Genomic DNA, 72089 nt, shown 5'->3' with positions numbered 1-72089 from the left:
CTGCACTGACCACCAATTTACTAAATGAATGACTGATACAGTCTGTCAACAGTCATACTATTCTTGCAGGGAAGGCTCATTCATCAAAGTACACAATGTGCAATGTGTATAACTTAAGTGCTAACACCTCAAATGACCATCAATATTACTGGGAGTCCTACTGCTGCAACTTGAAATTACATCTCCATACCATGAAACAAGATTATATAGCAATCAGTTGTGAAATAATCAAGTTGCGTGAGGACAATGTGGTGTTGAATGATACCCTATTGGAAACAGAAGGCAAACTCCAAGTGGCCCACAAAACATAAGAACAACATAGGACACCCCCGCATTGCATCTGTGCTTTGCACACAACTGCGTCCACAGAGTAACTGTGGCTCGTAAAATCACAGGGCATGGGCACACATACTATGGTTCACCATATCTCTACCAGACCTGGTCTGCAATATCGTCATAAGTCCATTGGATTGCTTGGAAATGACTACCACCGATTTCCAGTGGCTACACAATGTTACCAGGGGAAGGAACACCTCACACCCCTCCCCCTCTGTCTGCTACCAATGGCACTCCTACCAACCATCATTCTACGCTTCTGGCTGCGTCACTGACTGCAGTTACATGTCCATCATGCCCAGCCACCCACACACAAGCTGGCTGTTAGTTCAAATTTGAACTCCCTCTCATCTTTTAGGAGGGGGGGGGGGGGAGGGGAGGGAGCAAATGCTGTGTGGGAGTGACATAATCAACTAATAAATGTGTGACACGTGCAGTGTGTCTGTAATTACTCATATTCTTTGTTGCTTCCTGTTCTTGTTTCTTCACTAATACACTGTTTTTCCCTGTATATATTTGATATGTAGTAGATGGTGGCCCTACATGGTCTCACATTGTACAGTAATTCATAGTGTAGACCTATACTGAAATGTACATAATAAAATTAATAAATGCGTACATTTGGTAGACTTTGCAACTGAACATCTTATAGAAGCCTCTTTATGGACCTAGGGATTGTTACATGTATACTCTCCCTGGTGGTATTTTTGGTTAACAGCAAGAGTGAATTTAGGATGAACTCAGCAATTCACAATCACATAACTAGATGAAGTAATAATTCCCATGTCAGCTATGTATCCCTTCCTAGGGTTCATAATGGAGTTTTATTATTGCGTACAAAAGTCTATAAAAGTGGGCTGCAAGCAGAAAACTGAACATTTGCAAATATTTAAAAACAAAACAAAATAATACCTCATTAGCCACTCTTTCAACAATTTATCAGAATATTTGAAGTGAAGAACGTAAATTCTGTTAAAAATTAAGCTCACTGTTTCATATAGATACATGAAAGTGGCAAAACATTGAGTTCTTTCAAAGGTGTCAAGTGATGGAAGAGAAAGGGACTTATTTCATTATTTCCTCTTTTGTGTAATAAATATATTTTTGAGAGATATGTCCTAAAATGTAATGCAGTGTGGCATTACGGAATGTACAACTGCAAAGCAGGCACATTTGACTGTTTCTGTTTTGATGACTTTACTCAGTCTGTTTAATTACTTCTCTTTTAAGTATTCCTATTGTCGAGTACTGTCTGTCAGCATACTCTGAGGAATTTTGTAGTTGCATTTTTATGTTTCTATCAGCAGTCAGAGCTTTGAGTTGACGAGAACAGTATATTAGGATCACCAGAAGACATTACCAATAGACCATTCTGAATGCTTAGGGACAGATCATTGCAAAGTATGATAAACAGAATTGCTCAAAGTGTGAAAATTGAGGAATTCCTTGTCTTACTACTTACTGCTTTAACCAACACTTTCACTACTTGTTTGGTGATTACAACTTTTTGGACTCTGTTGAAAATAGCCGGCCGAAGTGGACGTGCGGTTAAAGGCGCTGCAGTCTGGAACCGCAAGACCGCTACAGTCGCAGGTTCGAATCCTGCCTCGGGCATGGATGTTTGTGATGTCCTTAGGTTAGTTAGGTTTAACTAGTTCTAAGTTCTAGGGGACTAATAACCTCAGCAGTTGAGTCCCATAGTGCTCAGAGCCATTTGAACCACTCTGTTCAAAAGATATGATCTGAACTGATAACTGCATTTTCCCCTAATTCGATACTACCATAATTTCTCAAATGTAATGTATGGTTGCCAAAGTTTGTGAGCTCAAGGAATAGCCTGTTGTGTGTTTTTTTAAATGCACTATAGAATTAATCAAAATGAATATAAAGCTCCATTTATCATTACCCTTACTAAAAAGACAAACTTTTGGAGAACCAATAAGCAATAACTTCTAAGGAAGCTCTTCAGGCCAATAGTTGTTGCACTTGCAGCTAACCTACCGGCACTAGTTTATGTGGCCAGCTGGTACTGAAACATGGAATTTCATCTAAATTACTCTAGCATAGGAATGATTTTTTAACAATTAATGAAAATTTTTAGAATTGTTAACAATAGTCCTTTATTATGCATTAAACACAGATGATAACTTGAAATGAACTTCCAGTGTGCTATATTTTAAAACAACTATTGAAACAAAACACATACACCACAGTCTCTCCCTGTGAGTTTCCAATAGGTCTATTACAAAAGTCAGCATGAAATTTTTATGATCGTCCACCTTTCCCTTTTCAGTGGCTTAGTAAACAATAAATGCATTATTCACTGAAGTATTTAGTAATCTTCTAATATGGATAAGTTATTTGGAGGAAGTAACTTCTTTTGTGATCACAATATCGCCTTTAGAAGGGTAGGTCAATGACAGTAGCAGTACTTGACTTAGTTACAAATATAAGTCAGGGTTTTGAAGACAAAAGTCTAGAGCACTGGTACCTTGTGAGCTTAGTAAGGTATTCAGTTGTACCTCATGTAAGGCCCTCCTCAACAATGTAAAATCATGTGGTGCTGGGGGAGCTGTTGAGCGAATTCCTACCTAAATGACAGACAGCAGATTGTATCAGTGCAAGGAGTAGACTCAATTGAAAAGAAGTTGAAATGGAGTGCACCATAGGAACCTGTAATAGGGTCTCTGTTGTTCCTGATTTTTGTTAGTGACATAAGCATCAATGGGCACACCTTGCAGTTTGCAGATAATAACATTTGTTCTCAAAAAGGGAGAGTGTCGCTCAGGCTTTTCAACCAGCAGAAGTCCTATTAAGCAAAGCCAAGGCCTAGTTTATTATGAACAAGATGAAAATTAGTGAATACAAAACACAGAATGACATGGAGCCTTATTGAATGAAACTGGAGCCCTGTGTGACACAGCAGCCACGGGCTTTTTCATTGATTCTATGTTAACATGGCAACAGCCAACAAAATGGTATATTCCAATCTTTCCTGGGTCCTGTATCTCCTGGGGAAATTACAAGGTGTAATATCGGACAAGTAGCAACCAACAGTGTACCATGTAATTTTCCAAAGTTGCATGAGACATGGGCTGCTGCTGTGGAGGCACTCTGCAGGCTGCAAGAATATACTTTGTTTTAGCCAATCTTTATTCAACTGCCTTGCTCATATGGAGGTAAATCATGCACGCTACAGAAAGAGAAATAAATTTCATCACCAGAGCACTGACAATAGACAGTATAGAAAGCCCTGGATGTTGATTAACAAAAACACAAAGGGTGTCCACAGGGCGGCTCTCGAACTGTTGAATGCACTACCTAAGGGTATCCCGTCATTACCAATGGAGCAATTTAGGACTAAAATTTTGTCTGAACTGTGCACTATGTTCTAGAACTGATTTCATAGTTGTATTGTCATTGTACATTAGATTATAATCAAGTTGTTCTCTTCATTATATATTTTATAGCATCATAGTTTAAACTGCAGTCTTTCATTCATTTTATTGTTGTAATACTACTGTAATCTTGATGCAGTCTGTCCAGCTATGGCTGGTTAACAACACAGAGCTGGTAATAAATGGACAAAATGTCAGACTGGTTTTTGAAGATAATAAGCAATATTATCCTAACCACAGGATTATTCATTAGGCTTTGTTTTATAATACTGCAAATTTCAGTAGGTGTGAGCGGGCAAGGAAAAAGTTATCTTGGGAGCAGCACAAAGATTGTACAGTGACTGAGTACAGAAGGATTGATAAAAGAAGAAAGTTTGTCATCAATGTTTATAAAGTGATTGTTGAATATTTCACATACATTTTTTGATCAGAGGAAACACCATCTTCATTCTTAATGCATGTTATTGATTGACGTCTTTTCTTTTCACCACTCATCTCACTGATGACTTTCCATATAGCTTTCGATTTATTACTTGAATTGAGTATAAACTGCCAGTTGTACATTCTCTTGGCTTCACAACAAACTTGTTCACTTTGAAATAGTTATTGAATAACTTGTTGCATGTAGTTTTACTGTAAGCATAGAGTAGTCTTTTGTTTGTACAAGAGGTTTGTGTTCCTGACACCAGCAATTTATTACTAGACATTTTCCATATAGTTTGCTTAGCTCTAAGTTTGGTTGGAAATGCTACATCTTCATGGTTGTACAGAATACTCAAATTCAGGTACCTTACAGTCAACATCACTATCACAATGTACACCCTTCCAGTCAGCTTCATGGAGCACATGTGTGAAGGTGAATAGGCTATATTATTTTCTTCAAACTTTCCTAACGGTCTGTCAACATCTTGAGAGGTCAGGTACAGCCCAAGCCTTTGCAGCACCTGTGCTGAATGTCTATCTTCCAGCTGTTCTTTTTGCCCTCCCTTGGGAAATATGTCCGGGTAGTTTTGGGAATTTGTTCTGAAGCTTTAGTATCCTGACATCAGAACAGTCCCTCAACTGTTCTTCTTTCTTTCTTCATTCGCCATCTCCTGCCCTTCCTCTGCATCAACATTTGAGGTTCCTCTTTGTTTCTTCTTCCTTCCTGTTTGCTCCTGAAGGCTGGCCTATATGTTTGACATGTAACAGCTGACTGGTAATGTGTTATTCCTAGCCCCGGGTCAACAGGTAGTGTTTGCACATAACCCCTGCTACAGGCCAGGCACAGGGAGGGATGCTTGCCTGAGCTGTTACCTTCCCCAATTGCCAATATGTCACTCTATCAGGAGTTTGGGAGGTGTGACGTGAGGTGTGAACAATCACGTAAGGCAGGTGAGGCCCCCTTGGTAGGACCCCAGTTGGAAGGAAAGCACCATCGAAGGCACTGTCAATCATGGGGGATTTTCTCACAATGAGCCAATCATCATTTCTGTCTACATCTACTAAATGTAAACAGAGTGAGGCTAAAGATTCAAGGAATCTCCCAGTGGCACCTCAGTCCCTCATGGTATCAAATACTGAAGAAGGTCAGTCCTTTGCTACTGTTAATGTGTTTATTATTCAAAAAGGTTTTGCTGCAATTGCAGGTCCTGTGAAATATTGCTACCATTTATGCAATGGAACTTTTTATTTGGAGTATAATTGTGATTTTCAGGCCCAATCATGTTGAGGCCCACTGAATACTGAATTCTTTGTATGGTGTTATTTACACTAGACTGCTTGGAGGTCTGACCGAGGGAGAAATCCAAACTTACCTCTCCGATCAGGACATCACTGCAGTCCATCAGGTAATGAAAAAGGTTGATGCAACTTTAGTGCCTACACACACTCTTTTTCTCACGTTTGATCAAGCAGTGCTCCCACCGAAGATCAAAGTAGATTATGAAGTGATTACAATCCAACTGTACATTCCAAACTGGATGTGTTGCCATCAGTGGCAACATTTCAACCAAATTCACATGTCCTGTTGAAACAAAACCAAATGAGTTATTTGTGGTAGGGTTGCTCACAAGGACAATTGCCACCTCCTCCTCCATGCTGTATCAATTGCAACAGCGACCATGCAGCCTCCAGCGGAAGGTCCACAGCATTAGATCCAAATAGGAGGAATTATGGCTGCTCTTTGAATCATAGCATCCACTCTTTCTCTGCCTCCAAGAAACAAAACTGCATCCTTGAGATCGCTATGACCTCTCATATTTCCTTCTGGTCTGCTTTGACCTTCCTGCAGAAGACAGCATTCCATCTCATGGGGGAGTCATATTGCTCATCTGGGATGACATTCATAGCCAGACCATCTTACTGAACACTTGGCTGCCAGCTGTTGCAGTTGACATTATCCTTCCTTGCTTAACCTTTGCTCTTTGCAGTGTATACGTCCCTCCATCATTTGGTGTCGCCAGGGCAGGCTTCCTCCAGCTTATTGATCAGTTGCCTCACCTCTGCTCAGTGACTTTAATGCACACCATCGCATTTGGGGCTCTTCCAGGACCTGTCAGAGAGGTGCTCTCTTGGCTTACCTCAATCAACTCAACCTCTCTATCTTAATAATGGAGCACCGACATTCCTCTCAGACTCCACATACACCTATTCCCATTTGGACCTCTTGTTCTCCAGTGCCCACTTTTCCTGTCATCCCGAATGGTCCATTCTCTCTGATATGAACTAGAGTGACACTCTCCCATGCGCTATCTGTTTGCTGACTCCTATCCCACCTATGTGTAAAGCCAATTGGAAGCTTTCTGAGGCTGTCTGGAGCCTTCAGTCCTCCCTGGAGACCTTCAAAAAACATTTCCCCAGTTGTGATGACCAGTCATAGTTCCTCACAAACATTATCCTTACCATCATAGAACATTCAATACCTCGCACTTCATCTCTACCATGCTGTGTACTGGTCCCCAGGAGAACTGAGGCATACTGTGATGTGAGTCACATGCGAAGACCTGTTCTCTGCATTTATAACCATCATCCTTTGATGGCAAGCTCTATTTGCTGTAAACAGTTGCAAGTGCAGTGTAATTGCATTCTTCGCTATATCAAAACAGCTAGCTGGATTTCATTTACTAGTTCTTTTAACAGTTTCACTTCCTCTTCCGTCATGTGGGGGGCAACCTCCATCGTCTGTTTGGGACTAAGGTCTATTACCTGATTTCCAGTATGACTGTAGCAGGTGATGTCATTGTGGACCTGGTAGCTATCTCCAACACCTTGGGCTGCTATTCTGTAGAGATTTTGAGCTCCACCCAATATCACCCCACCTTCCTCCCTCGGAAACGAGTGGAGGAGGCTTAGATGATACCCTCCTCCTCTCAGAAGAGTGAATGCTACAATTCTGTCTTTACCATGGGCGAAATAGATCATGTTCTCACTTCATCCTGATCTTCCACCCCAGGGCCAGATAATGTTCACATTCAGATGTTGCAGCACCTTTCTCTTGAGGGCAAGCACTTCCTCCTTCATACACACAATCACATTTGGGCAGATGGCACATTTCCCAGATGCTGACGTGAAGTCATTATGATACCCGTATCTAAGCCCAATAAGGACAAACACATTCCTTTTAGCTACCACTCCATTTCTCTCATCAGCTGTGTTTGCAAGATGATAGAATGTATGATTAATGGCTGGTTGGTATGGTGGCTCTAACCTCGCAATCTACTAACCCTTGCACAATTTGGATTTCGAGCTCATCATTTTGCTGTTGACCAGCTCATCACTTTATCAACTCATGTCATTAACCATTTTCAGCCAAAATACACAATGGTGACTTTGTTTTTTGATTTGGAGAAAGCCTATGACACCTGCTGAAGGGCTGGTATCCTCTGTACTCTATACACATGGGGCTTTTGATGCCGCCAGCCCTGTTTCCTTCAGAAATTTTTAAAAGACCAAGTATTCAAGATATGTGTGGATACAACCTAGTCAGACATCTTCATCCAGGAGACTGGGGTGCCTCAAGGCTCCGTCCTGTGCATCATACTCTTTGCTGTAGCCATTAACCCTATAACGGCCTGTCTCCCACCAGACATCACAGGCTCACTTTTCGTTGATGACTTTGCGATGTACTGCAGTTCTCCACATACTTGTATCCTTGAGCAGCATCTTCAGCCATGTCTTGAGCATCTTTACTCGTGGAGTATCGACAATGGCTTTCGATTTTCCACTGACAAAACAGTTTGTATGAATTTCTGGTAGTGCAATCTGTTTCTTCCACCATCTTTACATCTTGGGCTTGTTGCTTTTCCACTTGCTGAAATTATGAAATTCCTTGAACTCATGCTTGATAGAAAACTTTCTTTGTCCTCCTATGTGTCTCATCTGGCTGAACGCTGTACCCAGCCTCCTAATGTCTTACGTGTTCTAAGTGGTACTTCCGGGGGAGCAGATCGTACCACCCTCCTCCATTTGTACAAATCCCTTGTCTGTTCGAAACTAGACTCTTGGTGTTTTATTTATTCATCTGCACATCCATCAATTTTATGCCATCTTAATACAATCCACCGTCTTGGGATCCGTTTGGCCACTGGTGCCTTTTACACTAGCCCAGTTGAGAGACTCTATGCAGAAGCTGCCGGGCAACTGCTGTTATACCGGTGTGATGTTCTCCTCAACAGATATGCTTGCCATTTATCTGCTATGCCTAGCCACCCATCCTACACCTCCTTTTTCGATGACTCCCTTGACTGGAGTATGGGGTGCGTCCCTCTTCTCTGTTACCTCCCAGAGTTTGCTTTCAGCTCCCATTCCAGCAGCTTAACTTCACACTCCTTGCCAGTTTTCCAGTGGGTGTGAACCCTTCACTACCTTGGCATTGCGCGGTGGCCTGTGTTTATCTTGGACTTTATTTACTCCCTAAGTAAACTACTCCCAATTTGATCTATTGCAGTAAGTTTCTCGACCTCCGCACACAACGTAGTGACAGCACCTTTGTGCACAGTAATGGTTCTAAAACTGACTGTGGTGTCTAGTGTGCCTTCGTCATTGACATGGACCATTTCCGGTACTGGCTTCCAGAACACCACACAATATTTACAGCAGAGCTCTTCGCCCTCTATCAGGCTACCTAATACATGCAGCTGGAGAGGCTTTTTAATTGAGTCATATTTTGATTCTCTCAGTGCCCTTCAGAACCTCTGTGTGCTGTACACAGTCCATCCCTTAGTGCAATGGGTCCAAGAAAGCTACCATTTGCTGTCTGTTGAGGGAGACACTGTGATGGTCATGCAGTCTCCTGTTCACATTGCTCTGATGGGAAATCAGGCTGCTGATGCTGCTCACCAGGTTGGAATCCTCCTACCTCAGTCTGCTAGCTCTTCCATCCCTTTGGATGATCTCTATGTTGCCGTCTGTTGGCAGGTGGTGTCACTTTGGCATCACCACTGGTGCACTCTTCATGGCAACAAGCTCCAGGGAATTAAACCTCCCCTAGCAGCTTGGCCAACGTCATCTCGGCCCCTTTGCTGTGAGGAGATCATTTTAGCTAGGTTGCATATTGGGTATTGTCGTTTTAGCCATCGCCATTTGTTAAGTGGTGATCCCCCACCACTTTGAGCTCATTGTCGTCAACCTTTGATGGTTCACCATTTCATGACCGAATGTCCTTGTTTTAACTACTTATGTTGTCATATATGTTTGCCGTCTGATTTGTAGGGTGTTATAGTGAAGGATGCAGGGGTTGTCGACTGTGTTTTACTTCTTATCCTTCATAGCAATGTGGCAAATGACATTTAATCTTTGGTTCAGGACTTCCACTGTCTCCACAGCATATTTTGTGGGCCTTTCTACATGAGGAAGTCCTTGTTCTTAGCTCGCTTTCCATCAGTTGATTGGACTTAATGTATAATTCTTTTAAGTTCTTTTACTTCTTGATATTCTAAGGTTATGACATGGGCACCTTAGTTGTCTTTGTGCCAGTGGGTTAGCGATGACTGGGTCTGCAGGATTACATGATTGAAGTATGTGTTGCAACGATAACTCCTATCTGTATTTCAGGAAATCTGGTGTTGGAGGGGAAGGATCCAGATGACAATGGTTAGGAAACGCTAGTACATTAATAATCAGGTAATGACCATTCATTCCTCTGGGCTGCTTGTAGGCGATCATGTCAAAATAAAATGCTCTGCAGAAATTGTGGCAGCACTGTGACTGCCAGAAGTAAGGTTCCACCTATTTTCTAACTCCTCCACCCACAATCTGTACCATAGTGATCCCCTCCCAGAAGCACAACATAACCTTCAATTCCTACTCAAATCCATATGCCTATCCCAGAGTCTGTTTCCTGAATCCATCTCCCTCCTCCCTCCAACAACCCCCCCCGCACACACATATTTTACAAGCTTTCTAAAATCTATAAGCCCAACAATGCTGGATGTCCAATTGTAGGTGGTTACTATGCTCCCAGTGGAAGATCGCCACTCTTGTTGACCAGCACCTCCAACCAGTTGCCTGTAGCTTAGCCTCTCATATCAAACATACAAGCCACTCCACTTAGCAATTCTCAGCCATCCCCACTCCATAGCCACCTGGATCCTTATTTGTCACAGTTGATGACACCTCCCTACACACCAACATTCCTCAGGCCAATGGCCTGCCATCCAACACTACCACTCTCAATGTCCTTCTGACATCAACCCACTACCTCACTCCATCTAAACCTTACTGATTACATCCTCCTTTGAGAGGAAGATACATTGCCAGGAAAAAAAAATCACAACGCCAAAAAATAATTAATGTAGAGTATTGAAATTTCAGGAATACATTGGTCTAGGTAACATATTTAAATGATTGACATTGCAGGATCACAGGTCAATGTAAGCACAAGATAAACTTATGCAAATGTGAAATGCTGGTACATTAATAATCAGTTTACCTGCCAGAATTCTGAATGTGAGCATGCAGACATGCATGCATTGTGTTGTACAACTGCTGAATGTCTCTTTGTGGGATGGAGCCTCTTGCAACTGATCAGTCAATACAAGGACGGTTAATGCTCTTTGTGGATGACACTGGAGATGTCATCTGATGGTGTCCCATAGTGCTCGATTGAATATGGATCTCATGATTGAGTAGGCCAATGCAACATTTCATCACTCTGTAGAGCTTGTGGGATTACAACAGCAGTACGTGGGCGAGCTTGATCCTGTTCAAAAATACTCCCTGTAATGCTTTTCCAGAATGGCAGCACAACAGGTTGAATCACTAGATTGACATACAAATTTACAGTCAGGATGCGTGGACTAATCCCGTGATTGCTCCTGGTGTCATACAAAATCATATTCCAGACAATAACTCCAGATGTAGGTCCTGTGTGCCTAGCACATGAACTGGTTGGTTGCAGGCCCTCAACTGGCCTCCTTATAACCAACACACAGCCATCACTGGCACTGAGGTAGAACCAGCTTTCATTTAAAAACACAACAGTCGTCGACCCTGGCCTCCAATGAGCCACTTGACACCACTGAAGTCACAAATGACAGTGGTTTGGGGTCAGTGGAATGCACACTACAGGGCATCTGTTTCAGAGCTGCCCTTGAAGCAACCAATTGGTAAAAATTCATTGTGTCACTGTGTGCTAATTGCTACTGCAGATGCAGCACAATTCGCCAGAGCCTCATGCCAGACATGATGGTCTTCCCTCTCAGTAGTGTCATGTGACTGTCCAGACCCCCCATCTTCTTGTGACTGTACTTTCTTGTGACCACCCCTGCCAATGACCATCTATAGTGGTTACAATTCTGCCAAGTCTTACTGCAATATCACAGAAGGAACATACAGTTTCTCATAGCTCTATTACATGACTTCACTCAAACTCAGTGAGGTGCTGATAATGGCATTTTTGTTGCCTTAAAGTGGTTCTTGACTAATATCAAGTCGTTATGTTTAGTCCCAAATTCAACCAACACTATAGTATTTACAGCATGTATTTAAAGCAAGCCTCATTTGCATCCTCATAGTGGCGCTACTACCAGCACTCTTATGCGACTAGCATGAAATTGTAATAGACATCAGAAACACACATACCAACTTTCATTTGTTTTGCACAACTCCCTCTTGGTACTGCAATATTTTTTAGTCAGTGTATTTAAGCAAATCCACAGCACAGCCATGGGCACCTGCCTGGCACCCTTCTATGCCAATCTGTTTACAGACCTTCTAGAGGAATCCTTCCTAGAACCCCAAAACTCCAAACACCTTGTCTGGTTCTGATTTGTTATCGATATTTTCATGATCTAGACCTAGGGTCAAGATATCCTATCTTCATTCATCCACAACCTTAACACCTTCTCTCCAATCTTCTTCATCTGGTCCTTCTCAGCCCTATGTGTCATCTTCTTGGCATTGTCCTCCATCTCATTGATGGCTTCATCCATATCCAGCTGTGTGGCTGGATTGAAGAGTTGTTAGCAAACAGAACACAGGATGTTGTTCTCAATGGAGAGACATCTACAGACATTAAAGTAACCTCTGGCGTGCCACAGAGGAGTGTTATGGGACCATTGCTTTTCACAATATATATAAATGACATAGTAGATAGAGTCGGAAGTTCCTTGTGGCTTTTTGCGGGTGATGCTGCAGTATACAGAGAAGTTGCAGCATTAGAAAAATGCAGTGAAATGCAGGAAGATCTGCAGTGGATAGGCACTTGGTGCAGGGAGTGGCAACTGACCCTTAGCATAGACAAATGTAATGTATTGCGAATACATAGAAAGAAGGATCCTTTATTGTATGATTATGTGATAGCAGAACAAACGCTGGTAGTAGTTACTTCTGTAAAATAACTGGGAGTAGGCGTACGGAACAATTTGAAGTGGAATGATCATATAAAATTAATTGTTGATAAGGCGGGTGCCAAGTTGAGATTCATTGGGAGAGTCCTTAGAAAATGTAGTCCATCAACAAAGAAGGTGGCTTACAAAACACTTGTTCGACCTATACTTGAGAATTGCTCATCAGTGTGGGATCCATACCAGGTCGGGTTGACAGAGGAGATAGAGAAGATCCAAAGAAGACCGGCGTGTTTTGTCACAGTGTTATTTGGTAAGCGTGATAGTGTTACGGAGATGTTTAGCAAACTCAAGTGGCAGACACTGCAAGAGAGGCACATTGTATTGTGATGTAGCTTGCTGTCCAGGTTTTGAGAGGGTGTGTTTTTGAATGAGGTATCGAATATATTGCGTCCCCCTACTTATACCTCCCGAGGAGATCACAAATGTAAAATTGCCGAGATCTGAGCACGCACAGAGGCTTTCTGGCATTCGTTCTTCCCGCGAACCATATGCGACTGGAACAGGAAAGGGAGGTAATGACAGTGGCACGTAAAGTGCCCTCCGCCACACACTGTTGGGTGGCTTGCGCAGTATAAATGTAGATGTAGATCTCTGTCCATGTCAAACTCACTAATCACCAACAATACCTACTTTTTGAGCACTGTCACCCTTTAGACATCAAAAAATTGTTTCCATTTAGCATGGCCACTTGTGGACAGCATATCTGCTGTGACGATGATTTGTGACATATCCATAACCTGTTGATGCACTTGGCTCCATGTATCTCAAAGTCTCAAATTTCAGGGTTTTGAAATAATATGCTGAATACCAATTCTATAAAGCATAGTGCAAAATTATGTAGACCACACAATAGTTAAATTTCGAAGTGAATTCTCCTACTTTATTTGCACTATAGCATTGTTGATTGTCAGTTCAAGTTTTACATATTACAGTTTAAACAGGTGAGGAGACATGCACCTCCTCCTTCGTAAATGTATCCAGATGAGAATTAATTCAACCACTAATCAGAGTCACAATGTTTATTGAATTTCATGGTGGTATATCATGCAGTGACAGAAATATGTAGTTAACAGTGCACATTATATAACTTGCTACACAATCACCAACATGAATTATACTGTCCAGTAAATAATAGTGATTGAACAGTGTCGTGCAGATGATGTCAAATCACAAATTTTCACATGAGATATTAGGCCTTTGATACTTAGTCTGGGACTTTCACGCGGAATGATATAGCATGTTTCTGAGTGCTAGCGTGTCACAGAACTTTCTGATGCATTGACGTTGTTCGTTTGGTAGTGCACCCATGAGTCTAACTCAACTTGACATAGAGATGTTACCTGGTTGCTGACCATTCACAGACTTTCACATTAATCGACACTAGTTGGACACAACCCAGTGATTTTGGGGGAGGGGTGGCTATTTAAAGAAAGGCACAAGAACTTTATGTGATTTATGAAATTATTTAATTTTTTAAAATTTGGCTAGGTTAGATTTTACTATTTTGTGTGGACTCAAGGACTTTACTATTATCTAGCTTATGAAAAATGTTTCAGGTTAATAAACCATAAAATCATGTGGAACATCATTATGTTTTCGTAGTCTGAAATCCCATATCTACAAGTAGGGCATCTCTCCTGAAATCCATATTCTGTGATCCTCAGTTATCCAAAATCTTAATTAATGACTGAATTAATTAGTGAGAGTTGTTATGTGATTCAGAAAAAAATATAGCAAAAAAATAATTATACCATCACAGGCCAAAATCCCACTGACATTAAAGCAAAATAGATTATTGAAATTATGAGTGTCCAAACTTTTAATGTCACTTATCCCATATGTTAATTAATTTCAGATAATTTAAAATATGGTCATGAAAAATTGGGAATGTCTGTTTTTGAATGAGTGGAAATAATACTTACTATCCTGCCCATTAGCACAATATGTTTTCCCATTAAGTGTTGTTGCAGGAAATTTAATTAACCACAACTTTTAATTTCTGAGTATTCTAGTAAAACTACATCATTTTAATCAGGAAGATAAATACAGACAATTGAACCACAAATTTAAATAAAATTTCACATAAATAACAAATTTACACATTCCTGTATATCTTACATATTATGTGTGTGATAGCATTAGATACAGGATGAAAAAGTGAAAGAATTTTAGTTATTCATATGAGCAGAAAACACAACAGTTGCAGTATTTTACAACTTCCTATATCTGTTCACCCTCCAACTGAATTAAACAGACACTTATGACAATTAGCTTACTGGATAATTCAGTGGTCTATAAGAGTCCTACATGTATCAAAATACATAAAAAAGAAACAATGTTATCATAATACTTTAAACTAATTTTCAAATCAGGTATCCTAACTAAATGTTACCTAACAGCCTTCCCTGGCCATCTTATGACATAAAATTTTAAAAAATTTCGAAACATACAAGTGTGTAACTACAATATTTCAAAACACATTTATGTCAGAGAACTTCATGGGTCATAACTTATTCTTGATATTTCCCAAATTTTTCACCATGTTAACACAGTTCATTACTCATCATTGGCACCACCTTCACAAAAACCACACTCATGGTTTGCTGTAGGTTCTTTCTGGGATTTCTCCTTCAAATTTTCACTCATATCCAATATATTGTATTGTATAGTATTGTATTGTATTGTTCCAAAGTGGTGTTCGGCATTTACAAACATGAAAAGACAAACAAATTTTCTAAATTGGTGCACTAATAATTCCTATCTGTATATCTCCAATAAGAATGATTACTCATTAATTGGACATTTACGTGTTATAAAATAACACAGCTATCAGTATAATGACATACAGAGAATTTACAACAAAGATCTCCTCTGACTATGACTTAACTTTCTTGAAATGAAGATTGAGTTAGTGAAATTCATTGCATTTTTAATTTCTGTTAGAAAATGATATCAAATAGGTGGTGAACAGTACAGTATCATAGAAATGAACTTTGTAGCAATTTATATTCAACAAGTCATTAAATAAATTAGTACTTCACTTAGCTTCATTAAATAATTTTCAGTATTATTATCATTTTTTTTTTCATGAAAGCATCACTCTGTTTCTGAATACAGTGCTGTAATGTCCAGCAGGTTCTCAACAAGTTATGTCATATTACTTAGGCATGCCATCACAACAAAAGAATATTATTATCTTGTGTATCATTTCACTTTCCAGTTTATCAATGCTCATTATACCACTTACTTATTCTGTTTCAGACATGTTGACTGAAGAGGTACTTTTGCAAAAGAAGCTGTTACAAAGGCAGGGTCCCTAATCATTACTGTTTCATATATACTTCAAAGCACTTAATTCAGTTTGCCACTTCATATTCACTTTCTATTTCATCAATTCATTATAATATACTTCTCAATTACATAATACATTGCTACTTCATATACTTCATTCTGTTTGGCTTTATACACAAAAAGTTACTCTACTGCATAATTCTCAACAGCAACCACCCATATTAATGACAAGACATTACTCTCTATCACATAGCAGAGAAAAATGTATTCAAATAATCACTTTATTTTCCTCATGTTTGAAGAGCAAGTCTATGACACACTTTGTTCTCACTAAAATTTTGTGTATGCAACAGTTATTATTACTGCAATATTCTTTATTTTGGCCTGAAAGACTTATAATATGGCACACATGCACTGAAAAGATGAACTTTCATACAGACAACTGAACTTAATTAAATTTTACTTTGGGGCAATGACTTTCTGAATTTCATATACTTAGGAAAAGTTGGGTTAACTGATTCTCAAAGCTAATTCAACCATCACATTTATAAACAATTCAAGAGGGAAAATTGTTTTTTCATACCACAAATATGCTCCCTTAGGTGGGCTGTACTGTGTGAGCTAATATGGATGTTGTCTGTTAGCTACATTTGCAGATATAGATTAAAAAAACTGAAATCCACGGGTAAGAGTAATTTATTTTTGCATTTAACAATATCTCCTACAGTTTTACTTTTTTGAGTTAGATTAATTGTTTATTGCTTTATGATACTCCATGAAATATGAACTGTGCATGGAGTCATTTTCCCTTCATGCCGAAGATTGTTGATAAAGTGAAGGTGGGGTTAACTGTACCAGTAAAATTTGTCATTAAGTGGATTGGTGCAGTTAACCCCAGACAGTTGCAAAACATCTAATAAATTACATAAATGTAAGGTTTGCACGTTCAAGAAAAAACCATTTTTCATGCAGTTTCATTTGCTTGCTGTCAGAAATTGCCTGGAAATTCAACTTTATGTTGACCTCTAAAGGCTCTGATCTCATGAGTAATTTCAAAGAAACACATTCTAGTGCCCAAGAAAAATACCATATATAACACAGCCCTTGTTGGTGTTGCATTTCCTGACATTTGGAAAGGCTTTCATGTTAGTAGTATCTAACGTATCAGTTCTCTCGTATTTTATGCCTACAATTTTTTATCATCTTACATATTGGGCAGACCTTTCCCAGTCTGACAACAAATAACAAATGATTCACTGGGAGAACATGCAAGCATATCTGCAGATGACAATGTTCAGAATCTTGGACACCAGCCAGAAGGTAAGCAAACAGAAATTACACATACATTATAAGTTTGGCCATGTACTAAAGCTGGTACAAGTAAAAAAATGAGACACAGATGGAAAGGAAAATAAACTGTCCTTAACAGTACAACAGTTAAACAATGGACAGAGGCAGCAGCAAAAGACAGAAGAGCAAAGCTATTACCAAATAGGCATAAATTAAATTAAGTATGCCAAATACTGGCAGAAAGGAGCAGTAGCTCTGAAGATTCTGATCACGTCCAATACACTGATTCATCTGATGCTAACTTGTACACAAGTGTTGAAAATATTGAAACAGTGCAGAAAGGTGACTTTATTGTAGTTAAGGTACAAGGTAAAACTGTCACAAGTAGTCACAATTATTTGCTAGAGTGATTAAAATGTATGGTGATGACTGAAGTAAAAATATATAAGACAGTTGTTTATACTACAAAATTTGCAGCTACAGAAGAAGAAGATACTTTTTTTGCATTAAATGAAATAATTGCCAAACCACTCAATGCACTATGTCTCACTATGCAGGTAATTTGGTGTGACATCTCTAAGGCACTGACTTCTTAATAACAATGTCGGGTATTCACAAGAGCTACAGAAAAAGTTCGCTATTTACATTGTTCAGAGTGGTATTGAGAGTGACAGGTTCAAGTGTTCACACATTGCACAAGTTCGCCGAGTGACTCAGTCGCGGAAGTAGCAGAGCACTCGAACCGACCTCAACGTTTGAGACAACGGAGGTCTGGAGAACATGCATGAGTATGGTACTATCATGACTCGAAAGCGGGTCCAGGAGCTGATACGGACAAGCCGGGCAGTGCGGAGCGCGATATCTGCAGCTCGACGGTGATGCGAATCGGTAAACTGGCACAGATGTCAATCCGGCCTCAACGCCCAATGTGGCAGAGGCACAGGGACACAAACGTGCATCCAGGAGCTGCGACAGACACAGGAGGCATTGTCTGGGGTTACCAGCTGAAAGCGTGGTAAGCTGGAGACTAGGTCTCTACAGCAGATGGCGGCAGGTGCACGCCAGATTCTGATGGGTTCGGCAGCTCGGGCGCTTTTTTTCTGCTGTGGGTGGTGTGGCACATTGGTGATGCAGCACTGCTGTTTGAATCGGAGACGGTGGCTGGTGCGCGGGACATAGTCCACTGGCGGCTGTGGTGGGAGCGACCGGTGCACCAGTGGTGGGCGCGGTCCGAGTGGCCGTGCCAGCTGCCTGGGCGGGGTGGTGTTAGGCACACATGGTGGCGTGATGACAGAAGGCTGCCGCTGTGCATCACCGGCGGCTATGGGTGCGGGCTCCGTCTGGCTACTAGCAGAGGGATTGTAGTCTGTGATCAGGTCTTCTCCTGGGTCGAAGAAAAGCGTGGCTGCTGCAGTGGGCAAGACGTAGGCTGGCTTGACGTGGTCAATTGACACTGTAGATGGCTTCCCGTTGCACTTGATGACGAGCATTTAGTCACCTCGGCGATCATTTGGTGCAGTCTGCAGTAGGGTGGCCAGAGAGATGATTGTACTGCATTGATACGCAACATGACATGCGTGCAGCACTGTAGGTCAGTGTGCACGAATAGCTTCCCGATGCCTTGCTGCATCGGTGCGTCCGCTCGGAGGCTGGCCGTGTGAGTGCACAGACGTTCTGCCAGAGTGGGTGCCACGGTGTCGTGTGGGAGTGGTACTTCTTCAATGAAATTGCCCAGGATCGTCAGACGTTGACCGTAAACGAGGTCGGCAGGTGACGCACCGATCTCCTCCTTCGGCGTTACTCGCAGGCCGAGCAGCACCAGTGGGAGTGCCTCTGGTCATGAGGTGTCATGGCAAGTTAGGGTGGCTTACAAAGTCCTGTGGAACCATTCGACCATGCCATTCAACGCCGGGTGGTAGCTTGTTGTCCTGTGTAGCCGGATGCCACACATTCTGGTGACGTGCGTGAACAATGCGCAGTCAAACTGGCGGCCGCGGAGAGTTATCACATGACTGGGACATCTAAAGCGTGCCACCCAGCTGTCCACGAATGTGGTGGCGATGGTCTTGGTGGTGATGTCCACGACAGGCATTGTTCCGGCCAGCGAGTGAAGCGGTCCACCACGTTTAAGAGATACCGCTTGCCTCGAGAGACAGGAAGCGGGCCGATGAGGTCCACGTGAACATGCGCAATTCGGCGTGTCACATCAGGGAAGGTGCTCACGCGTGCGTGCGTGTGCCTCCCGAATTTGCTGCACTGACATGCCGTGCAGGTGCGCGCCCATTCACGGCAGTCCTTCCAAAGCCCGGGCCAGATGAAACGCGTGGCCACAAACATCGCAGTGGTGTTGGTGCTGGGGTGTGAACGTCTGTGGGCACAGTCAAAGACACTGCTCCGGAAGGAATGGTCGGTGCATGCCAGTTGAGATGTCACACCAAATCTTCTGTGCAGAGCTGGGGACAGGCACCAGCTCCAGTTGCAGGCCGCTGGAAGTGTTGTGCCGGAAGCGGTGCAGTTCTTCATCACTCTCCTGTACTTGGGCGATGTCCTCAAAGTTCAAAGAGGGTGAGATAGCGGCACACGCTCGAGACAAATAATCGGCGACAATATTTTCTATCCCCTAAATGTGTCGAATGTATGTTGTAAATTGCGACACGAACTCTAATTGCTTGAGTTGGCGCGGTGAACACTTAGTGTGGTTGTTATGGAACGCGTGCATAATCAGTTTATTGCCGGTGAAAATGACAAATTGTTGTGCTCCTAAGGACAGTTGGAAGTATTTCACCGCCACATACACCGCAAGCAACTCTTAGTCATAAGCGCTCCAAGCGTGTTGCGATTTGTATAGCTTCTTAGAGAAAAAACCGAGAGGCTGTCAGCTCCCGCCAATGCACTGCTCTAACGCCGCTCCAGTGGCGGCCTGGCTGGAGTCCAAGACTACAGCTAAGTACGCGTCATCTACTGGGTGAGCGATCAGTGTCGCTTCTGTGAGATTCCGTTTTGAGTCCGTGTAGCTCTGCTCCATTTAGGCTGTCCAATTCACAGGGGTCTTTACCTTTGAGGTAGGACTGTGTAACGCCTTAGTCAACGGCTCTTGCTCGGCGGCAGCGTTGGGCAGGTGTCAGCGATAAAAGTTCAACTTGCCAAGGTAATGACGTAGTTTTTTGTGTGTCTGCGGTCGCGGCATGATCAGTATCACTTGCACTTTCTCCAGTAGTGGCGTCGATCCGGTGGGGGTAATTAAATGGCCGAGGAACTCGATTTCCGTCACACCGAATTCGCATTTTGCTGCATTAATAATGATGTCGGCTTCACTCAGGCACTGAAAGACAGTCATTAGGTGGCGGCAATGGAGCTCGGTCGTCTTGGAATACACCAAGATGTCGTCGAGGTACGCGAAACAATATGGCAAGCCTCACAAGACGCCATCCAGGAACCGCTGCCAAGTCTGGACAGTATTCCGAAGACCAAAAGTCACAAATAGGCTTTCGGAAAGCCCAAAGGGCGTTACAATAACTGTTTTTTCAATGTCTTCGGGCGCCATCGGAATTTGGGTGTATGCCTTTGCGCACTCTATCTTGCTAAACACCACGCAGCCCGCCAAAGCATAACTGAAGTCTTGAAGGTGTGGGACTGGGTATCAGTCCGACACCGTTCGCAAATTAAGGGCATGGTAGTCCCCACATGCACGCCACGAATTGTCTTTTTTGGGTACCAAATGTAACACCAGTGGCCATGGGCTGCTCGATGGTTGAATGAGGCCTTGCTGCAGCATGGCTCGAACTCTGCCTTTGCTGCTGCAAGTCTATCAGGCGCGAGTCGACGTGGGCGCCACAATGTGGGTGGTCTGGGCGTGGTTATTATGTGGTGCACCATCGAATGTTTAATGTCTCTCGGTGCGTTGGCTGGGCGGGTGAGGTCGGGGAATGTTTTGAGGATGTCAATGTAAGGACTGCAAGGGGCACTTCACAGGTTTAACACTGTAGAATGTGGCCTGCCGGAGCTGTCCCACTGTCTTTAAATTTGTTGTCACGTCGATGAGCTGGCCATGTGTGATATCAGCTAGCAGCCTGTAGTGGCCGAGAAAGTCCTCACCCAGAATCGGCTCATTGACACCGGCCACAGTAAAAGTCCATGATAATGTGTAGCATAGACCTAGATCTAAATTGCGGCTGTGTGTGCTGTAACTTTTAATTGCTGAATTGTTTGCCGCTGTGAGGGAGAGTGCCTCGACCCGCCTGCAGTCTCGTATCATAGAACAGGGGAATATCGAAAGGTCCGAACCAGTGTCGACAAGGTACCTCACGCCTGCACCCCGTTCCACAACAAATAGACGCTTTCATATCACACTGCAGCCGGGTGTGCCTAGGTCCGATCGTAGCTGGCATTTGGGTTCGAGCAAGGAGCCTGGCACGTCTTTGCTTCATTGCCGAAACGGGCATGGTACCAGCAGAAGCCGATTTGTGCGTGATCTGACATCTACAGGATACAGTTGGAGCGGCTGTTGCTGCATTGCCAGCTGCGCCGCCTGTAGCCCAGTCTGCTGCTGCTGCGATGCGTGCTGCCCTCTTGCCGCGAGCGCGCCAACCAGTCGACTTGCGTGGAGAGAGTTGCCACCTGTGCGGCCAAGTTTTGCACTAGCTTGTGCAGGTCAGCATCCAATGTGGGTGTGGGAGGCGCATGCCACCACTGAGGTGGTGGGGGCGGTGTCGTAAGCTTCCACACTGTTGTCAGCGCATCGTGCACGTGGTCGTCCAAGTTAGCGACAGTGTCCAGCTGCATCTACATCTGTGCTGTTATCACTGCCTGCACCTCAGCTGGGCGGCTGCGCACCCAGATAGTGCATAACAGCGAATCTGGCACCATGTTGGACTGTGTGAGACTCCGAAAGTGACGCAGGAACTGCGAGGGCCTCTAGTCGCCGCATTCCTCTTGCCGCAGCAGTTGGTCCACTCGTTGTTCTTCAGATTATGAGATCCGCTGGATCAGCTCTTCCTTGGGCCGTCTGTATAATGACTGCGTCAGCGGGGCATCTTGCACTTCGGCCGCGTAATTCTGGTCGAGCTGGCTCACTACGTGTCCAAATTTTGCCAGGTTGCAGGTTATGTGGTTGCTCATAAAGACTGCCTCCACTTGGCTGAACCACATTACAGGATCGCGCGGCCAAAAGGGAGGCAGCCTGATCAACATCCGACCAGTGCTTTTTGGCGTTCCAGTGATCATAGGAGGCATCACTGTGGCAGGGATTTGTGCGCCAAAATTGTCCTGGGCTGTCTGTGGCTGTGCAGCATCCGCACGTGTAGTCCATGCTTGTAGCTCACTCTCCAGCCCCTTGTTGCATGCGAATGGGTCTTCAACAGCCTTTTGCAACTCTTCCAATGTCGCTATCTTAGCTCAGAGTCGAATCCTCACTAAACAGTAAAGCACACAAAATAACACGACAAAGGAAATCACACAAAAAAGAATAACACTAGACAGCTCACGAACGAAACATATGCGCACAAAAACAATACAAAAAAAGAGTTCATACACAAAAAAAGTTTATCACTAAGGAGCACTGTTCAGCCTACTCGCGGTTCCACATTACTCATACTGACAAACGTTCGTCACCATGTGTTTTTAGCCTTGGATCACGTCGGGGTCACCAGTGAAGCGGGGACATGTGGTATCACTGTCATGATGTGCAGTGAACCAGCTTTATTGCCGTGCCAATGCACTGTGTTCAAGGGAGAGGCTTGGTGACAGAAACAACTAGGGCAATTTTTGGTCGTGACACATTTATTCTTCACTAGTTTTACCATAAGTAACAAATACCATTCATCAGTAATGTCCGTCCATACAGGTGTGTTGAGCTAGCTGTACAGCTTGATCACCAATCCTGGAGGGTGTACACTCCAGTGATGAGCCTTGGCGCAACAGTGTGGACTGACTGAGACAAAAGCCATGTCACCAAAAGTTTAGCTCCTGGCATGACCAGAGGCGCCGTGATGTCTGTGAAGGGGCGAAAGGCACTGCCAATGGAAGAGTGTACACCACTAATAAGGCGACACCATTTAGGACTGCGCACATGCATTTGCAGTGGAGTCGCTTTCACTCAATGCATGTGGTCCGCGGCATGAGAAGTCAGAGACATGTGTTGCGTCGCATTGATCAGCTCGCACTGTCTGTCTGCTTTGTCCTGTATGATCTGGAGTGGGATGCACCAATGCCAAAACTTGGCATAATGGTATAGCTGCACTCGTGAATGCCGAGCGTCACTTACTTGTGTCGTCTGTGCAATAGTTCAGCCCTTTGCTGTTTTGAATGGTGTGGCCGCCACAAGCCTATCCTCAATTCATGCCAGTGGCTCGGGGAAGTGGAGTAGCCTGCTGGCCTCGCCTGTGGGATGCAACCAGAGATGGCAAATTGCAGCATTGTTTCCTCAACCATTATCTTTGGCTCTGTGATGATCTTGGATGCAGATTTCTAGGGCTACATTATTGAGTGGAAAGTCGTAGGACCCCTGTTGACAGGTCACGGGTGTAATACACAAAGGAAGGAGCTACTCATGTAGCAGGGGTATTCGTGGAGTGCTCAAGGGTTTTTTTAAAGGCTATGTGATACTTTGTATTCATCTCATAACATACATTTACAGATTACCTGATCATGCTGTACAGAATACACGTCAAATTTAGCCTTATGATATACATAATTACATAACAGTATTTTTACCATTACTGGTTGATACTGGACACAGCACTATTATTAAATTGTTTTTCTTATGATGTGACGGTACATTACTTTTATATATGTGTACAATATTATACACAATTCTATAATATTAAACAGTCACACTGTAAAAATGATGGCCATAGTAATTATATAAAACTGTTTTTCTTATGATGTAACAGTACATTATCTTTATATATGTATCCAATATTATACCCAATGCTATAATATTAAACAGTCACACTATTCAAATGACAATTTCATTGTTGAAAAATTCCTCAATTGAATAGTAGCATTTTTCCAAGAGGATATTATATAGTTTTCTCTTCAATGAACCTATCTCCATGCTCAGTACATCTCTACCCTTGAGTTTATTGTAAATTTTCATTCCCATGGACTGAGGTGTCCGTTGGTACAGTTTTAAGTGATGTGGAAGCATGAAATTTTCTTTGTGTCTAGTGTTGTACGTATGTTTAAAATGGTTTTCTTCTGTCAGCTCAGGTTTACTATTTAAAAAGATGATAATTTAAAATCTGTACAATGCAGGGATAGGTAATATTTTTAGGTTCTTGAATAATTGGTGGCAGGATGTTCTTGGAGGGGCAGCACAGATTTTTCTAATAATTATTTTTTGAAGTAGCAGGATTCATGACATGTAGCTTGAATCCCCCTCCCCCCAAATTAAACCATATCTAATTACAGGTTCAAAGTAACTGTGGTTCACCGCTTTTCTGCAGCTTATGTCTGGTATACCACTGCAAAGGCAAGGCTGTTTAATTTTGGAGTTAAATAATCTATATGTGCTTGACAGCTTAGATTTTTGTCCAAGTTTATTTCCAAGAATTTAATGGACAGAGCTTTGACCATAACTTGATTTTTGTGTACAATATTGAAGTCACTGATTTTTTATTGTTTGGTTCTAAATTGTGTGAAGAAGGTCTTTGAAAAGTTAAGTTTACGTCCATTTTCTTGAAACCATGTATCTAGGTTGTTTAGTGTGTTTATAACACCATCTGGAATTTCTCCCACATTTTGTTTTTCAAGGAGTACTGAAGTATCATCAGCAAACATGACTGGCTCAGCAGTGATATTAAGAGGTAAATCATTTATGTAAAAGAGAAACAATATTGGCCCTAAGATTGAGCCTTGATGGACTCATTGTGATAATGTACCCCCATGGCGTTAGTTGTTATGATTAGCATTTGCTACCTGTTTGTCAGAAAACGCCTGAGCCACTGCAGAGCATTTTGCCTGATGCCATATCTGTCTAGTTTATGAAGCAGCATGGAGTGCTTCACAGAATCGAATGCCTTTGTAAGGTCACAGTAGACATGTGACATGTGACCATAATAAACTTTATGTCCTCCTTAGCTGAAGAGCATTTCGTTACCAGCTTGTGGACTGCAATATACAACTACAGAATGGATTGTGTGTTTGACGCTGTGTATGACTGTTTAAGTGTTTTAAACTCTAACAAACATAATTTACAATATGCTCATCTGTCCTCTCTACCATCTACATCTACATCTACATCCATACTCTGCAAGCCACCTGACGCTGTGTGGCAGAGGGTACATTGAGTACCTCTATTGGTTTCCCTTCTATTCCAGTCTCGTACTATTCGTGGAAAGAAAGATTGTTGGTGTGCCTCTGTGTGGGCTCTAATCTCTCTGATTTTATCCTCATGGTCTCTTCGTGATATATACGTAGGAGGGAGCAATATACTGCTTGACTTCTCGGTGAAGGTATGTTCTCGAAACTTCAACGAAAGCCCGTACTGAGCTACTGAGCGTCTCTCTTGCAGAGAGTTTATCTATCATCTCCGTAACGCTTTCGCAATTACTAAATGATCCTGCAACGAAGTGCGATGCTCTCTGTTGGATCTTCTCTATCTCTTCTATCAACCCTATCTGGTATGGATCCCACACCAGTGAACAGTATTCAAACAGTGGGCGAACAAGTGTACTGCAACCTACTACCTTTGTTTTCGGGCTGCATTTCCTTAGGACTCTTCCAATGAATCTCAGTCTGGCATCTGATTTACCAACAATTAATTTTATTTGGTCATTCCATTTTAAATCACTCCTAATGCACACAATTGCTCTGATAGTCCATATTCTCTTACTTTGTTCATCAAACGCCCATAGGGAACTGTATCAAACGCCTTACGGAAGTCAAGAAACACGGCATCTGCCTGGGAACCCATGTCTATGGCCCTCTGAGTCTCGTGGACAAATAGCGCGAGCTGGGTTTCACATGATCGTGTTTTTCGAAACCCATGCTGATTCCTACAGAGTAGATTTCTAGTCTCCAGAAAAGCCATTATACTCAAACATAATACGTGTTCCAGAATTCTACAACTGATCGACGTTAGAGATATATGTCTATAGTTCTGCACATCTCTTCGACATTCCTTCTTGAAAACGGGGATGACTTCTGCCCCTTTCCAATCTTTTGGAATGCTACGCACTTCTAGAGACCTACGGTACACCGCTGCAAGAAGGGGGGCAAGTTCCTTCGTGTACTCTGTGTAAAATCGAACTGGTATTCTATCAGGTCCAGCGGCCTTTCCTCTTTTGAGCAATTTTAATTGCTTTTCTATCCCTCTGTCATCTATTTCGATATCTACCATTTTGTCATCTGTGCGACAATCTAGAGAAGGAACTACAGTGCAGTCTTCCTCTGTGAAACAGCTTTGGAAAATGACATTTAGTATTTCGGCCTTTAGTCTGTCATCCTCTGTTTCAGTACCATTTTGGTGACAGAGTGTCTGGACATTTTGTTTTGATCCACCTACCGCTTTGACATAAGACCAAAATTTCTTAGGATTTTCTGCCAAATCAGTACACAGAACTTTACTTTCGAATTCGTTGATTGCCACACGCATAGCCCTCCTCACACACATTTCGCTTCGTGTAATTTTTGTTTGTCTGCAAGGCTTTGGCTATGTTTATGTTTGCTGTGAAGTTCCCTTTGCTTCCGTAGCAGTTTTCTAACTCGGTTGTTGTACCACGGTGGCTCTTTTCCATCTCTTATGATCTTGCTTGGCACATACTCATCTAAAGCATATTGTACGATGGTTTTGAACGTTGTCCACTAATCCTCAGCACTATCTGTACTTGAGATAAAACTTTTGTGTTGAGCCGTCCAGTACTTTGTAATCTGCTTTTTGTCACTTTTGCTAAACAAAAAAATCTACCTACCTTTTTTAATATTTCTATTTACGGCTGATATCACCTATGCTGTAACAGCTTTATGATCGCATGATCGCTGATTCCCTGTTCTGCATGAACTGTTTCAAATAGTTCGGGTCTGTTTGTCACCAGAAGGTCTAATATGTTATCGCCACAAGTCGGTTCTCTGTTTAACTGCTCAAGGTAGTTTTCAGATAATGCACTTAAAAAAATTTCACTGGATTCTTTGCCCCTGCCACCCATTATAATCGTTTGAGTCTCCCAGTCTATATCTGGTAAATTAAAATCTCCACCCAAAACAATAGCATGGTCAGGAAATCTACTAGAGATATTTTCCAGATTTTCCTTCAGGTGTTCTGCCACAACAGCTGCTGAGCCAGTGGACCTATAGAGACATCCAATTACCATGTTTGAGCCTGCTTTAACCGTGATCATCACCCAAATTATTTCACATTCCAGATCTCCGTCAATTTCCTTCAATACTATTGCACTTTTTATCGCTATAAACACGCCTCCCCCTTCACTGTCCAGCCTGTCTCTGCAGTATACATTCCAATCTGAGTTTAGAATTTCATTATTGTTTATATCTGGTTTCAGCCAACTTTCCGTTCCTCGTACCGTGTGGGCATTGTGACTGTTTATTAATGAGAGCAGTTGTGGGACCTTTCTATAGACACTCCTGCAGTTTACTATTACCACACTAATATTGTCATTCGCTGTTGCGTTTTGCTTTCTGCTACCTTGTCGCGTCCTAGGAGGCGTCTTGTTGGGCCAAGGGAGGGAATTCTCTAACCCAAAAAAACCCACATGCACACTCCACACGTACTCCGCTAACTTGTAGCCGCTTCGTGGGTGTAGTGCATGCATGACCTAATCATGGGGACACTACAATTCTCCACCCAATAGCAGAGCTCGAGAAATTTGCACCCCAGATCTCTGCAGAATCGTCTGAGCCTCTGCTTTAAGCCTCCCACTTGGCTCCAAACCAGAGGCCCGTGATCGGTTCTGGGAATGACATTCAAAATAGTTAGCTCTGTTTCCACCCTGCGATCTAGGCAGCCACCTTCACCAACTCCGCCAACCGTCTGTATGAACTGAGGATGACCTCTGAACCCAGACGGCAGGAGTCATTGGTGCCAACATGAGCAACAATTTGCAGTCGGGTGCACCCAGTGCTCCCTATCGACGCCGGCAGAGCCTCCTCCACATCTTGGATGAGACCCCATGGCAAGCAGAGTGAACACTGGCCTTCTTCCCTGACCTTTCTGCTACCATGGGATGCATCAGACTCCCCACTGCCCCTACACTCCGAGGCAGCAGCCTGAAGATGGCTGACTGTGGCCATCAGCATGTTCAGCTGTTCGCAAACAGTGGCCAGCTCCTCCTGCATCCATACACAGCAGTCACACATCCTGTCCATCCCAAGGAATCAACAATTTACAGTAGAGCGTTAAGTAATCAGTTTTGAACTAGACTGCTAATTCAGTAAAGGTGGCTAATAGCTGACTAAACTGTGGTTACTAGACACTTCTTGTTGGAAACAATGAGACTAAGCACTAACTGTCTTTGGACTGTATTCGAAACAAACACAAAATCTATGGAACACTATTACTAGTGCTCGAAAATTAAAGTTTCCTAAAAGCAAAAACACACGGAAAAAGAAGTGACAAGTAAGAAAAACACAGTTAATACTTAAATTTACGTTGCTTGCTGCACAGGAGATGTGTAGCAGACGGCAGTTACCACTGACAATCATGTGGTGTCAGCTAACAGATACCTTTCAGAACATTTCCAGAATGCTTTTTAACGACATTCTGCAGTATGTCTACTGATATAATAGAGATATATGCAAGTTCACTGCACTACTAGAAATGAAAACCCTCTGCATCTAAATTGACATCGATCTGTGCTAAAAGATGATAAAAAGTAGGTGGATTAATCAGCTGAGAGGGGCTGTAATGAGTTATGATTTAATGGTAGACTGATGATGCATTCTAGAGACAGCGAGAAGTTGTGGCAGGTCATGTATTGCACTTTCAACCATTTTTTTTCTGATGTTTTCTCATAGTGTATCAGTTGTGTGGTATAACTTTCATTCAACTAATATATAATTGTATGTTCTACGTGTGATTTAGAGAGCTATGTACCTGCGATCATTAACAGGAAACCCCTCCATACCACAGCCAGCGGAGCACTTCCAACACATGTGCTATGAACCATGTCTACCAAACCGATGGAAAACCTATTTCAGCATCCTCCTCTAAACAAATGAAGATGTATGCAAAGTACTCCATTCCCTTGCCACATCTTGAACATAAATTGAGGCAGGGGTTTGTGAGGTACTGTAATCCCTGCGTATACATTTGCTTCACAGTTATTGTGTTTGGAAGAGATTGTGTTCTGTTCTCATAGATAGTGCAGCATTGGTGTAGTCTGACATGTCAAACACCACTGCTATGCGTTTGTCTTTTTCCTCATAAGATGTGGTAGTTTCATGAATTTTCCATTGCTGACAGTCATTTTATATGACTGATGCGAGCGTAGAATAATTTTTGAACCATATTTGGACATGAACAGTGTGTGCTGTACACCTCCAGAAAGCTATATAGTGCATGTTTCACAAAGAATATATTTTTTCCTCTTGGTGTAGAAGGTAGTAGTTTTATCATCATAAAGCTTCTCACCATAGTAAGTAGGATAGAAATCTTAGAGGGTGAATATATGTCAGGTGTTGGACATATATTTACTCCATTGGAGTATTAATAGCATCGCATTCCATGTAACTAACATATTGGAAACCACACTGCTTTTACATTATAGCATGTTTAAGTGTTGAATCGTGTAGTCTTACGAGTGTATGTTCATGTTCTGTGACAATTTATCTTTTTCCAATACTACAGAATTGCTAGCACAAGTGATTTATGTACAATTTTTTAAACTCCTTCCTCCTGGAGTTCCATCATGCAAAAACCATACGTTTCTTCTTCTTAATCATCTGTTATATCACGTCAACAGTCTCAAATGTATCAGGCTCGTATTCGCTACACACGAGTAAAGGGTGCTAACCTCCTCAGCATGGATGCATCTAGAGAGATCGTGTGTAATTGGGTGAGTGATGTAAGATTGGTATCAAACAGTCTTCACAGAACAGCAGCTACAGTAGTGGAATGTGCATACTGCTCTGTATCGCTAGTATCAGTCGGTTGTGCAAGTTTGGAAGTCGTGTTATGCTCTTTCTGAAAGCACAATATCGAAATATATTGATTACATGGAACTCAGTTCATCCCGTTCTTTAACAAGGTATCGAATGTAGTGGGTATAGTGCGCTCATACTTCAGGTCAGTTCCAAATTAAGTCGGCGACAATGTGCGCAGGGAAGGTTGGTTAAAGGCCAAGGGACAGTTACAAGATGCATAGAGAGAGCATCTCGAGTTTTTTCTCAGGATCATTAGTCGACAGGTTCAATCAAGGGGCAGCTCATTTCGATATAGAGGGCAGAGTGCTGCTATGAATATGCATCTTTTGTTGGGATGGTAGTTATCAAAGGCGATCTTTCAATCTCAGACTTTATTCTATGAATGCAAGGGACATAGGCAATTGCAATAAAATCTTACAGAATGTATGCAGTGTTTTGGCTAAGGAAAGTAGCTTTTGCACATTCTCTCTGCTAATGACTATTTCCCACATTAAAGAACAGTATTTGTCTCATGTCATGTAGGAAGTGTAACAGGGTTTGCGATATGTTCACATGTATATAGCACTCGCAAAGTAATGGAGGGTATGGTTTAGCAGTGATACAGAAAATGAGACTCATGCTGCAGTGCCATTGGCTGATAGCATAACGAGATTGACACAATGAACTCTTTGTTGTATTGACAGGTTGTTGAGAGTGGTGGTCTGGAAGTCAAGTAATTGGGAAAATTGCCTTATGGGAAACCTGGCAAAATTACGAAAATTAATGGAAAATACGTAAAACTGAGGTAAATGCGACAGAAATGTGGAGGAATAAGGGTACTTACATGATCGCCTGGGTGTACAAAAATCATTCCATTCCTCCACCAGTGTTATTGACAACTGATTCTGCATACTATCCATGCTCTATGGGTTTAAGTCCTACAGAATACCCCCATGTTCCACATGTGGTTATGCATTGTAAGCCATAAAAATGAAAGACGCAGTGTCCAAAGATTCAGAGATCATGATGACGACTACCGAGGCCACCAAAACAGTAACCCCACATGTGAGTGCAATAAGCTCCACCAGTATGAGGAATCAATGCTTTTGGACTCTTAAAAAATGGAACACTGAGACATCTGCTACCACATCACTGTGGAACATGAGTTTAAATGCAGACGTCATCACCTTTAGATATCTGGAAATGCTCTACATTACTGCAAAATTTACCAGTTTCCATATGTTGCAGTCTCATCCACATTTTCGTCAATAAGAAACACCACCTCTGTCTTTTATTTCAACCATCCTGTGTGTTTTGGGAGCAGCTTAGTTTATGCCATGGTATGTCCAAGTTTCTGTGAGAGCTCAGGGATTGAAAAGTGTTAATGTCAGTTTAGCACCTGACACAGACCTCAAAGTCAAGGTAGAAAACCAAAATGTATGGTGGTGTACAAAGCTGTAGCCACACACTGTTTCGATGCATTAAAAAAATAAATCAATGTATCAAACTGCTTATGAAACATCAACACAGGAACCCTCTATTGTGACTGATGGTCTGTAGGATATGGTCCTTCCTCCAGCACAGACGAAAAAACTTTGCACTGCTCTGTGCAAGCAACTTTAACCACTGGCCACCTGCTTCAGTGTGCCAATACCTACATATTTAATAGGATCTCCAGATATGTCAGCATGCAGAAAGTATTTGTTTTCGACATATTGGAAATGAGAGGCATGTTAAAACCTTACCACCATTCTCTACCAGGTGGCGTTGGTGAAGTTTTAATAGTTCATTGGATATTATAAAAGCAAATTGTGTGTGTGTGTGTGTGTGTGTGTGTGTGTGTGTGTGTGTGTGTGTGTGTGTGAGAGAGAGAGAGAGAGAGAGAGAGAGAGAGAGAGAGAGAGAGAAGAATAAGAAAAAGAAGAAGAAGAGAGATTGGTTGGTTGGTTGTTTGGGGAAGGAGACCAGGCAGTGTGGTCAATGGTCTTATCAGGTTAGGGAAGGATGGGGAAGGTAGTCGGCCGCGCCCTTTCAGAGGAACCATCCCGGCATTTGCCTGGAGTGATTTAGGGATATCACGGAAAACCTAAATCAGGATGGTCGGATGCGGGAGAACAAGAGAGACTTTGCCATTAACAAAGGATCTGACGATCTGACACTATTACACTGTTGTATATCTAGCGTAGTAATCATAGGAATATGATAAAGATTAGGACATGTACAGGGGGATATTTATAGACAGTCATTCGATATCGATGAATTGTAGGTGTAGTGCTTCCGAATTTCTTTGTACCGTCCATGTATACCCTGCATAGTTGAGAATTTCCTTCTGCATGTTAGTGTTCTATTTTTCTCATTGCGATATCTCTCTGCCCAATCATTGATGGGTGGAGGAATAGACAGTCTTCTAACTAATAGAATGGTGGTGTCAGGACGTACTGGGATTTCGAGAGAATGAACTGGGATGTGGGACTTGCCAGGGGACATCACTTTCTCGTCGGAATCAGGTGGATACAAATGCTATACCATGGAACCTCACTTAACGAGCACTGCTCATAACGTGCAATTCGCATAACAAGCAAAACAAATGGTAAAAAATGACTCGATTAACGAGCAATGTTATACATAATGAGTGACGATGGCTAGTGTGATGTCACCAGCCTTTTGTGCATAGCAGGAGAAACGTTCAACAACATAAACACCTTTCATTGTCTGCAGCTACCATCTTAGTGCAGATTATGATCATACATTTTTCTAAATTTGTGTTCACATAGTGTTTTTCTGTGTGCAAACGTTAATAACTTTCGTACATATGTCCCTTAGATAAAGCCATTAGGAGACGACAATAAGAGAGAGAAAGTGGCCTTAGAAATGAAACGTAAAATCATTGAAAAACGCAAATGTGGTGTGAGCATTGCTGATTTAGCATCCATGTACACTATGTGATCAAAAGTATTTGGACAGCTGGCTGAAAATCACTTACAAGTTTGCAGTGTCCTCCATCGGTAATGCTGGTTTGCACCATGACTGATGGGGATACATTCACCAATACCAAACCTTTATTTTTTGCAGAACACATTGAAGACAAGTTTGGTGAAGTGGACTCCCTGAGAAAGATGCGGTGGGGTTCGTTGTCGATCAAAACTGCTTCAGCTGCCCGGTCTGTGGCCCTTCGTGCTTGTAACCATCTTGGCACAATTCCTGATTCCTGTGTCAATTACCCCCCCCCCCCCCCCCCGCCAGTCTCTAAATATGGTTCAAGGTGTGATTTTTCACAGGGGCCTCATCCTTCAAACTGATGAGGAGCATCGAGACAATCTCGGATGGTGGGGTGTTCACTTTGTTCGGCGTGTTCAGAAGGGTCTGAAGTACAATTTCATTGATCCTGATGTCTTTATCCTGGCTTTTGAAGGGGGATTCCCTCCCTGAGAAAGTAAAGATTATGTTTTATCGATGTGATGTGATGCCGCATATCCCACCTCCTATGAGGTGTTTTAAGTCTTCCCTCTGTTCACGGGCCCCTCTCTGTGGTGACTGTGCACGTCCACTCCATGAGAGGAGTTCCTCTGTTCCCCCTCCTGTGTGTGTTAATTTTCATGCCAATCACTCTCCACGTTCACCAGATTGCCCAGTTTATAAGAAGGAAAATAAGACACAGGAGTATAAGTCCCTTGATCGTTTAACCTACACTGAGGCTCGTAAGAGGTATGCATGTCTTCCCCTGTGTCCATGACGTCTAGTTATGCTTTAGTTACATTTTCACCCCTTCCTCCCCCTTCCTTACCCCAGTCCCGGATGGCTCTTCTCCCCCCTCCCCTGTGGCTCCCACACTTTCTCCTCCAGGCGCTGCTCCCCCTCCCAAGCCACTTCTTCAGCGTCTGCCAGTCAAGGGCGCCCCTCCCGGGGTGCCCCTTCCCGGCACCTTCCAAGCCAAAGGTCTACTGCCACGCGACGACCGCGAGAACCGTGGTCTGTTGGGCCCCAGGTCACCCGATCTCTTTATGTTCCCAATCTTGTTGCAGCTGGCTCCATTATGCCGCACAGCCCTCCTCGATCTCAAACAGAAAAGAAGAAGAAACATAAGTCCTGAGACAAGGAGCCTCTTGTGTCACCAGAGGTCCCATCCCCACCTTCACAACCAGATTCTGACCTGCTGTTCATGGATGTCGCCCCCTTCTTGTCGGTGATGGGTGGTGACCCGGCGGTATGACTGGCTTTAGCCTGTTCAACCCCCATTTGAATCATCGTTCTGTGGTTATCCAGTGGAATTCTAATGGTTATTACCGTCACCTTACAGAGTTGAAATCAGTTATTTCGTCTTACTGTGCAGCTTGTGTAGTTCTACAGGAATCTCATTTTACTGATAATCATTCACCGACCCTCTGTGGGTTCAGTGTTTTCTGTCGAAATTGGGTCTGACACCTGCGGGCTTCTGGTGGCGTTTGTACATTGGTCCGTACAGATGTTGCTAGCACGTGACTTCCTCTTCAAACTACATTGGAAGCGGTTGCTGTTAGGTTCCACATGGACTCTGAGGTCACGGTTCACAATCTTTATCTCCCTCCTGACAGGACTTTTACACCTGCTGCCGTAACTACCCTTCTTCAGCAGCTTCCTCCTCCCTTCCTCCTTCCCAGGGATTTTAATGCTCATCATTCCTTGTGGGGCAGTGCTTTTCCATCTAGACGAGGTCTTCTCATAGACCAGTTTATTACAGACCTTGACTTCTGTCTTCTTAATGATGGCTCCCCTACTCATTTCTTGCTGGTCATGGTAACTTTTCTGCCATTGATCTTTCTCTTTCTTCTCCCTCCCTCCTCCCTTCATTACACTGGTCACCACACAATGACCTTTGTGATAGTGACTATTTCCCGTTGATTCTCTCGCTCACTTCCCGCTCCCCAATGGACAGATTACCTCGTTGGTCTTTCCAATGCACCGATTGGCCTCTATATACTGCACATGTCATGTTTTCTCCCTCTTTGTCGGGTTGTATTGATGACGTCTGCTAGCATTGCTGTATTGCGCTCATCTGGACCATTTCATCGCAAGCAAGTCCCATGGTGGAGTACAGCCATTGCCATTGCCATCCGTGATCGCTGTCGAGCTTTGCAACACCTTAAGAGACACCCATCCATTGCCAACCATATTACCTTTAAACACCTTCGCAGTAAAGCCCATTATTTAATCTAACGGAGCAAATGGATATGTTGGGAGCGCTTTGTTTCTTCCCTCGGTTCTACTGTCCGTATGTCACGGGTATGGGCTACACTTCACTCTCTCCAAGGTTGCCATCAGCAGTCTACCCTCCCAGGCCTTCACCTTTGTACGGACCTGTTGATTCTTGCAGAACATCTTGCGACCCATTTTGCATCAGCATCAGCCTCCTATCCAGCTTCTTTCCTTCACCGGAAACAGCTGGCCGAATCTTCTGCCTTATGTTTTACCCCTTGTCAGTCAGAATCTTAAAACAAACCTTTTACTGAATGGGAATTTCTTTCCACACTTTCTTCTTCTCATTATATGGCCCCTGGCCCTGACTCAATTCATGACCAACTGCTTCAACATCTCAGTGCTCCACAACGGCAACATCTTCTCCGGGTGTTTAACTGTATTTGGCTCCAGGGTGACTTCCCTTCTCAGTGGAGGGATAACATCGTCGTTCCTGGCCTTAAGCCTGGTAAGAACCCCCTATTTGTTGAAAGCTGTCGTCCAATTAGTCTGACAAATGTTGTTTGCAAGTTACTTGAACGGATGCTAGCCTGTAGGCTCAATTGGGTCCTCAAATCTCAGGATCTACTGTCCCCTTACCAGTGTGGCTTCCAAGAGGGACGATCTCCGATCATTTACTTCGCTTGGAATCCGCAGTTCGGCAGGCTTATTCCCAGCTCCCTATTTAGTTGCAGTAGTTTTTGACCATCGCTAGGCCTATGACACAGCTTGGCGCCATCACATCTTACTTACACTTCATCAGTGGGGTCTTCGGGGCCCACTCCCAATTTTTATCTGCCAGTTCCTGTTCCATCGGTCATTCAGGGTTCGGGTTGGTACTGTTTTTAGTTCTCCATGGACCCAGGAGCCGGGCATCCCAGAAGGTTCTGTATTGAGTGTACTTCTTTTCCTAATTGCTATCGATGGACTTGTGGCATTTGTCGGTCCTTTGGTCACTCCTGCTCTGTACGTGGATGATTTCTGCGTCTGGGTTAGTTCCTTTTTGATGGCCTCTGCAGAGTGGCAGCTCCAGGGAGCTATACGGTGTGCCTCTGCATGGTCCCTCTCACACGGGTTTCAATTCTCTCCTTTAAAATCGTGGGTGGTCCACTTCTGTCACCGTTCTACGATTCAACCTGATCCAGAGCTCTATCTTGATGCACAACGATTGCCTGTGGTCCCACAGTTTCGTTTCCTGGGTCTTCTTTTCGACAACAAGCTCACTTGGCTGCCCCATATCAGACTTCTGAAGGTAGGATGTTTCCGTAAACTCAATGTTCTTCGCTTCCTTGCCCACACCTCTTGGGGTGTGGACCGCTCCCTCCTTTTTTGCCTTTATCGTGCTTCAGTTCTGTCTCGCTTGAACTATGGTTGTCAAGTTTATGGCTCGGCTGCTCCTTCCACACTGCATGTGCTGGATCCAGTCCACCATCATGGTATTCATTTGGCAACCGGTGCCTTCCCTAGTAGTCCTGTTGATAGTCTCCTGGTTGAGGCAGGGATACCCACCCTTTCTGTTCGGCGGTCCCAGCTTCTGGCGTCTTATGCAATCGCTGTCCGTTCCTCTCCCATACTTCCTATTCTGTCCTGTTCCAAAACCATGGACGCCACCCACCTGATTCCTGCCCTTAGACAGGTTTACCGGTTGGGCTCTGCTTTGCGTCTCTTCACCGTGATTTTCAGCTTCCTTCATTGTCCTGTCTTCCACGCTCCCTCCACCCACTTCCACCCCTGCTTGGTTAGTTCCTCAGCCCCGAATTCAGATGGATCTCCACCAAGGTCCGAAAGATTCGATTTTATGGGAGTTTTGGGATGCTGCTGTTTTTTACACCGATGGCTCTAAATCTGCTGATCATGTCGGATATGCCTTCACGTCCTCTGTTGGAATGAAAAATCATCTGCTGCCACCTACATGTGGGGTGTTTACTGCGGAATTGATGGCAATTTCCCAGGCCCTTACCTTTATTAAACAGTGCCAACAAACAGTCCCAACACAACCACATTTTGTTATGTATGGACTCAATGAGTGCCCTTCTGGCTATTGACCCGTGATTTTCGAGCCATCCCTTGGTCTCTGCCATCCATGACCATCTCGCTGATATTCACCGTGCTGCTTGTTCCGTTGACCTCCTTTGGGTCCCTGGCCATGTGGGTATCCCAGGTAATGAGCTTGCTGATCGTTTGGCTGGGGGAGCAATCACTTACCCCCCCTTTTCTGTAACCCCTCCTGTAGCGGATTTACGGCTTCAAATCAAATCCCACTTCGCACAATAAGCGGCAATTCTTGGGAGGCTATATCCCTGTCTAATAAACTTCATGCGATTAAGGTGACACCAGGCCCATGGCATTCTTCCTTTCGCCTCTCCTGAAAGGACTCGACCACACTGTGTCATCTCCGCATTGGCCATACAAGGCTGACCCACGGTTTTCTTTTGTGTGATGAGCCACCCCCACTTTGTGGTTGTGGAGCCTTCCAGTCAGTAGCCCACATTTTGGTTGAATGCCCCCTTCTTCTGGCTATGCGTGCTAAGTACAGACTCCTCTGCACTTTACCTTTGATGTTGGCTGACAATTCCTGGATGGTCGAACTGGTTCTCGGTTTCCTCTGGGAAAGTGGTTTTTATTCTCAGTTTTAAGGTTTTTAATCTCTCTCTGGTGTTGGGGGAGGGCAGTGAGTTGGGGTATCTCCCACTGTAAGCCGTGTTTGGAGATTCCCAACTCCCCTCCCTGGTCGAGATCCTCTTTTCTTCCCCTTTTACTCTGTTTTTATCACTGTTTAGGATTGGTTAGTCTCCTTTTCCCATACGCACTTCTACATTCTAGCAGTTGCACACTTTTAAGTCGCAGGTGGTCTTGCCTCTACTGCTTCAGAGGTGGGATATTTCCTGCATCTAGCATAGCTTTGGGTTTGCTCTCTTGCTGACTTGCTGTTTTTACCATTGACGACGTGACTGCACTTTTACATTTTTTAGCTTTTCCCTTTTATCGTTCTGACTTTTCTGAGATGTCACACTATCGGAATGGACTACATTTGAAACAAGGGACCGATGAACTTGCTGTTTGGTCCCTTCAACCCCAATCAACCAATCAACCATCCTCCCAGATAAATGGACACGACCTCCACAAAAATGCGGCAAGTCAGGTGTTAGGTATCAACCTGTTTCTAATCCACCATGATTTCAGCTGTGATAGATGTGGAGTGAGGCATAGATGATAGATGTAACAGTGGAGATGGGGTCCAGCAGAGGGTGAACACCAAACAGGGAGATCTCGAACCACAGATAAACAGAAAGTTGAAAGAAACTCAGATTTCGTGAGTTTACACCATAAGAGGTAAAACTAAATGTGCAAATTTTTCAAGTGATCTGCTGCAGAACAAAAAAATGCTTCAAATGGCACTGAGCACTATGGGACTTAACATCTGAGGTCATCAGTACCCTAGAACTTAGAACTACTTAAACCTAACCAACCTAAGGACATCACACATATCCATGCCCAAGGAAGGATTCGAACCTGCGACCGTAGCGGTTGCGCGGCTCCAGACTGAAATGCCTAGAACTACTCGGCTAAAGCAGGCAGCGCTGCACAGCAGCTCATGACATCATCATCCAGATAATTAATGCAAACTGGGACAGGCTTAGTCAATTCCTCTAAAAATTCTTGGAAAATAGCAGGAATGCTAGCCACACCAATAAGAGGGTGCAAATATTGATATAAACCAAAAGGAGTATTCAAAACCAGAACTCACCAAGACACTTTGTCCACAGTAACCAGCAGATATGCTTTCGACAAATCAATTTTAGAAAAGTACTGGTCACCCAATATTTTTGACAACGGTTCCTCCTTGCATGGGAGAGCATATGTATCCACAATCGACTGTGTATTGACAGTAGTACTGAAGTCGCCACAGAGGTGAAGTTTCCCTGACAGCGTCTGAACTACAGTCAGCAGAGATGATCATTCACTATCTATAACACATTGCACCAACCCAAGAGATTGAATTCTATCCAATTCTGCTTTCGCTTGATCTTTCAGGGCAACAGGAATAGGACGCGCATGACAAAAATGAGGCAGATACATGAATTTTAACAAAATATGAGCAGAAAAATTCTCAGCACATGCTACACCTTCCAAAAAACAAGCCTAAAAACTCCTCACACAGTTTTTCCAATAGAGAACACTGTACCTGATTGGATATAAGGTGAACTGTGCCAGTGATAGAAAATTTAAATGCTTGAAATATGTCCATCCTGAACAAGTTCTCAACACCAGCATCATCAAACACCAAAAATTTAATGGAACTCCAGTACATTTTGTGGTGCATACTTGTATGTGGGAATGTGTTGTTTTATTAGTTTAAGTTGTATGGCAAGTTGTTGATGTATTATTTTTGCTACATTGTCGTGTCTTCTAGGGTATTCTGTATTTGCTAGTATTGTACATCCACTTGTGATGTGATCTACTGTTTCTATTTGTTGTTTGTGAAGTCTGAATTTATCCGTTGTGGTATTGGGATCTTTAATAATATGCTAGCTGTAATACCTGGTGTTTATTGTTTGATCCTGTATTGCAATCATGAATCGTTCCGTCTCACTGTGTATATTGCCTTTTCTTAGCCATGTGTTGGATGCGTCTTGATCAATGTGTTGCTGTGTTAGATGATACGGGTGCTTGCCATGTAGTGTTTTCTTTTTCCAATTTACTTTCTTTTTATCTGTTAATATGTGATCTAAAGGGTTGTAGAAGTGGTTATGAAATTGCAGTGGTGTAGCCGATGTATTCATATGACTGACTGCTTTGTGTATTTTGCTAGTTTCTGCTCATTCTATAAAGAATTTTCTTAAATTATCTACCTATCCATAATGTAAGTTTTTTATGTCGATAAATCTGCTTCCTCCTTCCTTTCTGCTTAATGTCAATCTTTCTGTTGCTGAATGTATGTGATGTATTCTATATTTGTGGCATTGTGATCGTGTAAGTGTATTGAGTGCTTCTAGGTCTGTGTTACCCCATTTCACTATTCCAAATGAGTAGGTCAATATTGGTATGGCATAAGTATTTATAGCTTTTGTCTTGTTTCTTGCTGTCAATTCTGTTTTCAGTAATTTTGTTAGTCTTTGTCTATATTTTTCTTTTAGTTCTTCTTTAATCTTTGTATTATCTATTCCTATTTTTTGTCTGTATCCTAGATATTTATAGGCATCTGTTTTTTCCATTACTTCTATGCAGTCGCTGTGGTTATCCAATATGTAATCTTCTTGTTTAGTGTGTTTTCCCTTGACTATGCTATTTTTTCTTACATTTGTCTGTTCCAAAAGCCATATTTATATCATTGCTGAATACGTCTGTTATCTTTGGTAATTGGTTGAGTTGTTGATTTGTTGCTGCCAGTAGTTTTAGATCATCCATGTACAGCAAATGTGTGATTTTGTGTTGGTATGTTCCAGTAATATTGTATCCATAACTCGTATTATTTAGCATGTTGGATAGTGGGTCCAGAGCAAGGCAGAACCAGAAAGGACTTAATGAATCTCCTTGGTATATTCCACACTTAATCTGTATTGGCTGTGATGTGACATTATTTGAATTTGTTTGGATATTAAGTGTGGTTTTCCAATTTTTCATTTCTATGTTTAGGAACTGTATCAATTTAGGATCTACTTTGTATATTTCCAATATTTGTAGTAACCATGAGTGGGGTGCACTATCAAAAGCTTTTTGGTAATCAATGTATGCGTAGTGTAGTGACCTTTGTTTAGTTTCAGCTTGATATGTCACCTCTGCATCTATTATCAGTTGCTCTTTACATCCTCGTGCTCCTTTGTAACAGCGTTTTTGTTCTTTATTATTATTATTATTATTATTATTATTATTATTATTTATTTGTATAAAATTTTTTATCAAACCCATACCCTGTTTTAGCTAAGTAATCCTTGAATGTATAAAATGTATTGCATAACAGGTACTTTTCAGCTGTATTTTTGCAAATTCTTTAATCTCTTTTGGTAATTTATTGTACAGTTTTATTCTTGGGTAGAAAGTGCTGTTTTGAGTTTTATGTTTATTTTTTCTTGGTAAATGTAAGTTGAGTCTATCTCTTGTTGGATGGTCATGGACAGAGCTGTTTGTGCAGTAATTACAAATGTTATTTTTTATGTGTACAACTGACTGCTACATGTATTCACATGGAGCAGTTAAAATCCCCAATGGTCTGAACAGATCTTCACAATGTGCTTGACTACTATTTTTGGTTATTATTCTTATGGTTCTTTTCTGGGGTTTGAAAATTGTGTTCATATTTTGTGCATTTGTTCCCCAATAAAGAATGTCATAGCTAAGAATTGAGTGTACATAGGAATAATATGTAATTAAAAGACACTGCATGTTACACAGTGATGATAGGATTCTAAGGGCATAACATGCTGATGACATTTTGTTTGCAAGTACCTTTGTGTGTTCACGCCACTACAACTGAGAATAAATAACCATTCCTAAAAATTTTGCACTTGTTGCACAGCCTATAGAGGTAAAATCTACATTTAATTTAACATGGTCTTTTTTCCTCTCCAAACTGAAATTCATGTCATTAGTTTTCTTCATGTTCAATGTCACCTTATTGCTTATTGACCAATCATAAACTTCCTTGAGAGTTTCATTTGCTTTCTCAGCAAGGAGTTCTCTTGCTTTCTCAGTGACTATAATATTACTATCTTCAGGGAAGGGCCCCCCTGCGGGTCCGGGGTAAGAATAGGCCCGAGGTATTCCTACCTGTCATAAGAGGCGATCAAAAGGAGTCTCAACCATTTTGGCCTTCAACATGATGGTCCCCATTGGGGTTTGACCTCCATTTTTCAAAATTCTACAGAAGTATGAGCCTTTTGGGGAAGGACACCTTACGTGGTGTATCACCGGTCCTCAGTGCAGTAAGACCTTGACACTCATCATCATAACAGCGTTGTAACTGCACCCACTGTTCATCAATTTGGGCCTAAACACCTGATGGGTTGCACAGGTTATGCCCGTAGTGTGTCCCCATCTGCACCTTCAATCATGATGGACTTTCCATGGCACCCGAAATCCAGCACAGTAGCTAGCCCATTGTGGTGGGGTCATCATGTACCCTCTAGGTTGTAGCCCCCTTACAAAACAGGGATCGTACTGCCGGTACCTGAGCTGCACCCTCCCCACGTAAGACAAGGAGTAGATGCCCGTCTACCTGGGGCATCAGGACTCCTGGCAATGGTCATCCTGCCAGATGGCCCTTGCTGAGGCTGGGTGGTGCCTGTGGGGAGAGCCCCTGGTCAGAGTGGATGGTATTGGGGCGGATGTTTCGCAGATGAAATGTCAACATGAATTGGGGCGCTCTGCGGCCGCGTCTTCTAAGAGGAAAGGTTCTGTCTCTGGTTCTGGTCCTTTTGCCTTTCCCCCCTTGGCCACTCCCTGGGAGGAAGGACAGGCCCGCCGGCTTGGGGCTAAATACTTCCCCCGCTATTTAGTCTGTTCTCGGACCAATGGGGGATGTTCGCCACCTCCAACCCCATGTTCTTTGTATAGCATATCAAGGATATCTTTGGAGAAATTGATGCTCTTAGTAAAATGCATTCGGGGTCCATTCTCATAAAGACCACCTCCGCTACACAGTCGGTGGCGCTCCAGGCATGCGACCAACTAGGGGACATCCCAGTGTCCATTGTCCCACATCTGGAGCTCAATAGGACGCAGGGGATTATTTTCCATCGGGACCTCCTGCTGCAATCTGATGAGGAGCTCAGGGCCAACCAGGAGCGCCGTGGCATGCATTTCATCTGGCGAGTCCAGCTCGGCCCCAAAGATCATTGTGTCGACACTGGGGCCTTTATTCTCACCTTCGAGGGGGATATTGTCCCGGAGAAGGTAAAGGTGATGTGCTACCAGTGCGATGTTCGACCTTACATCCCACCTCCTATGCGATGCTTTCGATGTTTGCGCTTCAGGCACATGTTGTCCCGGTGTGAAGCTGAGCCCCTTTGTGGTGATTGTGGATGTCGTCTTCGCGAGGGACATACATGCACCCCACCACCTCAGTGCGTCAATAGTCCTGGCCTCCACTCGCCTAGATCTTTCAACTGCCCCGCCTATCAGAAGGAGAAGAACATACAAGAATTGAAAACCTTGGACCGTCTGTCTTACTCTGAGGCCAGGAAGAAATATGACCGCCTCCATCCCGAGATGTTGACAACGTCGTTTGCTTCAGTCGCGTCCACTCCTGCAGTATCCTCACCCCTATCCTGTCCCCCCTCCACCTCCTCACCCCATCCGGGGTCTATGCCTCCGCCTCCCACATCCCTCCCTTCCAAATCATCCTCCCTCGCGGCCCCTGCCCCCTCTGCCCCAGGGGCCCCTCTTCATCCTCATCCTCATCCTCATCCTCATCCTCATCCTCCTCCTCATCCTCGTCATTGTCGTCGTCATCATCGTTGTCGTCCTGAGAAGCGATCCTCTTCTCAGGCGTCCATCGGGCAAACATTACGGACCCCAGCTTCCGAGGTCCGGCATTCAAAAAAGGACCCCGTGCGTGAGGACTTTCTTCAGGTCCAGCCCCCACAGCTCACCATCCCTGTGACTCATCAGTCTTCCAAGAAGGCCTTTAAGAAGAAGTCTTTATCCCCCTCTCCACCCGGGCACATTTTGTCTGATGCTCCATCTGACAGTCGCTGCTCCCGGCCGTCTTCAGTTTCGCCGGGACGCTCGGCTGCCAGGCGCTTAGCAGGCCTGTTGCCAGCAGACAATGCTGCCCGTCCTGTGCAGCCCAATAATGTGGCTGCAGCTGGCGACGACTCGATGGAACAGGATCCGCCTCCCGACGGTTGTAGTGATGTTCCCTCAAAACCTGGTCCTCCGCGGCGATCGAGGTGACCGGCTCTCCCCCGTTTCGTTCCCCCTTTCTCTGACTCGCGGTGGCTCTGTTACATTGGAACATAAGAGGTATTCGATCTAATTGGGAGGAATTAAAACTGCTCCTCCGCCTGCACTGTCCACTCGTCAATGGTCTCCAGGAAATGAAGTTACGCCCAACTGACCGTATTGCTTTTACCCACTATACCTCCGAGCGATCTGACCTAACCCCTGTGGACGGTATTCCAGCTCATGGTAGGGTCATGTTGCTCGTTTGGGACGATGTCTATTACCATCCCATCCCATTGACCACCCCACTCCAAACAATAGCTGTCCGTATTACTCTTTGTGCCTTTACTTTTTCTGTTTGTACTGTCTACACTCCATCGGCATCCGCAGTTAGTCGGGCTGACATGATGCACCTGTTTGCTCAGCTTCCTCCGCCGTTTTTATCGTTTGGTGACTTCAATGCCCATCATCCCATTTGGGGTTCTCCTGCATTCTGTCAGAGAGGCTCCCTCTTGGTGGATGTTTTCAACCATCTCAATCTTGTCTGCCTCAATACTTTCCTCTCGGACTCTACTCATACCTACTCCCACTTGGACCTCTCGATCTGTTCTACCAATCTTGCCCATTGGTTCGAGTGGTATGTCCTTTCTGACAACTATTCGAGCGACCATTTCCCCTGTGTTGTTCGTCTCCTGCACCACACCCCATCCCCACTTCCCTCGAGCTGGAACATACCAAAAGCTTTACTCCTTCCTGGCGACCTTTCCAGACCAAGATTTTCTCAGCTGTGCCAGTCAGGTCGAATACCTCACGGCTGTTATCATCAATGCTGCCAAATGTTCCATTCCTCGTACTACCTCTTCTTCACATCACGTTTCAGACCCCTGGTGGAATGAGGCTTGCAGAGATGCTATCTGTGCTCGACGACCTGCTTTACACACTTTTTGCCGCCATCCTACATTGGCGAATTGTATTAATTACAAACGACTCTGAGTGCAATGTCGTCGAGTCATCAAAGACGGCAAAAAAGCTTGTTGGGCCTCTTTCACAAGCTCCTTTAACAGTTTCACTCCCTCTTCTGTCGTCTGGAGTGGCCTGCGCCGGCTGTGGGGCATTAAGGCCCACTCCTTGATACCTGGCCTGACTTCAGGTAATGAGGTACTTGTAGACCCTGTGGATGTCTCCAACGCCTTTGGCCGTTTTTTTGCGGAGGTTTCAAGCTCCGCCCATTACCACCCTGCCTTCCTTCCCAGAAAAGAGGCAGAAGAGGCTTGGCGACCTTCCTTCCACTCGCTGAATCTGGAAGATTATAGTAACCCCTTTACCATGCGGTAACTCGAACGTGCACTTGCACTGTCCCGGTCCTCTGCTCCAGGGCTAGATGCCATTCACGTTCAGATGCCGACACACCTTTCTCAGGTAGGCAAATGCTTTCTTCTTCGTACCTATAACCGCATCTGGACCAAAGGTCAGGTCCCCACACATTGGCATGAGGCCGTCGTTCCCATACCCAAACCCGGGAAGGATAGACACCTTCCTTCTAGTTACTGCCCCATTTCTCTTACAAGCTGTGTCTGTAAGGTGATGGAGCGCATGGTTAACGCTCGGTTGGTTTGGATTCTTGAATCTCGACAACTACTTACTAATGTTCAATGCAGCTTTCGTCAACGCCGCTCCACTGTTGACCACCTTGTCACCTTGTCGACGTTCATCATGAACAACTTTTTGCGAAAGCGCCAAACGGTAGCTGTGTTCTTCGATTTGGAGAAGGCTTATGATACCTGTTGGAGAGGAGGTATCCTCCTCACTATGCACAGGTGGGGCCTACGTGGTCACCTGCCCCTTTTTATTGATTCATTTTTAACAGATCGAATGTTTAGGCTACGTGTGGGTTCCGTATTGTCCGTCTTCCTCCAGGAGAACGGAGTGCCTCAGGGCTCCATTTTGAGCGTAGCCCTTTTTGCCATAGCGATCAATCCCGTTATGGATTGCATTCCACCTAACGTCTCCGGCTCTCTATTCATCGATGACTTCGCGATCTACTGCAGTGCCCAGAGAACATGCCTCCTGGAGCGCTGCCTTCAGCATTGTCTTGACAGCCTATATTCATGGAGTGTGGCTAATGGCTTCCGGTTCTCTGAAGAGAAGATGGTTTGCATCAACTTTTGGTGATATAAAGCATTCTTTCCACCATCCTTACATCTCAGTCCTGTTGTTCTCCCCTTCATGGAGTCAACAAAGGTTTTAGGGCTCACACTAGACAGGAAACTTTGTTGGTCTCCACATGTCTCTTATTTGGCTGCCCGTTGTACACGTTCTCTGAATGTCCTACGTGTTCTTAGTGGTTCATCTTGGGGAGTGGTTCACACTGTCCTGCTTCGCTTATATCGCTCCATAGTCCGATCAAAGCTGGATTATGGGAGCCTCATCTACTCGTCTGCTCGGCCATACCTCTTACGCCATCTCAACTCCATCCGTCATTGGGGGTTACGTCTTGCAACCGGAGCTCTCTATACCAGTCCTGTCGAGACTCTTTATGCTGAAGCTGCCGAATTACCATTGACCTACCTGCACAACATACTGCTTTGTCGGTATGCGTGCCAGGTGTTGTCAATGCCCGACCACCCCTCTTATCAGTCCTTCTTCGACGATTCTCTCGACCGTCAGTGTGGGTTGCATGTGTCTGCCCTGCTGCCCCCTGTAGTCCGCTTTCGTCGCCTGCTTCGACAATTGGATTTTGCCCTCCCTACCACCTTCAGAGAGGGTGAGAGCCTGACACCACCTTGGCTCCAGGCTCTGGTTCACATTCATTTTGACCTCAGCTCACTCCCGAAGGAGGGTACTCCGGATGCAGTGTATTGCTCGCGGTTTCTCGAACTACGTGCGTGACTCACCAGTAACACTTTTATTTACACTGATGGCTCCAAAACTGATGATGGTGTCTGCTGTGCCTTTGTCGTTGGGGACATCACCTTTACATACCGGCTCTTCGACCAGTGTTCCAGCTTCACGGCTAAGCTTTTTGCTCTCTCTCAGGTAGTTCAGTATGTCCGCTGCCACCGCCATTCTCCATATGTACTCTGCTCTGATTCACTCAGTGCTCTTCAGAGCCATGGAGCTCCATATCCGGCCCATCCCTTGGTGCAATGGATCTAGCAATCCCTCCATTCTTTTGCTGATGATGGCTCTCCAGTTAGCTTTATGTGGGTTCCAAGCCATGTAGGAGTGCCTGGGAATGAGGCTGCTGATGCTGTGGCCAAGGCTGCAGTCCTCCTGCCTCGGCCATCCTCCCTTTGCGTCCAATCATCTGACATTAGTGGGGTTGTTAGTAAGAGGTTTGTGTCATTATGGTGGGATACTTGGTAGTCATTTCAAGAAAATAAGCTCTGGGCCATAAAACCGTTCCCAACAGCTTGGACAACCTCCTCCCGACCATCTCGGCGAGAGGAAGTCATTTTGGCCAGGTTGCAGATTGGGCATTGCCGGTTTAGCCACCGCTGCCTGCTATCTGGTGACCCCGCCCTGCAGTGCCCTTGTGGTAATGCATTGACAGTGCGCCATGTTTTATTGTTGTGTCCCCATTTGACTCAATCTGGTGTTGTCCTGTCTCTGCCCTCTACCCTACAGAAAATTTTAGCTGATGACGCTCGAGCAGCTGCTCGTGTTCTTTGTTTTATTACTTTGATGGACTTATCCAAAGACATCTAACTCTTTTAATTATTTTATTTGTGTCTTTGTAAGAACTTTCTTGTGTCCCCCCCCCCCTTGAGTTGTACCGAATTATGTGTGCACTTACATTTTTGACTCGGCACTAATGACCTCAGTAGTTGAGCGCCCTAAAACCGTACAAATAATTAAGGAAAAGAATCAGGGAAGAGGATTTCTTCACCATGAGTAACACTACTGCAAAAGTCATTGATGTATATCAGGAACAATATTGGTCCTAATATGCTACCTTGCAGAACCCCTATATTAATGTATTTTGGTTCTGATAAGTGTTTTACTAAATGTTTAGATCTATTTGAAGTATGTGTTATCTCTACTCTTTTTACCGTATCTGTTGGGTATGATCGAAGCCAGTCATTAGCTACTCCTTTTATTCCTGATGCTTCTAATTTATTTAATAGAATCTTGTGGTCGACAGTATCAGACACCTTAGAAAGATCCAAAAATATGCCTGTGGCACACTCATCTTTATCAAGGGCATCAAGTACAACTTTTGTGAATTCTAATATGGCTGACTCCGTATTTTTGCCACTTCGGAAACCAAACTGAAAAGATTGTATTTATTCAGGTAATTCATTAATCTGTCTTTCATAATTGCTTCTATTATTTTTGAGAATGCTGACAGCAGGGAAATGGGCTGGTGGTTTTCTATGTCTTCTGCATTACCTTTCTTAAGCAAAGGTACAACTCTTGCCTGTTTTAACTGCTCTGGAAATGCCCCTGATGTGAAGGATTCATTCATTATATTTGTTAAGGGGCCTTGTATAATCCCTATCCATTGTTTCAGTACACACATTGGTACTTCATCTAAACCTACTAACTTTTTATTTTTTAGTTTCTGAATTGTTTTACTGACTTCATTCTCTGTGGTTGGAAGTAACATCGCCATGTTTAGTGCAACATTATTTACAGGTGTTATGTTTATTTGGGGGAATTTTTGTCTCTGCAATACTTCAAATATGCTAGTTTACATAGTTTGCTAAGTGCTGTCAATCGTTTACTACTTTATCCCTCTCCCTTAGCAGTATGTTATTCTGCATTCCTATTTTTATAACATCCCAGACTGCTTTGCTTTTATTCTCTGCATTATATATTATTTTATCATTAAATGACTTTTCTGCAGCAATCAGCCCATTCTTATAGATCTTTTTGTATCCATGATATAAATTTAAGAATTCTGGATCATTGCGAATCTTTTCCATGGAACTGAGGTGTTTAAGTGTTTGGGAGCACTTCTTTCTTAATACTTGCTGTTATCCATCTATTTTTGTGAGATGTTGATACAGACATGCATACTTTTGGAAATTCCTTTTCAAAGTTAAATTTAAACAATGTGGAGAATTTAGAGAATTTCATATCCACATTGGTTTCCTTATACACATCATCCCATCTTTGTTTTTCTAGTTCTTTTGAAAAAGCTTTTATTTTGATTTCTGATAGATGTCATTTGTAGGCATGTAGTTTAGGGAATGATTCGATGCCTGACTTTACCTAGTAATACATGAAACTTATCAAAGTAACACAAATAAATGTTTTATTCATAAACCTCTGAACAGTAAGAGAAATAGTCCTCTCACGAATCCACACAATACGAGACACAGAACAATGAGTGTAAAAAGTACAACTGGATAAACAGAGAGAGTCAGCTCTGCTCCATGCATAACGCCTCCCAGGGGCAGTTACCAGTCGGTGGTAGATAGACACAATAAAATACACACATACACAAATTTCAAGCTTTTGCAACCCAAAGTTGCTTCATCAGGAAAGACGGAAGCAGTGGGAAAGACGAAAGGATGTGGTTTTTAAGGTGAGTGTATACCTGTCCTTTTTTTCCCCTTAAGGTAAGTTTTTTTTTCCCGGGATTGGAATGACTCCTTACCCTCTCCCTTAGAACCTACATGCTTTCGTTTTTCCCTCTCCTTCCGTCTTTCCTGATGAAGCAACCTTGGGTTGCGAAAGCTTGAAATTTGTGTGAGTGTTCGTGTATTTTTTATTGTGTCTATCTACCAGCGCTGTCTCATTTGGTAAATCACAGCATCTTTGTTTCTTATATAAAATTTTCCCACGTGGAATGTTTCCCTCTATTATATATGTCACATGCACTGGTAGCAGGATACAGCATTGTCACAGAGCTTCTCTCAGTGAAATCCTGTATCAACAACTAGCTGCTCTTTGTTGTGGTTCTTTACCTGGTTTTGCAATATGTTATGACTGTTTCTGTATTATAGCTTGAATTTAATTTATTTGTAACTCAGTTAAAATGGCATCTGAAGGTAGGATTTCTTTTCACATTCATGATATTATGCATGTTCCTGAATGTGAGGTCATATTGCTGGCCAGTAATGCAGATGATACCAATTTGTTATTGAAAATTGCTTGTTTACAATTTGTTTGCAGGTTAGAGAGAACAATGCTTTAAGGATGGCACAGATAGAATTACTCGAAGTGAAATGAGAGTTTGATGCCTTGAGAGTTGTGGAGACAGAGAAAAAAATGATGGTTGCCTTGTTGCAGAGAAAGGATGAAGACTTTAAAACTCTGAAAAGCTTGCTTGAAAATGAAAGGAAAGAAAAAATGACTATAATTAATGAAAAGGAACATTTTGAAAAAGAAAAAGCAGAAGAAGTAGAAAGAATTAATAAAGAAAATCTTAGATTAAAAGCTGAGCTTGACAAATTAAATGAGAGAATAAAATCTAATCAGTTTGGAGCAGCAGGTAAACCAGTAGCACATTAAACATATGTCATTCATAAATACCAAAGTTTCACCAACTTTATTTTACTTTGTTTCTACTTTGATTTATTTATTTAAATTTGAAAGTTATTTGATCAGTTAAATTTTGTAGATCTGTAATATTGACATACAGCTTGCAGATGAGATTACTTACTTGGGATCATCAGCACTTAATACCTGTTTTCTATGGTTTATCTCCTTCATTTGCACCCCTTTGTTTCCTTCCTCTCTTTTACTTTTTATGCTGCCACTCTGACCATGCCACTTGCTGTCCCCTTCCCCCACCTCCCCACCCACCCAAACCCCCAGGAGGCTCATAACTCTTTCATTAGTACATGCATGGTGAGCACGGCCCCCCAATCTATTGTAGTATCTCCTTGCTTTCTCGTGCTGCAGTCTCCCATCTCCGACTATACTCATCTTACTTCCTCATGGAGGCAACCTTTGATGTTGACCTGGCTGTTGCCTAGGTTCTGCTTTATTTCCTTGAAATCTTCATTTAATTATATTACACCTATTTTAGTTCCCTTCTAGGTTTTATCTTAATTTTTAATTTTTTTCTGTAATGTGGAATAACTGGAGAACAACACTGTCAGTAGCATCCACTACATACAGTGTTAAAGATAATCTGTGGACAATAACTGCTTAGACTCATACATGTGCTTAAAAGCCAATGTGGTAGCCAATCTGACATGGTGGGGTCATTACATACCATTTCAGTGGAGCCCTCTGGCAACACAGGGATCACACTTCCGATACTAACTTTCGATGCATGCCAAGGAGTAGATTCCCAACTTCATGGGGCATCAGAACTCCCGGCAGTAGTCATTGTGCCAGTTGGTCTCTGCTGTGGATGAGTTTTGTCCATAGGGAGAGCCCTAGACTGGAGCAGATGGCATCAGGCAGACATTTTGCACATCAGACATAGAAAATTAAATTTTCATAATGGCTGTTCTGATCTGGTTGTCTCATCAGAGAAGTCTAGGAATTTCATTGCAGACAGTTCCAGTTCTGCTGGTGAGAAATGTGCTAAAGCCTATAAATAATAGTGAAAGTAGGTATGGTATCCACTGGAATATAAATGGTTTTAACACTGATGCTTCTAACAACAAAAGCTCCAAAATAGATGAATTGGAAATCATACTGTCAGAATGTGCAAATCTAAGAGTTGCTTGTTTAAATGAGCACAGGTTTACAGAGGACACAATCAAAATTCTAAACAATATAGGAAACTTCAGATAAGGAAGTAACTTTTGCAGAAGAAACAAATCATGTGGAGGCTCATTTATACTTCTACATAGTGATATAAACTTTATGAGATGAGAAACTGTTTTAATTATTTAAATGAAGAATGTGTGTTTGAGAGCTGTTTTGTAGAATTAGTGGACTCACTGACAAATGTCATAATAATCTCAATATACAGAATTCCAGGGGCATCAACAACAGAACTATTCTTATCTAAGCTTCAAATTATGCTAGAAGACTTTTGTAGAGGAAAAAAAGAAAAAAATTGTAATAGCTGCTGATTTTAATATTGATATCATGTGTGATGGTGGCCACACTTCAATTCAATGACTTAGTAAAAAGAATAGGGTTTCAAGTTAAATTTCCTTGAATCTACCAGAGACAATGGGAAATCAGCAACATGTATTGACAATGTTCTAACTAATTATGTATATGAAGATGTGTATAAATTTTGTCCAGATCCAGGTATTTCAGATCGTTGTGCATTGTTCATTGAGCTGCCAAAGACAGACACAGGAACTTTTCATGTGTGAGAACCCATACGAGCAGGAATTTTAGCAAAGAAAACTTGCTAACATTTAGTGAGAAGCTAAAAGAGAAATCATGGCCTTTTGATCATTGTAACTCAAGTGATGAAAACCTTGAGAAATTCAAAAATAGTCATCTTGCTGTATCTAATGAAACATTTCCACCTAGACTGTGCAGCAATAAAATAAAAAAAATAAAGTGGATTACCCAGGGCATAAAAATTTTCAGTGTAAAGAAAAGGCAACTGCACAGAGAAGATTTCATTAAATATGTTAGACTCTATAAAACCATATTTAAAAGAGTTGTCGGGGCAGCAAAACAACTGGCAGATAACAGGCTAATTGTAAACCATAAAAATAAGACAAAGACTGTGTGATCAGTCATTAAATCTGAGTTAGGTGTTAAAGCCTGTAACCAAGCAATTTCAAAAACTGACATTGAAGGAAATACTATTGTAAATGCAACTCAAATAGCAGAGTACTGTGATAAATTCTTTATAAATGTAGCAAAGTTTGATGTAGAAGTAATAGATTGCCACAACAAAGTAAATCCCTTTGTCCTAGGTGAAAACTCTGAAAACTTTACAAAATTCTTAAAAGTTTCTGTGGAGGATGTAGAAAATGCTATTCTAACATTTAGAAACAAAAAATCTGCAGGTTGGGATGGAATACCCACCAAAGTTATTAAAGTGGTACACAATAAAATTGCAAACCCACTAGCTCAAATAATGAATCAATGTTTTGAAGAGGGCTGTTTCCCAGAGGAACTAAAATATGCTGAAGTCAAACCACTCTTCAAGAAGGGATCAAGAGAGATCATGGGAAATTATCATCCTATCTCAATTCTCCCAGTCCTATCTAAAATATTTTATTTGAAAAACTTTCTGTTGCACAAATCCAAAACTTCATTGCAAAATATTCTGTTATTCTAAACAATCAGTTTGGTTTTCAGCAGGGGGAAAACGCTATAGATGGAGTAAACAGTTTCATTGAGAAAATAAGTACATCATTAGACAAGAGAAATAAGATGGCAAGAATTTTCTGCGACCTCACAAAGGTGTTTGATTCTGTACACAATACATTGCTTCCAGAATGAGATTTTCACTCTGCAGCGGAGTGTGCGCTGATATGAAACTTCCTGGCAGATTAAAACTGTGTGCCCGACCGAGACTCGAACTCCGGACCTTTGCCTTTCGTGGGCAAGTGCTCTACCATCTGAGCTACCGAAGCACGACTCACGCCCGGTACCCACAGCTTTACTTCTGCCAGTATCTCGTCTCCTACCTTCCAAACTTTACAGAAGTTCTCCTGCGAACCTGCAGGAGAACTTCTGTAAAGTTTGGAATGTAGGAGACGAGATACTGGCAGAAGTAAAGCTGTGGGTACCGGGCGTGAGTCGTGCTTCGGTAGCTCAGTTGGTAGAGCACTTGCCCGCGAAAGGCAAAGGTCCCGAGTTCGAGTCTCGGTCGGGCACACAGTTTTAATCTGCCAGGAAGTTTCAATACATTGCTTGTTTACAAACTTGAAAAATATAGCATTAGTGGCAGTGCCCTACAATGGCTTAAATCCTAAATCCTACTCATACAACAGAAAGTAAAGAGTTATCATTTCTTCAAATGGCATATATTATTTTTCTGACTGGAAAAAAAAAAAAATTTCAGGTTGTTCCACAAGGCTCCATATTATGCTCAGTCCTATTTCTCTTTTATGTTAATCACACACCATTAAATATCAGCTCCCCATCAGTTCTGTTTGCAGTTGATAGTTCTGTCTTAGTTGAAGATCAGGATTCAGAAAAAAATTCCCAAATCTGTGATCAGTACCCTCAGTGCTTTAGAAACTTGGTTTCAGCTAAATGGGTGGAATCTAAACGTATCTAAGACTCGCATGATGCAGTTCAAAACCAAACAGTCCAAATATGAGCAGACTAAGATTGTACAGAACAACAAACCTATAGAAGAAGTTGACTCAGTCAAATTCTTGGGTTTAAATGTAAATAAAAATTTGAGCTTTCTGGCACACGTTGAATACCTGGCAAACAAACTGAGCAGCTTTGCATTTGCAATGCAAATATTATCAACTGCAACTGACGTGGACACACAAAAAGTAGCATATACAAGCTACTTTGAATCCATTATTAGGTATAGTATTGTTTTTTAGTGTAACTCGACAAATAGTGCAGATACTAAAAGGACAGAAAAAATCATACAAAATATGTGCAGTGCAAATCACAAAGAACCATGCTGACCAGTATTTAGAAAACTTAAAATATTAACTCTGCCATCCTTATACATTTATGAGATTATTATATTTCTGTACACCAGACATGAATTATTTGAGAGAAACCATTTTGTCCATTCACCTGATACTAGAAACAGAAAATTTTATGCTCCTCACCCACCACATCAGACTGTATGCCCTGGGACCTCAATACATGGGAATGAAAATTTGTAATAAATTAAAAGGGAACAAGTTAATGCAGATGAATTTAGACTCACTTAAAAGAAAGCTATATGAGGTACTGACACGGAAGTGTTAGTACTCAGTGGATGAATTCATGCATGACAAACTGGAAATTTTTGAGCTGGACAATGTGTTACACGTTCTAAGAAATATCCTTATAGTGTTATTATTTATTATAGTGCTATTATTTATTAATGTAAAAATCATTGTAACTGTTTTATAGATTTTTGACATGTCTCCTATATGCAAACCAAATGGATTGCAAATGTACATCATGAGATGAATAAAACACAAAAACAATTCCCCACATTGTCTACCTAATGGGCCAGACAGCTGGGAGCAAAAAAATTTATTCGGTACCTGATATGTACTAGAGTAAATGGGAATATTTCTACAGTGAAAACACCATTATTTTTGTGTAGAACAAATTGAAGATAAATTTGTAGTTGACTCCCTGTGAGAAATGCACAATGGATCACTTTTAAGGCCACCTCTGCTGCAGAGTCTCAAGCTCTTTAAACATGTGGACGACTGGGTAGCTTACCAATGACTGTTCACTAAGCTGAACTCTGTCCTTGAGCCCTGGCAGGCTCGTCAGTACTGACTTACCGCTGTGTCATCCTCAGTCAATGGGACTATTGGATGTGCAATGGAGGGGTGTCAGATCAGCACATGGCTGACCCAACTGTCACTTTTCATAACCTGGAACCACTACTTCTAGGTCAAGTAGCTCCTCAGTTGGCATCATGAGGCTGAGTGAACCCTGTTCCAGTGTTCCCACCAAGGAAAAATCCCAGAAGTACTGGGAATTTAACCCAGGTCCACTGCATGGCAATCAGTACTCCTGACTACTCTCTATTGCCCCATGTAAATCTCTAATCCGGTCCAAGGAAACCTTACACTGTAGATAGTCATGAAGCTATAGGTTAATCTCAAATGGCACGGTTTCCATTTTTTTGCATGTACAAAAAGGCCCAAAGAATAACCGAACAGATACAGCTGCTTTCATCTTAGTATTTGAAGCAAATCTCCTCCCAGAGGAAGTTAATCATGGTGTACAGGTGTGGAATGAAACATTATGTCCTATCACCCACGAGGTCCTTCCAATGCGTATGCCTTGGTCATATGTCATCCTGCCACATGCCATAAAATGTGGCAACTGTAGATGGCCATTCCATGAAGAGCCTTTTAAACAACCACCTTTGTAAAAGGTTTTTGATTGTGCTGAGTCACAGTCATGCAGTATTTTTTAAAAGAATAAACCGCCATTTGACTGTGTATTACTGTATTTTTTCTTCTGTACTATCTATATTTCTGATTTTATGCCATTATCAGGTACAATGCTAAAAGTTCTTTGACGATTAACACATTATATATGGTGAAAAACCAGATATAACTAGATATGATGTCTTAATGGTGTAAGAGCTTTTAGCATTGTACTCAATAACTATGTAAAATGTGAAATATAGGTAGTACAGAAGAAAAATATAGTAATTTACAGTCAAATGGTGGTTTATTCTTTGTGTCTCACTTGGAGAAAAAAAAAAAAAAAAAAAAAAAGCACTATCCTCCGCATTTACTAATTTGCCCAGATTTAAAAAAGAAAAAAAAGTACAAAAATATAAAAAAATTGAGCACCTGTCATATATTGATGCTTTAAAAAAAATGAATACTTACATCCTGCCTCTGCCCTTCTCTCAAAGTTTCCATGGCCCCATCTTTGGGAACCACATCCTGCTCCCATCCAGAGAAGCAGCTCCCTCCTCTAGCAGGGCTCCCTCTTGGGACCCCTTTCCCCAGAAACCCCAAGGTCAGAGGTTTGACACCAACTATTGCCTGGAGTTGCCACATCCTCGGGGTCCCAGAGTTGTCTGCCCTTCATCCTTATCCACAACTGCTGTGGATAAGTCCTCGTAGGCTGGTGTGGCCGAGCAGTTCTAGGCACTACAGTCTCGAACCGCCTGACGGCTATGGTCGCAGGTTCGAATCCTGCCTCGGGCATGGGTGTGTGGGATGTCCTTAGGTTAGTTAGGTTTAAGTAGTTCTAAGTTCTAGGGGACTGATGACCAGAGAAGTTAAGTCCCATAGTGCTCAGAGCCATTTGAACCATTTTTGATAAGTCCTCACAAGAATGTCAGTGACCAAAGGTTGTGAAGCAGAAGGGAAATACCAGGAGAAGGCCATTCCAGTGACTCCAGAGGCATCAGATCTCTCCACTCATTTGGATATGGAACAAATGTTAATCAATATGATTCCATCCCCACTGATGACAGGTAGTGATTCTGAGGCATAACTGATCTTTCTGGCCCTTCTAGCCTAATCAGGACACCCAGCACATGATGATCTAATCAAACTGTAATGGATATTACTGTCACCTGCCAGAACTACATTATCTCATTTACTCATCTTCTACAATTCATGTTGCTCTATAACAAACATGCTTCACTGATGACTATTTCCCAATGCTGCATTGTTATCATGCCATCAATGTGTGAATTTCTGTTTGTACTACAGTGGAAGCAATTGCAGTGCATGTGAGAATGACCTCAGCAAGCACCACCACCTCCAAGGCAGGCTATTATTTACCTTGAGATGACCAACTTAATCCAACAACTCCCCTCCCCCTCCCATCTTTCCTCTCCAGGGGGCTCATGGTTCTTTCGTGAGTTCGTGTGTGGTGCACATGAGGCCCCGAGTTATTGCAGCTCATTTTTCATTCCCTCGCTGCTTTTCCTTCTCCCTGCCCCCTCCCTCCCTATCCCTGCTCCTTCCCTGTTGCCACCTCCTTCCCCTCTCTTGGTGTTCTGCTTTATGTTGACCTGGCTATTCTCCTGGTTTCCTGTATTGGTTGCAATTTTGTTCCTTTTGCCCGTTCTTTCACCCTTTTGACGTTTTAGTCCCCACTTGAGGTTTTACCTCCACTTCAAAATTTCCTGTTTTTATTGTGAGCCATATGGGGAAGAACTCCCTCCCTAGCATTTACGGTGTGGATTCCTCTCCCTTCTCAGTTCCCCTCTCCCTTTCCCAGTCTAGCCCCCTTCCACACTGCTAGGTCACCAGCACGTGTAGCCAGTCCTTGTGGTGGGGCTGTTATGTACCCATATGGTTGAGTCCCCTGACAACACAGGGATCACACTGCTGAAACCTCAGTTGTTCCCTCCCCATGTATGCCAAGGAGTAGTTGCTTGTCTTCTTGGAGCATTGGAACTCTTGGCAACGGCCACTGTGCCAGATGGCCCTTGCTGTGACTGGGTGACGCCCATGGGGAGAGCCCCTGGTTGCAGTGGGTGATATCAGGGCAGATGCTTGGTGCAAGCTGCAAAAATCTGGCTGTTCTCACACAGCCATCTCTTCAAATGGTGAAGGATTCTTAAATGCTGTCTCACATGACCTGGCAACTTTCCCCTCCCTGGCTACACCATGGGACGAGGGCCAGGCTCCCATGGAGCTGAAACCTTTTCCCCGTTACCTCATCTGTACTGGGACAGATAGTAGGGACAAATTCACCACCACAAAGCCGTTGTTTTTTGTGGAAAATATAGAGGACAAGTTCGGTGAAGTGGAGTCGATTAGTAAGATGTGATTGGGTTCCGTGTTGATCAAAACTACTTCTGCCAACCAATCTGCAGCTCTTTGTGCCTGTGATCGTCTTGGCAATGTCCCAGTGTCTATCACTCCTCACCAATCTCTGAATATGACCCAGGGAGTCATTTTTTTATAGGGATCTTGCCCTGCAAACTGATGAGGAACTCCAGGCTAATCTGGAGTGGCGTGGTGTTCATTTTGTCCGACGTGTGCAGAAGGGTTGCAAAGACAACTGCAACAATACTGGCGCCTTCATGCTGGCTTTCAAGTTGGATACCCTCCCAGAGAAGGTCAAGGTTATGTGTTACAGATGTGACATGAAGCTGTACATCCCTCCACCTATGTGGTGCTTTTGGGGGTTGCGTTTTGGGCATATGTCTTTCCGCTGTACGGTGGACCCCTTGTGTGGTGACTGTGACCACCCCGTCCATGAGGGAAGCCCTTGTTCCGTTGCATGTGTGTGGAAATTGTGCTGACTAAAACTCCCCTCACTCACCAGACTGCTCAGCTTACAAGAGAGAAAAGAAGATACAAGAATATAAGCCCCTGGATCGCCTGTCTTACACTTAGGCTCGCCAAAAGTATGAGAGACTGCATCCGGGGTCACTATCTTCAACTTTTGCCTCTGTTACTTCCTTTACAACTCCTCCTCCTCCTCTTACCATGCCCCCCCTTCCCCCCTCGTCCTTACCCCAGCCCCACCCCACTCCCTCACCTGACGATTTACTCTGATTGGAATCAGCTATCTGACAGGCTTTTACTCACTGCTGGCACCTTGTCCCACTGTTCTTTTACCTACATAAGGTGTATGACATGGCTTCGTGCCATTACATTTTAGTTACCCTCCATGACTGGGGCTTCCATGGTCCTCTTCAGATTTTTATCCACGAGTTTTTATCTTACTGGTTCTTCCGAGTTCAAGTTGGCACTTCACCACAGGGTTCTGTGCTAAATGTTACTCTCTTCCTCACTGCCATTAATGGGCTTGTGACCTCTGTTGGGCCTCTAGTTACCCTGGCATTGTGCGTTGACAATTTTTGCACCTGGTGCATCTCCCACTCGATGATGTCTGCTGAGTGCCAGATCCAAGGCACCATCCGATGGGCCTCTGTGTGGGCCACCACCCACGGCTTTCAGTTTTCCTCCTCCAGAACGCAGGTTATGCATTTTTGTTGTCAACCCACAGTACACCCTGATCCAGAACTTTACTTAGGCAACCAGCTCCTTGATTTTGTAACACAGTCCCGTTTCTTGGGCCTTATTTTTGATAACAAGCTGACATGGCTGCCCCACATTCACTACCTAAAAACTACATGCATACAGAAGCTTACTACTCTCCACCTCCTGGCCCACATATCTTGGGGTGCAGACCATTCCACTCTCCTCCTCCTTCTTCTTCTTCTCCTCCTCCTCCTCCTCCTCCTCCTCCTCCTCCTCCTTCTCCACCATGCTCTGGTTTTGTCCAGACTCTATTATCTATTATGGTAGTCAGGTTTATGGTTCAGCAGCTCCTTCCACTTTGAAACTCCTTGACCCTGTCCATCATTGTGGGGTGCATCTGGCCATTGGTGCCCTGTGCACTAGTCCTGTTGATAGTCTCCTCACATAAGCGTGGATTTCCCCTCCCCCCATACACATCCAACAGAGCCAACTCCTTGTTTCTTATGCAGTTGCCATTCACCACTTCCTTGACCATCCTCTATACACTGCAGTCTTCACCAATGAGGAATGTCTCCCTCATAACACCTGCCCAAGGGTGGGATTGCCAGTTGGCATGCATCTCACTACCCTCTGTCAGGATCTCCATCTGCACTCTCTTCCAGGGTCCTAGGATCTATATTGATCCTATGGTTTACTGGCATCTTGTATGTGCCATCCTTGCAGAGTTCCAGGGTGCCACCATCTTTTACTCTGATGGTTCTAAGACTACTGATAAGGTGGGATATGCTTTCACGTCTCTTACCAGCTTTGTGCACTATTTGTTGCCAGGATCATGTAGTGTATTTACAGCAGAGCTTCTAGCCATTTACAGGGCCCTCCTTTTTTGTTTCTCAGGCCTCCCTCCATAGTGTTTTAATTTGTTCAGACTCCATGAGCAGCCTTCAGGCTATTGATCGATGCTACTCTCATCACCCCTTGGTCTCCGCCATCCATGACTTTCTCTCTGCACTTGAGCATGCTGCCTGTTAAGTCGTCTTTGTCTGGGTCCCAAGTCATGGGGGAATCCCAGGCAATGAAGTGGCTGGCTGTTTGGCTAGAGAAGCAGATACTTACCCTCTTTTCCTTTCACGATTCCAACTGCGGATATGTGGATCTATGTCAAATCTCTCTTTGCCCAACAGTGGAATGCCATCTGGAGCGCTACTGCTCATAGTAATAAACTCCGCACAATCAAGGAGTCTACTGCAGTTTGGGGCACTTCTTTCTGTCCCCTCTTAGGAGTCCACTGTTTTATGTTGTTTACTTATTGGCCATACCCGGCTCACCCGTTGTTTCCTCCTACATAACGACCCACCCCCCACAATGTGGTTGTGACGCCAGACTGGCGAAGTCTCGCATATTGGTGGCATGTCCCTTCTTTCGACCCTTCATGCTAAGTATAGTCTCCTTGCTTCCTTAAATTTAATGTTAGCAGATGATTCACAGATGATTGACCTGGTCCTCACATTATTCTATGAAAGTGGTTTTTATTTCGAGATATGAGGTTCTCCTTTTGTCTTGGAGCAGGGGCAGGTTGGTTGTGCTTGGGACTCCTTTTGCAGTCTTCACAGTTTGTGATCCCATGACTGCCTCCACCCCCCCCCCCCCTCTTTCTCTTTTTCCAGTTTTTAGGTTTGGTCTCACCTTTTATGCTTATACTGTGTGTGTTTAATGTTCATTCTTTTATAATTTTACTCCTCTGATTGAATCTTTTCTTTTCTAGCGGACTCTCTTTGTAATGTGCACTGTAATTGTAAAGTAAGAGGAAAGGGCGGGACTGATTGATTAACTGAGAGAGTATGGGACCAAACGGTGAAGTCATCAGTCCCGCGATTCCAAAGGGGGGATCGCAGGACTGATGACATCACCATTTGGTCCCATACTCTCTCAGTTAATCAATCAGTCCCGCCCTTTCCTCGTACTTTACAATTACAGTGCACACCATCATGCCCTGGGGAAGTTCCATTTCTTCTGGTAGGCCTTCTGATTAGCTAACTTCTTTCCAATCTTGATCTGTCTCCCCTCAATGACAATACTCCTAGCCACTTTGTTGCTTCCCATAGCACCTATTCAGCTGCTGAACTTATGATATCTTTCCCCTAAGCTCATGGCTTCGCTAGAATGGCCTGTACCAAGTGAGCTTCGTACAGTGACCATTTTTCAGTGTCCTATCACTTGTCACAGCCCTATGGACCAATAACCATGTTTGGCACTTCAGAGAACCAATGACAGTTGTATGCTTTTGCTATCATCTTTGTTGCCTGTCTGTCAGATTGCTTCAACAAGGTTGTGGGAGATGTCTTTGATACAATCTCCCATGCTGCTGGAACTGCTATTCCTCTTTCTGAAGGTTGCCTCCACCATTGTATGTGCCATGGTGGACCAAAGAAACTGCAATGCCTATTCAGTTTGGCAATACCTTTGAGAGTTTATTGTATTGCCTCTTTCCAGGAAATCCACCATCCTCCCTTTCAGGCAACTAAATTATGAGGTTCACTATCTAATTAAATGCAGTAAAAATGAATGTAGGGAGCACTATGAACATTTCACTGCATTGGAGCTACTTCCTCATCTCACAGTATGGTCCCAGGCCTTGATTAAATTCATTATGAGATGATCCAACATCTGAATGAATATTATTCAGTTGCTCCATGTACTGAGGATCTTTAACCATATTTCTCTTCACAGTGGTTAGGTAGTATCATCATACTAGTTCTTAAGCTAGGCAAAAACCCCTTTGTCCATTGACAGATGTGTCAGTTAGCCTCAACACTGACTTGGCTGCACGATATTTGTCAACTAAAGACTAACAGTCTTTGCTTTCTTGCCCACACCTCTTCAGGTGCTGATTGCACTAATCTTCTCTGTATTTATCAGGCCCTACTATTGCCACAGTTGGACTATGGTTGCCAGGTTTGTGTTTTGGCACCCTTTTACATTTTGAAACTGTTAGATCCAGTCAGTCATCATGGGGTAAGACTGGCCACTGGCACCTTCCTGACTAGTCCCCTAGACAGACTTCTTGCTGAAGCAAGAATCTTCCCTCTTTATTTCTGACAGTACCAACTGTTGCTCACTTATGCTGTTACCATCAGACAATTCCCTAATCATCCAACTGATCACACATTTTTGACCGAGAGAAGTCTCGCAGTGGTTAGCACACTGGCCCCACTTTCAGGATGACGACAGTTCAATACCCTGTCTGGCCATCCTGATTTAGACTTTCTGTGATGTTCCTAAATCAGTTCAGGCAAATGCTGGGATGGCTCACTTCCTTCTCCATCCTTCCTTAATCCAATGAGACCAATGACCTTATACGAGGGCTATCCACAAAGTACATTACGTTTTGGAATTAAAAATAAATAAACTATTGGAAATTCTTTTAATTATATACAGATGAAAGTCGCACTTAAATACTACTTTTCTACATAGTTGCCATTTAAATTAAGGCACTTATCATAGCGATGGACGAGCTTGGAAATTCCTTCATCGTAAAATTCGGCCCCCTGCGACTTCAACCATGTGGAGATGGATGCAGTAAGCAAATTCAGAAGGATGTAGGTTACAGTTGTTACACAGAGATGAAGAGGCTTGCACAGGATAGAGTAGCACAGAGAACTGCATCAAACCAGTCTTTGGACTGAAGACCACAACAACAACAACAACAACAACAACAATAACAATAACATAATGTTTTCAACTACTTTTGTGGTGGGGGTGGGTGGCTGTGGTTGAGGTGTCTCCCACCTTATGCTAGGTTTGGGAGACCATCAACCATACCTCAACCTCCCATTTGTTCCATACTTGTCTCCAACACGACAATGTGACACCATTGCTTATTAGTTATCCACAGAATCACAGAATGTAGATGCACACTTAATAGTTGGTAACAGGCCAAACAGGGGCATTTGTAAGGCACTTTCACTGAGATGTTATTTAGGAGAGAATATGGGATTTAAGATACCCCTAGCCTGATATAAACTCATATCTTTAGAGTATGCTAAACACATTGATATCTTTTCCTCAGCTGTATGTGTATAAAGTTCTCTTTGGTAGTGAATGCCTCTGTATGTTTGGACCAACTTTGATATCAGGGTGTATTTATTTCATGCAATTGTTAATTCTTAATTGTAATTGTTAATTCATTGTAATATTTCAGGACCATATTGATGGGAGAAGAAAAGCCTGCAGATGCCAAATATAATCATTCTTATAACAATTTATTCTGCCACTCACATTTTAAAAAATCCAAAGGAAAGCTTGTGATTGAACTACCTAGCTGACATCAAGCAGCTACTGTGTGGAAAGTGACACTAATAAATACTTTCATCTCTTCTATTCTCAAACATTGTTGAATCTTGAAACAACATCCTTGGAAAAATGACATTGCATTTAAACTCATTTGAGGACTTCATTCAGGCCCATTATTTTTCATTATTGAGCCTGTAATATTCAAAATTGATAAGACTTTGTGCGTAATTTTTAACTGTCAGTATTCCGTGTTAAATATTCCTTTGAATACAAAAGCAGCACCTTGTACTATGTATACAGGAGTGTAAAACTATGCAGATGAGCAACAGCTTTTTCAGTTGGTGACTTATGCTTGTTTTCGGTTAATCATTTACTATCAGATTATAGTTGAGCTTAAATTTATCAGAATGATTCATGTTTGTATTATTATTCCATGGCACTAAAAATATGTATACACTTACTTTGTAGTCACTCAGATTTGTATTTCCAATAATGCTTCTTTTGATGCTATCAACATTTATTGAGACTAGTATATTATGTATGCTAAAATGAAGACACCCTTTTAAGGATATACTGTAGTTAATTGTTTCCACTGGACATGCTACCCTAAATGGTATATATTTTAGTGATGTTACACAATAATTTTCTTTAATTTTAGTAGAGAATCTACAGGCCGGTGTTGAGCTAAAAAGGCTGATGCTGAGCAAAGATAGAGATGGATATCAGAAACTCCTGGAAGAACACAACCTATTGAAAAAACAAAATGAAAGCTTGAAGAATGAAATGGGTCACCTGCAATGGCATGGGCATTCTAAAAGTACTGATTAGTGTTCTTTTTATAGTCCAATCACTGTTAGTGCACAAGATAAAACTATAAGTGGTGTATCTGACCATGGGGAAGATGTAAGTTTTTATTCCTTTATTATCCCCACTGTGTTTATCTTGTGTTTGCAATGTCTGTATACTATGGGATTCACTTGTAGGTGAAATGCATGTTGGGGTAATGCGGCATCAGATAACTTACACAGATTAAACAGTTTTGTCTTCACATATTTTTCAAATTCAAAATAATAATTAAAACTTCAGGCTTGTCTCATGTGAATGTTAAAAGGAGGAAGGGAATTCCAGCAAAAGAAAAAAATCATTATTCAGGTACCACAGCTTGCTGAAGTAGATGGAACAGTATCAATATTATGCTCTGTTAATTTAAATATATCCACCTGATGATGAATGTATGATCACTTTGGTTATTCCAGTACTTGTAAAATGAACCATAAACAGGGTTATAATTTGAATATCTTCTTCTGTAGCAAAGGATCTACCTATGACTCAATTTTTTTCAGTGTTAAAGTACATACCATGGCCTTTTGGCCTTTATACTGGTGTCCCAAGAGGATTTGTCAATATTCATGGATATGATGAGAAGGACCATTCCAAGGAAAAAAGTCTAGTAAGCATGGGCTCTAAAATGCATTCCTTAAGCTCTATGAGAATATGTACATCTTTGCTACTGTGAAATGTATCTCTTCTATTGAATAAGTGCTCACAGATCTTAAGGTATGCATTTCAGAGCCCAAGTTCACTAGATTATTATTTTTTCCCCCAAATGATCATTCCTGTCATATTCCTGAATGTTGTCCCAGTAGAGTGCACACAGAATACCATTCCGCGAGTTACTGCAAGAACTGTCAGCCATTTTGAAGCTTCCAAAATAAATTTCATTATAGCGTATATGGTCAAAAAAGTATGTGCAAACATGTTTATAATTTTATTCATTGTTACCACTTTGTAGAAAATATAAAATGTAATGAATTTACCTGGAAATCAGATGGAAAAAGTAAGTAAACTGTTCATTAATTTGAAAGTAATCACCATAACTGTTGATAAACTTAACCCACTATGTGATACACAGTCAATACCATCATGGAAACATGTTTGTGGTTGCCTACCAAACCATGATTTTACACAGACATGCACCTCTTCATCCAAAGCAAATCTGTGGCCACAAACATCTTTCTTCAGGTCTCCAGAGAGGTGAGTTATAATTAGTCTGATCAATTCCATTTTCACATTCTTCTGGAAACTTCATCTTGGGACACCAGTATAAAGGCCATGGTATGTACTTTAATATGAAAAGAAATTTGACTCATTGGTAGATACTTTGCTACGTAAGAAGACATTCAAATTGTGTTTGCTAATATTATTGAAAACCAGGCTTTTCACCTCAAAAATACAGGATATGGAAGTAAAACTCTACCAGTAAGGAAGCTTTATTATTGATTCATGTGCTTTAGTCATGCTTTTCAGTGCTATCTTTGTTTTCAGACTGAAGGTGTTCAATTGGTTCTCAGGCTCCACCAGAAGGTAAAAGAACTGGAAAAAGAAACAATCAAGTTGCAGAAACAAATGGAAGAGGTAGAGAAAGAAAAAGATAGTCCATGTGGTGATACAGCATTTACACATGTTGGTTTTAGAGTATGACTTGAAGTGATGATTAAACTTTCAATTCTGTGTACTACTATTTAAATAATCTATTTGATAGTATATTAGAATTTGATATCAAAAATAATATTGATTAGGGGATTATTTTTTCTGTGTCTGTTTTTTGTAAGAACAAGATGTGTGTGTGTCATCTTCGATGGTTTGGGCATGTTTTACGGGCTGGTGATGACTCTATTGCCAAGGTGGGTTACACACTTGAAGTTGTCAGCAGCAGACCCTAAGGATGACCTAAGCAATAATGGGCTGATACAATTCACAAAGACCTTAAATGTGTGAACATCCACCCAGATGCAGCCCTTGATAGAGCAAAATGGAGACAACGGACCCATATAGGGGACCCCGCAGGCACATGGGACAAATGCTGAAGGAAAAGAAGAAGATGAAGAAGAGTATTAGATGATAATTAGATGATGACTTGAAATGCAATAAAAGAACCATTTTGAATCATGGGTGCTGTGCTGCTGTGATCTATATGATGGTTTTTTTATGTGTATTGACATAAGTTGCTTGCATTAATTTTTTTTTGTTTCTTCAAACTTCCTTGCCTGACCAGTTCTGTACATTAACACTAGCTAACAATACATAGATGAATTTTGTAACCTACAATTTGAATGATACGTTAGGACAGTACAAACTTTCTCGCAAAACATACATACAGCTTATATAGTAAATCGATATTAAAATGCATCATCTGTGTGGTCAACTCCATTGTCAACTCTTGTTTCAGATTTCAGAAACAACATCCAAATGTTTTAAGGTTAGTGGAAAGAAACTTTTTGTGGACTGGGAACATATTGCTACTGAAATAGGGTTACAGATGGTGGTTTTTGTGTTTGACATCAACAGGTGGTTTTATTGAGCCATCTCAAACAGAGAAATCAACATCTGGGAAGGTTTTGGAGATGATGATGATGATGATGATGATGATGATGAAGCAACTTGAAAAAAAAGCCCCAAGATCATGAAGATGATGTCAATTAATTTAAACCAAACAAGGGCTGTTAGGGGTCAAACAGGTATGGATATTTGTTTAGGTTGCCCACAAACAGGTTAAGCATTTAATGCAAAACTGATACTCATCACAATTCCATGGAGCTTTTGTAGATTTAGGCTTCAGAAGAGAGAATTATAGGGCAGAATGTCATTGGCTGAAAGGATTAGGATTTAAGTGGTGGATTCATATTGGCAGGTTACTGGGAAATGTGTTCATGGCAATAAAGCTATGAGCATAGGGGATGATGTGTCAGGAAATAGCATCCACAGTGCAAAGCACAGGAGGAAGTGATTTAGTCTTTGATGTAAGAAGGCAGACTGTGGACAATTGATTGGAGATGATACTCAACAAAGGCTGGAGGATCTTTCTATGAGTGTGTTATATCCAGCCACAGTGAGGTGAACTGTAAGGGAATTAGTGGTATTAGCTTTGTGAAATTTGGGATGAAAGTGAATATAAGGGTTCAAGTGGTTGACAATGTGTGAGCTCGTGGATTAAGGTAAGAGCTTTGGAAAGAGCTGCTGGCGGTTGTGTAGGCTGAAGGTCGTATAGGGATAGCATCCTGTGGTAAAGTATGTAAGCATTGGTGTTGAAAACATGAGGAGAGTTCCCTCTGCCTCGTGGTTACTTTGATCCGTGACCATGCTTCTGGAGCCCTTTTCTGAAGGGGGCTGAAGTTCATTTTAAGGCTGAGGTTGTTTTCTAAGTGTGCAGTTCACCTTAGTGGAAAGAGATCTGAGGCAGGAAGGTAATGTTAAGTTGGATGTGAGGAGTTCCTGGAAAGTTATCAGGAATGGCTGCTTAGGATGGATTGAGGACCACAATTAGTAGTAGCTTGGAAGTGTTTGAGACAAGCTGCTGTGTGATTTTTTGCTGGCTGAGCTCAGTTGTGCAGATGACAAACAAATGAGTTGACTGAAGGGAACAAATAAAGGAAAGCAGGGCCTTTGCTATTCCATCATTCTTAAACTGGATTTGGAGCTAAATGAGAGGCATTTTGAAAGTACTGTAATGTTGCAGGGGCCATGTTCTTGCAAGACAAGATATTGACAGTATTTATGTAGAAAGGGGTTAGTTGAAGGTGATTTCTCTACCTTAATGAATAAGTGACATATAAAACTATCCCTAGAAACATACTACACCAGCCTTGCAATAGTCGTAGCAGCAATAGTTCACATGATCTCCAAAAGTAACAGTGTCACACTACCCTTAGGTCTATCAACAACTGTATCTTTCAGCCTAAGTAGGACCCAAGATGGGCCAGTGTCTCTCAACTGAATTCCAGGTGGCCACACTAAATAAAATTGTGTTCAGATGATCTTGAGGACCAGGTAGGTAACTGAATTTCCATGGCTCGTTGATCAAACCACTGACCATATTTTTGGGTGGGGATGTGATACTTTCTCAATGAATTTTCAAACTCTGCCTGCAGCTTTTTGTGTAACTCACATACATTGTAGAAGAAAAGATGTATGAGCAGCACCATTTCAGCCCTTTGTAAATTAAAGAAACAAAGCATGTGTAATGGGGTCAGGATGGTCTTAGTGCTACTAATCTCACAATGGACAAGAATGATAGACTGAAAAGTAGGTTAGAAGAACCAGTTTCTCAGCTGTCATAGAATTGTAAAGACAGTGAAGGTAACATTATTATTTATATAGCCAAAGTCACGCAAGTCAAGTAGTCAGTGTCCCAGTGACGCGTGTTGACCCTGGGCTGTGGTATTTCCTTTGCTTGACACATGGCAGTGGGAGATTCCACTAGTGCAAAGATGTCAGGCTGGGCAAGTGGCCACAGAAGTACTGAAGTCAGCACATTGTCTGGTGTGGAGTTGTGTCATACCTGCCAACATCAGACACACAACGACAGAAAACTCTGGTGTAGGCTGGCTATGCTATCAGGTGCCAATGCAGCAGGCCAGGAGCTCGCATTGGACATGGTGCAGAAAATATGCAAGGATGGGCAATGAACCAAGGACACCAGAAGGTGCCCCAGAGTCAGTTGATGACAGCCAACAGTAGGCCTCTAGCTGGCAGGCAACAGTTTGGCTGCTGACAGCATTGAGGTTAAATGTGGGTCATAGATGCATAGGTAGAGGAGGTAGCACCAAGTTGTAGTTGAGATGACCCACTTTGGGTTGACGATCACCATAGAGTACTTTTCAGTGTATGGTGCAGTTGACAACAGTTGGATGAGGCATGCGATATTTGGGGCTGCTCGATCTGGCTCTGTTATGACAGTATGTCACTTTTGGCCACTTAGACCACAGAAGCAGCAGAGTGCCATGTCCTGGCAGGATGTAATCCAGGTAGTCATTGCAATAGCCTGGATCTCACACCATGCTGTGTGAACAGTGTTCCAGCCCCAGCAGCAGCTGTCAGGGCCTGGTATGTGGCAAATGTACACACTTCAGTGCTGGAGCAGAGGTTTCCTTTATGTCAGCTCAGAGTGTGTCCAGTACAGGCACCATAATTTGGTAAGGTACCTGGTGGTACATCTGGGTGCAGGTTGCAGACATTGATTTGGAAATGTAGTGCCATAACACATGATTAGTTCACATTTTCGTGTTTAAATGTGTAAGTACTACCACTAGCCTGAACTGAATCTTGCTGCTAAGAGTGATCCATCATTTATTGTGGTTTTTATGTGCTTCTACCTTGCCACTGCTGTGTAGCAATGTGTAATGTGACTCACCAGTCAAAGGGGAATCTTTTTTCATGCTTCAGATATGCAGTGGCTGGTGTTTATGCTCAGAGCTCTCCTTCCACCCTATTACATGCTTTTAGCAAAGTTACTTCAGGGCAGTGACTTCAGTACATGATAAAAACTGGATGATACTGGAAGATACATTTGCTCGCACATGATGTTGTTGGACAATTTTCTGCACTGTGCCCAGTGTGTATACTGCTACAATCAAAACTGAACAATGGTGCATTTGTCATTTATTTTGCATTGGACACACCAGTTTACACTTCCAGCAGAAATGTTACGTAACTGAGGTACTGCCAGTATATTTCGCATGTTGTCCCATAAGTGGCTTAGCTTCAGTGAGGAAGAGCTGTATGTTTTTGTGACTGAATCTTCATTATCATATATACTGAGGTTTAGTCTTCTCTATTCCAAACACAAATGTCAGATTTATTAACACATGTATATGTTTTACAAGGAAATAATTTTCTAGAATGATAAAATATGGACAAAAGAAATGGTGAATTTGGCTCCTCATCAACTTTATAATCATTAAATGGTTGTCTACACATATTAATACTACAATCATTTCTCTTTGAACTGTGCACATACTTTTTCTGAAAATCTGTCTGGATATTTGTATTTTTCCTATTAGACATATTGCTGTATTATAACTGGCATTTTTGCCTACCACCTATCCTTTTTAAAATATCTTCACCTTTTCCAATTCTCCAGTTTTACTGGCTGCTCTGCATTATTATTATCTTCCCTTTCGCAGACGTTATGTCTGGCTAAAAATGGTAAGTGACTCAGACCTTGATCAAGCGTGACTTCCTTTTAACTGTACGGTATATGTTACATTGCATTTCGGAACTTTCGGGTAATTGAACATGTATCAATAACTACAGATTTCTGTAGTTGTAGTCCGCAGCTTGTGGTCGTGCGGCAGCATTCTCGCTTCCCACTCCGGGTTCCCAGGTTCGATTCCCGGCGGGGTCAGGGATTTTCTCTGTCTCGTGATGACTGGGTGTTGTGTGATGTCCTTAAGTTAGTTAGGTTTAAGTAGTTCTAAGTTCTAGGGGACTGATGACCATAGATGTTAAGTCCCATAGTGCTCAAAGCCAACATCTGTAGTTGTATATATATGTTTGGATGTAGCTGTATTGCATTGATGTACTGGTGGATATTGTGTGGTATGACTCCTGTAGTTGATAGTACAATTGGTATAATGTCAACTTTATCCTGATGCCACATGTCCTTGACTTCCTCAGCCAGTTGGATGTATTTTTCAATTCTTCTCCTGTATTTTTCTGTATATTTGTTGTATTGGGTGTGGATATTTCGATTAGTTGTGTCAATTTCTTCTTTTTATTGGTGAGTATGATGCCAGGTTTGTTATGTGGTGGTGTTTTATCTGTTATAATGGTTCTGTTCCAGTATAATTTGTATTAATTATTCTCCAGTACATTTTGTGGTGCATTTATTTATTTATTTATTTATTTATTTATTTATCCATCTTTAAGCATTTACATGCAATCGATATTGTCATGAGTAATGTACAATTTACATATTAAGAAATATAACTATTGTGAGGTATCACACAAAGCTAAAGTATACATTTTAAAAGAACATACATAATAAAGGAATACATTTGATACATAAAGATAGCCCACATAACTAAAGTGTTCATTTTAAGGAATGTGCATAATAAAAGAATACATTTCATACATAAGGATTTCTCCACATGTTTAACAGTTAAATGTGGAACTACAGAGACAAAAAAAAGCTTAGAAGTACAAACAGAGTTGCAAGTTGTTTCATAAGTCAGGTCTATTTTTGAAGAGTTTTCAAATTCTTTAAC

Source organism: Schistocerca serialis, chromosome 3, assembly GCF_023864345.2.
Source record: "Schistocerca serialis cubense isolate TAMUIC-IGC-003099 chromosome 3, iqSchSeri2.2, whole genome shotgun sequence".
Lineage (NCBI taxonomy): Eukaryota > Metazoa > Arthropoda > Insecta > Orthoptera > Acrididae > Schistocerca > Schistocerca serialis.
This window is presented reverse-complemented; position numbering follows the sequence as displayed.